This window comes from Limanda limanda, chromosome 2, assembly GCF_963576545.1.
Source record: "Limanda limanda chromosome 2, fLimLim1.1, whole genome shotgun sequence".
NCBI classification, from domain to species: Eukaryota; Metazoa; Chordata; class Actinopteri; order Pleuronectiformes; family Pleuronectidae; genus Limanda; species Limanda limanda.
The window spans coordinates 25,892,190-25,963,405 of NC_083637.1; the positions used below are offsets into that span (position 1 = coordinate 25,892,190).

Sequence of the window (71,216 nt, forward strand, 5' to 3'; positions counted from 1 at the left end):
ATATTTGCTAGTTGATTGTCTGATTAATCACTTCAGCTTTACTGGTGGTACAAGTAAACATCTCTTAACCTAAAGGTGGTGAACAATGGACACAGTAAAGTTAAAAAAAACTAAATGAAAAGGAGACTTGTGTAATGAAAGTAGTTGCCTGTTGTGCGTGTCATGTGTATTGAGCTAATTTGACATTCATATATTATAGCAAGGAGCAGAGAGGTGAGGTGAAAGCTGGAGCAAAGGAGAGAAGTAGAACAGAAAGTAGGCCTTACAGCAAGGTTGAGAGAAAGGAGGTAGAGGTAGGGAAGAAGAGCAAAGAGGAGAAAGGAAAGGACAAAGGGGAAAAACTGACAGGAACAGAAAAAAATTATCCATTTAAAAACAAGACAACTCACCTGTCCCCTCATCACAGACATCTGTCTCTCAAACATGGGTTTGTCAAAGCCTTTATCCGTCTGAAGACAAATTACAAAATATTGAGTTTGAGGTGTTTCCATTACTGTTAAAATGATCTAAACTTTTTAAATCTGTATTAATGGACAAAGAGTTTGAAGAAAAAGTGGCCTGTACCATGAACATCTCATAGAGGTCCTCACAGAGGTCCTGGACAAAGTTCATATCAGAGAGGCGGGACAGCACCAGGTCTCTGGTCTCCTGAGAGAAGGCAACTCTTGCCTGGGGGAGGAGCGCCCACTGGAACGGGTCTGATGGAGGGAGACAACGTCAGAGATTTCCATGAGCGCTGACTGCCCTACAAATAACCTGCTACTCATTAAAGTCCTAATGGGATCTACAAGGTAACAGGCCTTTATGTGAGACAGGTTTCTATATGACCAATCTTTATTTCTAATTTCCTGTGTTTGATGAGTGTAATTTGTCATATTTTAATTTGAAGCCCTGTTTGCCCTCTGCAGTGTGTGCTCCACGAACATACACCTGCATGCAGAGAGGCTGTGGTGGAACGAGGTGAAATTAAGAAATTTAGTTGCAGTAAAAAGCAAAAGGTCCAGAAATACATCACAACACCTGTTTCATGTAGAAAAGCGAGAACGGTTTTGTCCAAAGTCTGTTAGCATGACTGTTGGGAACTTCACCATCAGAAATATTTTTTGCTGTCATGTCAGATACTCCAAAAATTTTTTTTATAATGTAAAGGAGCTTCCAGCATTCAAATATATATATATATATATATATATATATATATATATATAAACAAATTTAGCTGTTTTCAGACGTGCAATCCAGAGACTGCCCAACTCTTTGGCCTTTCACATATGAAGAACACAGCAGGTCCGAGTCAGACGCTTTCACAACAGGGAAATATCTGTATGAGGCACGACATCACTATAAATTTCACTCTGATCTTTACTACATGTTAACAATTGTGTCGGTAAAGTCAATATGATATGCAGTAAGTGAGATCATTCATTGACTGTACAAAGGTTTTGTTTTTTCATTAGAAAAATATATCTATTCATACCCATATCATCATAATTGGAAGAAATTATTTCATTATATTGATCTCAGTCGACTTGATGTGCGTTTGCCATTTCTATCAAAATACTTTAGCATAAATTTACAAAATAATGAAGCCAGGATGAAAATCAATAAATGCTTTTTCCACCATGATTAGTAAGGATATTCTTTTCACGTAGACAGTGAGGGAGAGAAGAGATCAACATACAGGCTCGCCATTGGTCTGGGTGCTTGAAGGGGAAGGCCAGGCCGTTGTCAATCGCTGCGATCTTGATGCAAGAATCTGGACAGCTCTCCGTCTCTGGCAACTCTGCATCCTACAGGAGAGAGATGGGAGGAGGATGAAGATCAGAGAAGACATCACCGTTAAATGACGGAGAGAAAGGCCAAATCTCTATATTATATACAGTACTTGTCTCACATGAAGAGGAATCTTGTCATGACAAAAGGAGGGCATGGAGTTTAGATATTAAGGAAGACATTGAAGAAGCTGAGTGGGCAACAGCTGGTATAAAAGCTCAAACACAAACTATTAATACTCGCATGAAACTTCTACAACACAAGTGGTTAATGAGGACATACATAACCCCTGAGAAACTTAATAAATGGTCCCCTGGCACTCCAGATACTTGTGTGAAATGTTTGACTGAGAAAGGTACTTTGATCCATTGTGTATGGGAATGTCCTAAACTGGTAGCTTTATGGAAAATGGTTGTTCAAACTCTAGGTAAAATCACAGGTATTCAGATACCCTGCGTAGCAAAACTTTGTATTTTAGGGATATACCCAGATTACTTTTCTGTCAACTCTAAGTGTAAGACTCTGATCAACTTTGGCCTCCTGCAGGCCAGGAGGATGGTTGCTTTATCTTGGAGAGAGACTGAAGTATCGTCTACACAATCTTGGATTAGAGAGATGGCAATGTAGGTTACATTAGAAAAGCTAACCTATGTAAACAGGGGTAAAGCACAGGAATTTGAAGAGGTGTGGGCACCCTTAATGGACTTTCTCAGGCAACGGTAGATTATATCTATCTGTAGGGATATCGAGTGTGACATTTTTATTTTTTTTATTTATTATTGTTATTACTTTACGTAGGTATGTATGTTTTATTTTTTTGTATGTATGTGTATGTAGTGAAGTTCGCCTGCAACTTGTGTGGTATGTGTCAATGTGTTTTGTAGGTTCTTATTGGAAATTAATTTAAAAAAAAGTGATTGATGTTACAAAACCAGTTATTGATCCTGGTACAAAAGGGTGATCAATTGGGCAGGCAGATGACAACCTTTGATCATTTATCAACACGTGTCAAATCATGACTGATGACAGGTAGTCAGATAGTGGTCTGGTTGTTCTAATCACTGAGGCACTGGTTTGTTCCAGACCTGTAATTTTCCAGCTACTGTATGTATCAGGGAATGTATCATTCCCCTTTCAGACCCAAAACCACTGTGCTGTGTCCCATAATGAAGATGTACCAACATTCAAGCAGCTCAAGTGTGTGCGGCTTTAACGTCACCTTTTGTCCTTCTCCAGACTGCTCATACTTGATCAACCAGTTTTCTTCACCTCGATCTAATAAAGACAAAGAAGAAATTGAAAGAAAGAGAACACGCTGAGTCAGTTTTCACACTGTCATGTAAAGCTGGGGAGAGAAAGCATGTTCACAATTATTGGTCATATTGACAACTGCAAATACAACATAAAACACACTGACTTTATTTGTTAATACACATTTCAACCAGTAAACTAAACTGTGACAGTAAATGGCTTTAGTGCATAATAAGACTAGATTAATGTAAGTAAAAGATGGCGAATGACTTTCTCAACATAAGTACAATAGTCAACACTGTACAGGAACTAAGTTTGTGGGATGACCTGTCATACATCATGTTCAGTAAACTCTGTGTTCATGTGACACTCCCCTCACCTGTGTTCCTGATGACGTAGTCCAACACCACCAGCCGCTCAAACTGTGACTGCAGCTGCTTCCTGATGTTCTCCGGCAGCGGCTCTGCATCAAAGCGCCGCACCCAGTGGTCTGCTCCACGGTAACCCTCCACAAACAGCTGAAAGGAGCCCACCTGGAAACACACAAACACCGGAAGCATCAGATATGCATAAACCACCATTGTGCTGCAGTGTTCTGGAGGTTGTTTGTTTACATGTCGATACTGGGGTGTGGTGCAATTATATCCCCTGTGAAATGGTGACATACTGTAAACAAAGAAAAATGTCAGCACTGTGTGACAGTTTAAAACACGAAGGCAACTTCCTCATAGTTAACTTTAACTACGTCTACCTTACACAAAGAGCTGCATAATACAGAGGACTGCCTCAGCTGAGAAACTGGAGATTAGAAACTACAATTTGTACTAGAGGCGAGTACCGTATGTTATATGAGAGATAAGAATATCCATTCACTGATGGAAAATATACACATAATTTAGGGTGACAGCTATGCTTCCTCTGACTTGTTTATTTTATTACAACATTTTAATAGTTTTTTTATGGAACACAACAGACGGTGTGGCACATCAATTTTGATGTCCTCCACCAGGGCAGCGTCAGCAGCTTTTCTCAGCCCTCCGCTCACTGAAACTCCTACACTCCTACACGTCATAATGTTGAGACAGTATACAGTCAAAATACAGAGGAGTTTCCCGCCTGTGTTTTTCCTAAACACCTAAAAGAAGGTGACATTAAGGCTCATATATGCTGCCTGCACATCAGTTTCAAACATCCACTAGAGGGCAGTGCAGAGTCCATCGTTTTTGGAACAACAACAAACATGGCGACGCTGGACAAGGTTGTGATCATTTTACGCCATTTTAAAAATGACTTTCTCGGGTCCTATGTTCATCTCGCTTGTAAAAGAAGCTATACTGCCACACATGACTTCCAGTGGTACTGCTCAGTTTCATCGGTTTGTATCCATAAGGATAAAGTCAGACTAAATGAACTCAGAGTACAGACAGAAGGCTCAGTCTGGGTCTGAATATGTATCACATATAACGCAACTTATATAGAAACAGACAAACGTAAGCCAATGAACTTTAAGACCCGAAAGGAAACGCTCTCTCTTACCTTGGGTGGCAGTCCCACTCTGTGGAAGCGTTTCCCCACCTTAGGGACCATCTCCAAGGCGTACTTCTTCCCCCTGGACTTCGCCCTGTCGATGGCGCTGTAATGGAATGTCTCGCTAGCTAGGTATACCACCTGAAATATAAAGAAGATGCTTTGGATTATCTACTGCTGGATCATTTCACACCAGACCACACATTCATTTTCATTCAGCTGTTCATTGAATTTGACTATATTTGAATACTCTACCACCTGTTTTACGTTGAGTGAGTCTGAGCGTACAGTGAATAAAACTAAAAAAACACTTAGTTGCAATTACATATCGTGCGTGCTCTCTGAGCCCCACCTTGGTTTTTGGCACCACTCCTAGGCCGAGCTTGGTATCAACGAGTGAGGCGGCAGCTTCTGAGAGGTAACCCTGGTTAGGTAACAAGCAGCCTCGGCCAAAACAACACGGACAGCACAGCTAAGGACACCGGGGAAAAGACAAAGAACAGAAGAAGAAGATTATTTTAAAAACCTGGTTCATCGGTTCCTGAGTTAAAATTGTTTACAGTCAAATTAAATGTGGCAGTCAATTCACCTTGTGAAAATATTTGGTCCATTTGGGGTTCAGGTGACCGTAAGGTTCCTCTGACTTTGGTTTGAAAACACCAATAATTTTCTGTAGCAGAAAAATGAAGGAAAACAATATTCAAGGCCATTTGTCGAACATCAGATGGGAAAATACAGCAAACAAACATATGTTTACTCTATAGAAAAAGCAGATATTCTTTGATGAACATTGAAAGAACATGATGAAAGAGCCACAGATAGAAAATTGTAAACTATTAACAGAAAATGTAAAGTGACAGAGATGCTGCTAACAAGTTACAAATCAATATCCTTTCCCTGTAGTTTATATTACACTTGTGATGCTAATCATTCATGCTTCCTATCTGTTATCGATGTGAGCATCCATGGCTGTATTATTCAGCCCGTCTCTGCGGTTATTTCTTCTTCCTGTGTGTGTGCTTCTAAGCTTGTCATTTCCTCTACACTTCTTTCAGCTGTTAGATTCTACTCAAGATGCAGAGCCAGAGTAAACCAAGTGTCATAAAGCTAGCACACTTGAGCAACAGCAAGGTAACCTGAACTTGATTGATGAGCTGGATTTGAGGTGCAGTAAACCTCTCTTTCCCTCAGCCTCCTTGGTATTTATCATTACCGTTCCTCTATCACAAACTCACCCCTTTTGGGTCTTTGACAAAGTAGCTCCCACTGGATCCCTGTGAAATTCTCTCTGGGGAGACGCCATTATCGATCGCTTGTTCTGCCCTTTGGACAATATCTGCAAACTCTGGATCTTCTGGGAAATGGTTGAAGTCCCCGCTGGTACCTGAAATGGGAATACTATTAGTAAAGTCAATTAAGATCAATCAGGCTGTGCCACAGTTCAAATGGCTGGATGCTGCAACAAGGCTCAGTTACAAAAAGAAGACATATTGAGAGCCTCTAAGAACGATAAAAAAGAAAGACCAGAGAAATTCTTGAATCATCAGCTTCACTGCTAAATTATAATGGGAAGAGTCATAAAAAACGAATTGCTAATATTCCTCATCTACATACTGCACACTGAAACATAATTGGTAATGATTTTGAATCGTAATAGAAGAGCAGAAACATATCAGAGAAAAGAAACATGCGGATACACCCCAGAGCAGAGATCATCCCATCACCACTATCTCATCGGAGTGACAAAACAGAAAACATGGATGTCCTCTAATTTGTGTAAACTGAACAAGGCTCAAAATCAAATATCGTAGAATTTTTTTATACAAGTTCCATGGTCATGGGAGGCTGGTCCTGTTCCCAGCATATAGTGGGTTAGAGCTGGGGTGGAGCAGGTGGCTTGTCTGTCACACAAACCCATTTACAGGGAATTTTGAAACTCCAATTCACCAAAGCTACATGTCTCTGGACTGTGAGTGAAACCCACACAGAGAACATTCAAACTCAACACAAAGAGGAGAGGCCCCATCTGGTCAGTGGACTTAAACCAAAGATCCCTTTGCTGGGAGGAAACACCTTTAAATGAATGACGCTGCCACTAGTCAGAAAAAGGGCATTTTCTACTCCTATCAGATCTACTAACAATTCTCTGGACGTGACTGCTCTCTGATGAGTATGTGTCGCTAATTATTCCTGTGATGGAGGCACGGCCGCATGACTTGTCACATTCTACCTTCTCCTCCTCACTGAGTACAGAGCAGTCGGCTGACTGAGAAGCCCCATATGCTCTGTATCAGTCACACTGAAGTCACAGTGGGATGCAGGGGGAGATGAAAAGACAGACACTGGGAGGAGGAGAGGGTGGGGGTCGGGAGAGGAAGAGGAGATGAAAGAATGGACAAAAGGACTGGGGGACAGTTAATGTGCCACTTGTCACAGAGAGATAAGGAGAAAAAAAAGAGATAGCTTTGAGCCAAATTCATTTGAAGAGGAGGGAGAGAGACACAAAGTACAAAGAGGAAGGAGAAAAGAGAAGGATGGAGATGCAAATATCTATATATATACAAATATAGATATAGCAGGGATCTTTTCTTTCCACCAAAGTACTAGATACTTGTCAGGGTTCTGTTGTGCAGACCACCAGGCTCTTCACATAGGTGTTACCAAGATCATTTCCTACTGAACCTTTTACTTCACTGGGGGTCTCTCTGCTGTTTTTCCAGCTGCAGTCTGTGGATCCCACACTGGTCAGGTTGCAGCTTCAACATTGGTTTTGTTTCCAACCATCCAAAAACTAAAAGCCTTAAAACATTAGCCCTAACATCTTTCTCTAAAAGCCACAAGGTGTGTGCAAGCTGTACTCTCCATTTGTTACCAGCAGAGCCTGAATTATACAATACATTTTTAAACCATAAAGAGGTCACTAAAAGTACAGCAACTCAACTCTGCAAGTCCCACCAGTTGGATCATACTGAGAGCAGACTGAGGATTCATACATATCTTATTTGATTCAACTCTATTAAGGATTCACCTGGCGTCCATATGACTCCAACGAGTAGTCGTTAAAATTTGTTAAAATGTTTGGAAATGCTGTTTGTCCCATTAAAGTTTGAAAGTTCTGGGGCTGTGTTTTAATCTGGACGGGCAGAAACTGAAATGCTTGGGTCTTTTCTGATCCATAAGGCCTCTATCACATGACCCTCTTTTCAGGAAGAAAACCGGCATTAGCCTCTGCAACCAGTATAAAACACAACATGGAAAATCAACTACAAGGGTTGCTGAACCTGCTGTCTTTGCTAACAGCTATTATGCTGTTAAATTCTGCTTTTGACTATGATAAAACTTTATACAAGTATTGGACACAAGCCAAAAACATTCATGTGGACGGAGATCATTTCAGTTTGTAAATGCTGTTTTCGAACATAACATCGAAGTTTCAAACCTGAAGCCAGTTGGCACACATAGTTTACATCTATAGAAACTCTACATTTATGACCATGATTTGAAGCATGTGTTAGGCGTGTTGGCAGTTCCTCACTTTCTGACCCACTTTAATGGGCTTTTTGAAGGTTTAGACTTGGTTCTAGGGTTAGAGTTAGAATAAGGTTTGAGTGAGGGTTAGGCATTTAGTTTGGATGGTTAAGGTTAGGGGCTAGGGAATGCATTATGCCAATGAATGTCCTCACTTAGAAGATGTACAAACGTGTGTGTGTGTGTTTGTATTTAAAGGCAGGTGACAAAATATTTCAATATTTTATCTCCATCATTTAATTGTGTTTATTCAGCGGCCGTGCCTGATGAATGATGTATGGCTGCACGGGCTTGGACAATTGATGGCAGTCTATGATAATGTCATTGTGTAGTGTAACCGCAGGAGAAGAGAAATGACCCGCTCTGTTTCTGCCTTTTCACTATTCTCACTGAGCAGCAAGTCAGAGTCAAATCAAATGCAACACAGCAGATTGTTTGCCTGTTTATTTGTGCGGTGGCCTTATCCATATTTAATGTGTGTCGCTCAGGGCCCTTGGTCAGTTAATTGGCCCGAGTGCAGCTCCCTCACAGCTCAGGGGACCTGCTGACCTGCAGCACACAGAGGGTGTCACATGTCACAACACTGTGCTCTCAACAGCGGCTACTGCAAAGACGTGGAGACACATTTAAAACGCAACTTTAAATTAAAGTCATTACAAGCACATGTCCTTATTACACGGGAGCATTACAAAACACATTGAAAATCTTGTGTTCTATGTTAAAACAGTTATGTGATCAAATGTGCCACTGTGTTTGAATGTATGCATATCAATCAGGATTCAAATGTATATTGCGTGACCTTATATTAGATTAGATAATGCTTGCTGCTTCTAGCAAATATGGACTCTGGTGAAAGAAGGCTTCAAAAGAGGTAGAACATTTAAAAGGAAGGTGGGAGTTGCATGAATGCATGTTATTTTAGCACTGACCTGTAAAACCTCACATCACGTTCGCGTCATTTTCTCCAACATATTCTTGGTACAATCTAAATGCCACTATTTGCAATGGAAATTGGAATGGACTTCTTGTGTCCTACAAACTGACGCAGCACAGTAGCTCAGCATATTGTGTGCGAGTCTTACTTTGTAATGCAAACTGTGTTGTAATTCTAGATCCGAGCACAATTATTCAAAAGTGGCCCACAGGAAATGGGACACTAACACCTGTGATTTCAGTCTCAGTCTCATCAGTGTCTTCCTGGTGGCCTCGATATGTGTCCCTGATAGAACAACAGATCTTCACAGAGAGAGACACGTACTGATAGGAGTGAAAAGAGAAGGACACAAATGCTAAAAAAAGGATAATAAAAAAGGTGGGCGGTATGAGGGGGAGTGGTGTTAAATGAATAAGCAGTGAAGTGTTGCTTCCATGGTGACTAGATCACCTTTTCTTTGTTTTCCCTTTGATCAACCTTTTCTGTTATGTAGTCCAGAATAAATCCAGGGCTGGGAATGATGTGAGTGACAAGAGATAAGCAACACAAACACATTGGTAAAAAAACAGAGGATGTTGGCCTTGTTTTTGTAACAGAGTCCTCAGCTAAACAGGGGAAGACATCGGCATAGAAACCTTAAACCATGCTGCACAGATACTGGGGACAAAACAGGAAACTGAATAATGAAATGTATGCACAAATAAGTATAATCAATGGGCCGTTTACAACAAGGACACTTTAAAATTAGTTGCACTATCAAGTTTTCCTCGTGGCTGGACTTGTACTGTTAAGGTCACCGGGTTTAAGGGTCGGGTCATATCATCCACATGTGATATCACGCAGCGATCACATCAGATGACTGGAAAACACACAGACATGGAACAGAGCTCAACTCAATGCAAACACAAGACAAATACCTTTGATGGGTCATGTGACTTTGAAGGCAAATGTCTCCTGTTTGCATAGAGCTCTGTAGACCTAACCCATCTAACTTTAAGCCATACCTTAACATAAAACATGTTCCCCTTAAAATGTAATTGTTAACATTATGAGGACTTGCTTTTGTCCCCATAAGGAAGACAAGTCCCCATTATGTGATTTTGTGAGTAATTCTATAATTTGGGGTAATATTCACCGCAAGCAATGATCAAATCATATTGGGGCACATTTCTATTTCATTTAATACAGTCATCAGGATCCATTATAAATTAAAATGTACTTGACTTGGTTGCAACACTGTTTACACCCGAGACTCCAGCAGTGTTTTGTGGACTCACTTCCCCCACCCCTCCATCGACATAGTGGTGAGTAGATAATGAGTGAATTTGTATTTTCGGCTGAACCATTCCTTTATGTGTCAATGCACTTAAGTTGAAAATAAATTTAAAAAAATAATTACTCGAGGTTTCTCCTTTTCTTTTAATGTGTCATGTCAACTGTGTAACGTTGTCTGTCAACTACTGTTTTGTTTCATAAATCTTGTGTTGACTGGGACGTTCCATAAGAGAGAAGTCTTACATAAGGATGTTGAATAACTCTAAACTCAATGTAATGTGGATTTATGTTGAAAAATTATGAATCCTTGGTGAAAGCATCCCACAGAATATTTTAATATTATCAAATCATTATGGGGGTATATTATGGGAACAGCTAGATTATTTAGTAACAACGCACTGATTCCTTTACTTTTTGGTTGATATGAAATCGAACCCTTATTATAGAGTGACCTATGGGTAACATGACATCATTTTGAACACGTTGCACAAACTGTTGTTATCTCTACATCTCCCTTGATCCGGTGTCATTCTGCACTTAGCTATAACACAACATGTGGGCTCCTGATCTCACTGTATTCATCCACCACGACTTGAGATAATAAGATTTCCCCAGTTGATCCGCAGCTCTTACCTGGCGAGGCCAAGGTGTCTTTATCCGACGAGGAGCTGTGCCTGTTCCGCCGGCTGCGCTTCTCCCCCCGCGGCGACGACGAGCCTCCCGCTAAGCACGGCAGCAGCAGCGCCTCCTCCCCGGAGCCGTCCGTCTCCAGCTCGGTCAGGACGCTTTCACACGAGTCCGACATGCGAACGGCGACCCCGGGGTTCAGCGCGAGTCCCAGGCCCGCCCGGCTCCTGTCAAACAAAACCCCGGGAGAGTCCGAGGAGAGAAAGTTGGACTCCGGCAGTGACACCGCTGCCTCCCCGGCGTCCAGCCCGCAGCTCTCCGTCTCCGTCGGGTCGCATTCGGACATCATGGTCCCTCTGGTTGAACACAGTCACAGTGAATCCCACCTGGTTCCCCTCACAGCTCCATTTTGAAGCGGCCCCGGTCCAGGTGAACTGTTAGAAAACAGCTGCTCTCGCTCCCAGACACAGAAATGTCCACATAATCCTACTTCCTGCTTGGGCCACTGCGCATGCGCAACATTAAAGACACCGGTTGGCCAAAGATGCGTTCAAGGGCTCACTCGGAAGTCCGGACTTCTAGGTTTGAATACGTCAACAATTTCTCGCCTGGCAAAATCAGCTTCCAGATACACTGTCGCGAGGCGAGAGGGTTTTATGAGGATATATCTAAATTCTTGTTATGTAAATTCATGTCCCCCCTTTAGATTTCCAGTGTGTGAAGGTTGGAAATGTAGAGTCACCTGAATATACTGAACCTTTTTTCTTGACGTCACTCACTGTCTGTTACATAGCTCCATTTCACCTGACAATATTTGTACTGCTTAAATATGTGTGTGCTCTCAGTGAGTGCTTTGTGTATGTGATGAATACGTGTAGCTAAGCCTAAGGCGGTAAAACCAAATAGACCATTGGTTTTGCATTCCATATACACAAAGGCCAACGGGAATATAGGCGTTAGAATTGATTGGAGGTTAATTGTGAAAAACTGGTTGTGTATGTCTTTGCCAGTAAGTTAATTAAAGGTTCAGTGTGTAAAATTTAGGTGAAAGGGATCTATTGGCAGAAAATGAATAAAAAATAATCCTAGTGATTTTTTCACTATTGTGTGACCATTTAAATTGTACCAAGTTTTGTTTTCTTTACCATAGGATGGCCCCTGTATATTTAAAAACTGTATATTTACATCTGGAGCGGGTCTTCTGAGGCAACCATGTTGTTTACAGTAACCCAAACTGGACAAACTAAACACCTTTGAAGTTTTGGCTCACTTGTTGGCCTGCTTTAATACTAATTTCAAATTTCCCCCCACTTTGTCTGTCTATCAACTCCAGAGCCGCCCCTTACAAGTCTATTAAGTGGTTGCTTATGGGTTGCAAGTCTTCTGTTTGCTTGCTACAACTGGTACAATTATATTAATATGTATGTAACACAGCCTGTGTGTGGGTGGCAGGGCCTCCTTCATCAGTGAGCGAACAGGAGAGTGTAAATTTTCTATTAATGTTAGTTGATGTAATACTTACCAGATGAACATTGGCAGAATATTAAGTTTAAAATGAGGAGAGAGAAGAATAAATGTAATTTATGGTGCATGTTTGTACAAAAAACCCATAGAATTTTAGTTGTTTAAATTAAATTGACCTTATGTATGATTTCATTATATTAACTGAGACATAGCCTTAACTGAATAAGGGCTATATGTGCATAGCCTGGTCAGTCCATTGCAAAGCCGGTTTCCCAAACTTATCCTGCGTATAGGGCCCCCAGATGTACAGAGCCGGCCCTGGTTGTTTCTTATTTAAGTGACATTATATAATAACCAACAGTTCACAAAACCCAAAGCTTAATTTATAAAGTTCCATTAATCTAAAATCTGTCTTCAACAAACAGTTGGTAGCTAAGCCTGTGCACTACTGTGAGTTTGAATCTAATTTAGCTTCATTGGAAGTAGTAGAACTGCAGTGTAAGCTCATGAACAGGACACGGTTTGTCTTTGCTATAAGTGTTGTATGGCAAAGACCTTCCTAAAGTTTTACATTTAAAACAGAGATACTGTGTATCACAAAAATCATGTTTATTTTGATATTTAAGTCATTTTTATACCAACGATTTAAAAAAATCACGAACACACTGATGCATTCACTGTCCTCTCATGTTTATGTTTGTCCTGCGTTGATATTTAGCAGTTGTGTATCTTTGTGGCCACTAGGTGACGACAGTGATTCACAAATCAAAGATGTTGCGTCCAACCTCCAGCAGCATTTCTCCAAAGAAGACTATATTATTTTTTTTCTAGAAATGCCACTTACTGACCATATTTTTTTCATCAAGTGTCATCACTCTTCACATTTTGCCAGCGGAGGGACATTAATTCCTTGTCTTCCCACTGGCAGTCTCTGACATTAAGGTTGAGATCACAAAATGGGTATTTTTCTGGTTTTATAAGATAATGATACATTTTCCTTGGCTCCATTTTTTTCAGTTTGAACCTAAGGTAGATTATTGCAGGTTGAAGAACCTCTGCATTAACTTTGCCAGGCTTAATGCTGTAATTTGCCATGGCTCTACTTTACATTTGCCCTCTTTCTCATCCTTACTCTCCTGAAAATGAATGGTCTCTCGCTCTTTTCTTTCTAGTCTCTCAGTGGCCCTCAATCACCCAGTGGCCTGTGCAGCACCACGCTCCCCCCCTTAGCCCTCAGCCTCTCCACCACCTATATACCTCGGCCCCCTCGCCACCGCCACAGCACTCTAATAAGGGAGTCACTGAAACACATGCAAATGAGCAGTCAGCCAGCTGGTATCACAGCAGCCATGTGATCTATCAAGGTAGGGGGTTAGAGGGTGAAGGAGACAGGGGTGGGGGGAGGGATGGAGGGGGAGTGCACACAGGGAAGGAGGAAGGAGGAAGGATAGAGGAGGAGGGACCTTGGGCTTGAGAGGGAGACGGACAGGTTGAAAGACGCTCTGTAGAAACGCAGGCCTCCCTCTGCTCTTTGCTGGATATTAAAATAATCGAATCAGGCCTTTCTCCCATTGGCCCTCAGCATCTTTCTCCATATTGTTTCTGCCTCAGCCTCCTTCACCTGTTATTTATATATCCCTCCAATCATCACAGACAAACACCTGAACTGTCACTTATGTGACACATGACACTTAACAGGGAAGCACATCAGCATGTCTCTCACATTCTCTATGCATGTGTGTGTCTGTGTGTGTGCACATGTGTGTGTGTCCACCTATGTACTTCACCCACCACTGGATGTCAAGCCCCTGCAGCAGTCAAGGCACACTGTAGACATACCCACTGCATGTGTGTGTGTGTGAGTAGTTGTGCAGATATCTTTGTGAGGACCATTCAGAGCCCACAACCTACACTGTGAGGACATTTTGGCTGGTCCTCACTTCCTGACCCACTTCTAATGGCCTGTTTGAGGGTTAGACTTGGTTTAGGTAGGGGTTAGGTATTTAGTTGTGATAGTTAAGGTTAGGGTAAGGGGCTACGGAATGCATTATGCAAATTAATGTCCTCATTAAGATACAAACATATGTGTGTGTGTGCGTGTGTGTGTCTGACTGTCTGTTTGTGTGTGTGTGTGTGTGCATTGATGCATTTGTAGCACCCATTCCAGCAGATTCTGCTGGCATAAGACCTGGTTCAAGCTGCCAACAGCAACCACCCAGATCCATTCCTGCTTCCTTCCTTCTCCTGTCTCCCCCCCCCCTTGGCTGCTTGCTGAGGTAGAAGGGGGGAGCCCTATAACTCATTTCTTTGGGGGGGAGCTCATGTGTGTTTGGCTGATTGGAGATTTCGTTGGTGCGTGAGTGAACACATCCAAATATGAGCTTGTAATCTCCTTTTTACAAACTCCAACTCCAACTCAGATATCCTCCGGGTTTTGATGTTGCATCATTTAAAGATTTCTATACATGTAAGCTTATTTGATGATTTAATAAAAGTAAACATTGACATACGCATGGCATGAAGTGGTCATAACACATAGACAAATACTTAATTTTGTTGATGCATAATGGATAGTCAACTAGCTTGAACGTATCGATGTCTGTCTTTCATCTGGTTCCTGTGGGGGGGGATACACTGTGGCACGGCGACACCAGTCACCTGTTACCTGTCAAGAGAGATGCACAGGGAGAGACAGGATTCAGAAATAACATGTGTGTGTGTGTGTGGGTGTGTGTGTGTGTGTGTGTGTGTGTGTGTGTGAATCTGTATTGTATAATGTATTCATTAGGCAGTACCTCTCGGACCAAACATCCTCAGGTAGCAGTGTGAACAGTACGGCCTCTCGTCATACTGAAACACAATCAGCAGGACACATTTACTGCATCATACATTTAGTTGCTTGTCCTAGTCATGCATTCAGTCGCTTTTTGTTTTCATTATTTCCCTCAGGTTTTTCCTCATTCATTGTCCCCATATACCTCAGCATGTTGTCCGGCTGTGAGCTGTCTGTTGCACTTTTGACACTTCAGACACAGAGGGTGGTAGTCTCTCCCCAGGGACCTCTTCTTCTCACCTGGGCCAAAAATATGAAGGCTGCGTTAATGAGAGGCAGGGTGGGATGTTATGTTTTTATTATCTATCAACCAAACAGTCAGAGGAATTTTCCTTTGTACACATACACTCTGTACTTAAAAAAAAACACAAAGTCTTGAAAATTTGTGACGCTGAGTTAAATGAGGATATTTTACATCGAAGAAATACAACGTTTTTGATTCAGGTGTCTGGTTCGGTATCTAAAAACTGTTACTCTCCACCGCGCAAATAGGCCAGAGAGTGTGGCGTCGCAGGAAAAGAGGTAAGTAGGCCAGGTCACATCGGAGAATTTGAACTTAGCTGGCACTCAAGTAGGAAAGTAAACCTTGCGGTAAAAAGAACAGCTACTCACGTAGAATTGAATAGTTGGTTTGAGTGCTATTATGGAGCTAACAGCAAAGACTGAATGTGGGAGAGAGGACTAGACAAAAAATGACAGACTGAAGGTGAGGAGGAAACCCAGAGAGCAGCATACACGCACATTTGGCTGGCCCACATCCTGTTGTTATCATGGATGTGTGCATCTGGGTATGTGTGTGTGTGTGTGTGTGTGTGTGTGTGTGTGTGTGTGTGTGTGTGTGTGCGCAGCGGTTGGCAGAGAGGCAGAAAGAAAAAGAGAGACTTTTTTTTCTTTAATTCCCCCCACCCCCTTTTTAAGCACACATCAAAATGAATAGCATCAGCCGTTTACAAAGCAGATATTTCAAGATGTCAGCAGGAAAAGCAGGTGTAAATAAGCAGGTTTTCAGTGGCTTGGTTTTGTTTAGTTGTATTTGATTGTGTTTGTGCATATTACCATTTTTTTGTCAAATGGTACATATTATTGTAATGAAATGTAGGCATTTATGAAGTCTGTAGCGCATATGGGGTGGCTGTGGCTGAGGGGTGAAGGTCGGCAGTTCGATCCCCAGTCTGAACCATCTGCATGCCGAAGTGTCCTTGGGCAAGATGCTGAACCCTGAATGGCCCCCCATAGAATAACAAAGTGCTGCGGATAGATGCACTGTATGAATGTGTGTGTGAATGGGTGAATGTAAAACTGTACTGTAAAGCGCTTTGAGTGGTCATAAAAGACTAGAAAGCGCTATATAAATACAAAAACATTTACCATTTACCATATGGTCGGCGGGTTAAAGAGTCCACTGGAAGAAATGCCAATCCGGATCAGGGGGGTTGATCCAGGATGTTTTTTTCAGTGTCTTTATCGTTGCGATATACAGCATTTTTTCCATATTTCCAATGAGCAATTAATGAATCTTGATTAAAAAAAATCGAACATGTCTAGGGGACTGATACTTATGATTGTACAATTATTTTGAATTTAAATTTGGTTTCATAAGGCAGAGGTTCTAAGTACCCTTTGATTTAGTTTACACCGTTTTTTTACTTTTCATTTATACCATAAGCATTGTGTGTAAAATGTCCTCATTTAAAATTGTTTTGTTTGCGCTTTTTCTTATACAAGAGAAAAAAACTTAAATGCATACATTAAAAAAAGACATAAAGAGAACTTTACAACAAAAAATATTAAACAGACAGCAGAAGAAAAACTAAAGTAAAAAAATTAGAGGTCTCACTCACCAAAGTAGACAGGCTTTCCACAGATTGGACAGTAGCCTACCATGATAGCATATAATTATTGATCATACAGTGTGTATGTGTGTGCAATTAAGCTGGCGTAGTGAGAAAATATCCTGAGAGAGTGTATGTGTGAACTGAAAATTGACAGGAAAACCGTTGAACTGCAGAAACGTCAGAGTCTTGTGAAGTCAAAACCAGGATGTGGTGAGTGATGCGTCACAGGAAGAGAAAGTGATTTAAAAAGTAAATACTATCATCAGCGGGGGATAAAACAAGAGAAAGGCAGCATCTCTTATTAAGGCTTTTCTTAATATGATGTATAACAGAAATAAAGTCATGATTGAACGGTCAGTTTTATATTTGCGTTCATCAGATGCTCTGGAGACCCAGCCTTGACACAGTAGAGAGAGGGGGAGAAAAAGAAAGACAAAGGGGTGAGGACAGAAGGGACAAAAAACAGCTGTCAGCAGCTCAAGTTCCCAACTGTCTCCTCTTCTTTCCTACTCTTTTCACCCTGTTTTCTAGATTAAAAACAAGGAGTGCCTCTGAATTGAAACGAGAAACCCGACACTTGTGCCTTTCTTTCCTTCTGTCTGTCGATCCCCTCTCTCTCGCTCTCTCTCTCTCTGTCTCTCTTTTCCCTGTCACATATTCACACACATGCACGCCCCCACTCCCTGACTCACATGGACACACACCCATTTACGCACACACTAAAAAAGCCGTCCTTCTCCTCAATGACATCACATAGAGAGGCTCCACCCAGAGAGCACAGGGGGAGGCAGGGTGAGGCTGGGTTGGTTGGGGGACCGACGGGGAGGGGGGAGCAGGGGTGTGTGTGTATGAATGTGTGTGGGTGTGGGTGTGGGTGTGGAGGCAGTTACCCCCTTGGGATATGACATAGAAGCAGTCCTGGGGAGGGACTGGGGTGAGGAGAGATGAGCGAGACAAGGATGGAGACAGTAGCTAGCCTCAGCTCAGCCGGGACAAAGAAGATGAACTCTGATGAACTTCGCCGAACAGAACAAGGCCGCTGAAGTCACTGTGGAAGACAGGCAAACGTCTGTGTGGTTCGATCCCTATCACTGCTAGTGGGACTCGCTTATGCCTCATTAATGACTGAAACACATGACCGATTGCATAAACAAGCACGCAGGAAAGTATAATGGTGAAAGAAATAGCTGTAGTCAGATGATACAAACATTTAACTTAGGTAAACATTAGCAACTGACCTTTAAGCAGGGGTGAGAGCCTTTTCAAGGCTTATTTCAATTTTCAGAAAATCCAAGAGCCTAACTAAATTATTTGAGAAATATATCACCCTACCCTCTCTGTACAATGGAAGGAACTCTTTCTCTTTGCCAGGTGTCTGGTGTCAGATGATACTGATGATGAGGCTACTCACAGCTATTTTTCCAGGTTTGGGTCAGGACATTTTTTCAGTCTTTACAGCAGCCCTCCCAAACAGAGATACATACTTCACTGCATGTCCACGATCTCTGTCCACATAAGGTTTTTGCTCTGCATCAGATTTAGTCCCTGTCCATTACTCACCTAAAGATGTTTATGACGACCATACTCAAAGACTGGCTATGCGCAACAGGGTCAGCAGGGCTTGTGATTGAGTATCTACATGTATGTTGCATTGTAAACTGGTAGCTGAGGCTAGTGCCAGGTGTGTTCTTCCATAAGCGGGGTTATTTGATAGGAGTCTGAAGCATTAGCAAAGGTAGTGTCATGATCTAAAAGACCCCATTAGTGGTTGTGAGTGTCTACGTCGTCGTCTCCTAACATCTCTGTTTCTCCCATTCAGACTAAAAGACTGCAATGATACCAAACCTCTCTGTTGTCCCGGCTCTAAACCTCCGGAGTCATGTGGATGCCCAGATTGTTCGTAGCAGAGTTGATGCATTTTCATGCAAAACATTTTAGTATGGATATTGGCACTGTTTGTTGCTTTGCAGCTTAATTATTTCATGTTGTAGGTTGTAGGTTGTTGTAGTGTAGGTTGATTCCATAATAAACACAGGTTAGAAAATCTCACTGCTTGGACTTATTCGGCAAACTTACCATAATTTTCAGGTGGTATAGGCTTTCTTGTAGGATTGGGAATATGTGTAACCACTCAGTGAATTTACAATGGAAAGCAGAGGGATACACTTGCTTGGATGGATAGACGGAGCAGCGGGAGGGATGGATAGATACATAGATAGATAGATATGTACATAGAAACATAGATACAAAGATAAATAGATAAATGGATAAATAGATAAATAGATACATAGATATAAATAAAGTGTAAATAAATAAGGGGAAAAAAATGTATGTACTTTATATAGCTATATACATAGACACACATTGACATACATGCCTCTGTGTGTTTTGTTGTTAATTTACATTTTCACAGCTCTCACACATCACAAATACATCTGCATATAATTTCTGTTCTGATGAACTTCAGAGGCCCACGAAATATATGAAGTATTTCATCATTTGCATACTCGCCAGCATCCCTCTCTTGTGTTTCATGCTTTGCAGAGGGATGGAATACCAAGTAGCTATTTCATCTGACCAGCCGTCCCCACAGGATAACCTATCATGTCTCTCCATCAGCATTCATTGTGTGTGGACAGTACTGGGAGAGTTACATCCTGAATTGGAGGCCCTTATATGCATACCCAGCTGACAATGTTTTTTGATGCAAATGATGATGTTGGTATTTTAATAGAGCAGGGAGTGAATATGCTTGGGCACAAAAAAACTAAAATTTGTGTAACCATAGTGAGAGGGAATAGTTAGAAGAAGATGAGAATTTTCAACAGGTTGAATTTGAGGAAAAACAGAGCAGAATATAAAAAAAAGGTCAAATTAAAGAAGAAAAAGGGAGCAGAGCACAAAGATATGGAGGCAAAGTAATTGCGAAATAGAGAGAGAGAGAAAGGAGACAAGAAGAGAAGTAGAGAGGGGGCGTTAAAACCACTTTTCCCAGCGGATCTTTTGGTAAGGCTGCATTGAGGAAACTGCCAAAACTCTTTGACACACACACATTCCCGCACATAATATACATGGTTCACGTCCAGCAAGTCACATGAGATACAGCCACATACACTGGATGGAGAGATGTGGGAATAGTGGTGTGTGTGTGTGTGTGTGTGTGTGTGTGTGTGTGTGTGTGTGTGGATAGGATTTAAGTAACATTCAGTGAGTGGTGGAAACAGGACAGAGAGAGAAACACTGGCTCCTCTGGTGGGTTGCCTCTGCACCAGGCCAAACCCTCTGACGCCGGCTTTGAGAACTGTGTGCAGGGGCGGAGGAGAGGGGGGGGGGGCAACACAGGAAGAGGCGCAGGAAAGAAAACGGCTGGAAGGACTCCTTCTTCCCACACATAAATGCACCCTTGATCACATGTGGGTACACATGAACGCACACTCACACACAGAGAGCGAAGAGAAGTCTTTGGATGGGTTCCTTTCCCCCCCACACACACAAACAGACACACACCCACTCGTCGTCACGTTTCAGTTCTTGGCATCCTCCTCTCTTCGCCGAGCCCAGAATATGACATGGCATTTGGGGTTACATCTCAGCTGCATACACACAATCATCCTCGCAGTACAAGACATATGGCAACAGAAATCAAGCAGGGTTTCAAACATTCGACTGATGAAGACAACAAAAGAGCCCCATGGTGGTTTTGCTTGATAATACCTGTTTGAGATACCTTGCTTTCCTCAGCTATTTTCATTTGTATCAGTTTTCACAATAACTTTTCCTTGCCTCCTCTAAATCATCACATTGCCAAAGAGAGGCAAACAGCTAAAGCTTTCTCAAAAAAGCCAAGAAAAAATCCCTCTCACCCTATATTGTTATAAAGCCATTCTGGTGCTTATTTGGATCAGTGGGATGGATAATTTTGGTGAGATTCCACCGTGGTGTGGCGATCCATTACTGGGGTGTGTTTTTCCACAAATATCCCCCTCTGTGACGGCCATTCTGGAGTCAGACCATCTAAAGGCTATAATCCTCTTCTCAGCAGATGGAAAAGTCAGGAAAATAAGTCCTTGTTTTTCTCTATTAATCTGGCAAAGCCTATAAATCCCCTTATACCTCTATGTGGTGATATGATTATGGCATAGGGACCATTACTGCATGATTAGCAGCTAGGAGTGGCTGGGTCAGTTAGATTCCATTTGTTGTTTTGTTTGAATTGTGCATAAAACCAATAGAGGGGTGTATTCTGTGTGTGTGTGTATGTGTGTGTGTGTGTGCCCTCACAGCTTTTGAAATAACACACAAACGACAGATACCAACACAATGCAGTGCCATAAATACCAACTTCTAGAGTTTCTTAACAAAAGAGGGTGAAGACACAAAGGCCAAGCTGAGATTTGCAGTATATTTTTGGCCATGTTGTTAAGTAAGGACTGAAAAATATCAACAATTATTCAATAGATTTTCATGACATTTTGTACAGACATCCATGTTCCCTTCGGGATGAATTGTGTTGATTCTGTTCCGGTGTTTTCCTCTTGTGCCAGCAAAGCTTTTATTGCCGTCCGCCAGGGATATTATGTTTTTACCCTTGTACTGTTATAGGCAAGATTCCACAAAAACAACTGAATGGATTTCCATGAAACTTGTTGGAAGGATGTGGGTTGGGTCAGGGAAGAGCCCATTCAATTCTGGTGCATTGGCCGGATCAGGCCGTGGTTTAGGGAATGCACGGATCGATTTTAAGGGGTCGAATTTAAGGGAACTGTTGGCAGTGGTAAAATGTTTTATAAGTTCATGTTTGCCATGACCTTTAACAAACGTAGTGCAAGTCATTGATTTGGTGTAATATCTCAACATCTACCAAACAGATTTCCATACATTTTGGTTCGGACAATTATTACCACTGATGATCAATTACAATAATATCATTTTCTAGATTTCCTTCAATTTTTAGCTCCTTCATCTAGTCAAGTTTCTATTCGTAAAATGCGTGAAATTACATTCCCATCGACCTCAGCTGAACTCTCTGTTTAGTGCTAATCAGTATAGTTAACATTCTAAGACGCTTAACTATAAATGTGAATGTGATCAATAATATACATGGCAAACTTACATGCAGCACAGTACAACCAAAGTCAACTGCCATCGACCCATATCACCAAAAGCCCTCCTGACATCTTCTACATGTTTGGCACTGCTTCTTCATCCAATATTCTATTTGTTTTAAATTTTTGCGTCTTTTGCGTGTTCAAATTTTCATCAACACGCCCACTCGCTTGTGGCGAATCCTGCAAAGGATCTCCTGCTGTGTTCTCACATTGGCTCTTTTGAAAACTATCCCTAGTTTTTTCTAGAAACCTCTTACTCTGACATTTATCTTCTCACATACAGCCCCCTCCCATGTCCAGAGATTATCCGGGGTTCAGTGCATATCTGAAATAAACTTTAATCTGGTTTTGTGACACATTAAGTACATTTTCACACAGTGATAAATTATTTGAAAATGTTGTTTTTATTTAATTTGGGCCCCCTGGATGGACCGTCTCATTCTTTACTGCCAAACAATGTTCAAATCCACAAAACTGCATGTTAGATAGTGGAGTCGGCAAAATTTTCAAAGATACCAAATGAGTCTGACTGAATTTGCAGGGAAATCGGATAAAATGGTTCACAAGACATCTACAATATTACCTTTTGATTTAATAATGAAACTGTAAAAAACCTCTTCCTTGGCTTTGAAAAAAATTCCCTCAGTGTGAACATCGTACATAGCTTCAGTGAAGGCTTTCAACAAGCTTGTACATGCAGTTCGACTGTGTTGAATAAGATGATTTCGAAAACCTGAAGGCTACTTAAGAGGAAACAAAAAGGGAAAGTGCATATTAAGGGGATGATGATTATACACGGTTTCAAACTTGCAGTGTGGACCTCAGTCAGCCCTCACTCACTCACTCACACAGCAGGGTTCTGGGTGTATAGCACTCTGTTCTCAAGGCTGGTCCCACCTATTGTTTCGATCTGCTGGGGGAAAGAGTGAGGCAGGCAGAAGGAAAGAACCTAATGTGTTGCTTCTTGCCTGTGCATTCTTGGCATAGCTCTTTGCCCTTTTCATTTTTTTACTGTGATTTTTTTTTTCTCCTTCGCTTTAATAGTGAAGCCAAGGGTCCACAGCCAGCCAAGTCCCACCGCTCCAGTCTGGCTAAGCCACAGAAAGCTTGGCTTCCTCCTCTCTGTGCTTTCTCTCGCTCTCTCATTCTCCATGTATGAATACAGTGTGCGTCCCTCTCACTTTCTCTTTGTATGTTTCTTTGTGTCGCTTTATATGTCTGTCTCAGTTGGTTCTTTTTTTGTCCATTTGGTTTTTTGCATATGTCTGCATTGGTCAATCTGCCTCTTTGTCTCAATTCCTCCTCTATTTTTTTGTCTTGTTCTCTTCTAATACACACACACACACACACATGCACGCACACACACACACACACACACACAACCCTCTCTACTTCCCTGTCTGTCTGTCACAACCAGCGGATTTCTTCTTCTCTGCTGTCCATGCTCTCTGTTTAATCTTCTTTTCATCGTTTTACGGACATGTTTAAAGACAAGTCAAGAACATTTTTATCTACACGCATATGGTAGGCCACATGTGTGCTTTTTTTGCGTGTAGATCAACAAATTTTGACCTCTCTGATTATTCTGAAGGCCTTTATTGTCAAATCTATAGACATCAAAAACATATTGCATAACCATTAGGGTAACGCTGAAGGTATTACAGCAATGTCATGTCATCTGAAATCCAACGCTCTCTCTTTTTACAACACAATGTGAGTTTGAATGTATCCAAAAGAGACAGTGTTGGCAATTTGCTCCTATCTGTCTGTCAAGTGAAATTGAATTATAGATCAAGAAGCTCTCTTGTGCACTAAAAACAGAATTCTCCGACTCGAGCGAGGCCCGCTCCCTCTTCTACTACGCCCATTTCTATCTGATCAGCTCCATTCATTCCGCCACTTAGACAGGAATCTAATTAGACCAGAATATCAACATTAAAACACATCACTGCCTCCCCCTCCTCTCTCTCTCTCTCTCTCTTTGTTTCTCTGCTCTTCCCTACAGCTGGTGAGAGTAAGGTTTGTGGCTGCCCCTCCCCCAGCGTTTGAACAAGCCAATAAGAGAGCATGTCAGCAAAATACCCCCCCCTCCACACACACACCCCATCCCTCCTTTTCCCTTACCACCCCATCCATTCCCAACCCCCTCCCCCAGAGCCCTCTCTACACCCCATCCCCCTTTCCTATACCACCCCTAACCCACTTACTCATCCTGCCTCCACCCTCCCACACACCCACGAGACTTCCCCACCCTCTCCACTTTCTCACCCGTGCTCTCTCCCTATACTAACTGCTCCCCAGTCGTCTTCCCCTTTCCTCTCACTCAACTTCCCACTCACCCTTTTTTCCTGAACACCCTTTCTTCCAACTCCCTTCCCTGCACTCCCACACGCCATTTTCCTCATCCCCATCTCTGCCTCTCGCCATCCTTCCCCCACCTTTCTCTCTATCCTCTCCTCTCTCTTCTGTGGCCTTATCGTATGAATATCGGTAGCACACTGGGTGAAAAATTGATCCTCTCCGCCTGTCTATGGACGTTGCCACAGTGCATTATAGCCTGTGTGTGTGTGTGGAGGCTTGCAGAGAGAGAGGAGGAGGAATGAGGGAAGGAGGGTGGGAGGGATATTTGCATATCATCAAAGTAGGGAAAGGGAGTGTAATGAGGGGAGAATGTGTCTGTGTGTGTGTGTGTATTAGGAGTGGTGTTGATGGGTTGTGGTTTAGTGTATGTGAAATGAGAGAACAAGACCAAGGGACTAGGGCAAGGGAGGTGAGATGGACTGGTTTAGTAGTGTGAGTGTTTTCGCATGTGTGTGTGTGTGAGAGAGAGAGAGAGAGGGCAGGGGAGACAGGCATTGATCACACATGTTCCCCCTCACATGTCATCCATCACACCGGCTTGTTTAGAATATCAACGCTGCACCTCATTAACACTATTATATTCGAAATAAAAACCCATATAAGGCCATATCCTTGGCCTTTGAGTCAAAGCCCTTACATATTTCCACAAAAACGAGTATCTCTTTGGCTTCACTGATGGCTGGGTAAAATACATAAGAGCCACATATCCCACTGTTAAGAACACAACGAGCTCATCTGGTTTGTGGTCATACACATGCACAAACCTGTTCTGCCAGTAAGAAATGTGTCGGATATCACTCGCTTCTTTTATTTTTAGGGTCAAAATACCATTCTAGTAATCTATTTAATTCCACATCTAAATAAACCATTTATTTTTATTTCTAACACTATTTCCCATCTATCGTTAGATGCTGGTGAGCATAACTTTTGCAAACGCAGCGAATACTTATTTTAAAAAGGGAACTTTCGGCTCCAGAGGAAACAGCTGCATTGGGCAGGCTTGGTATTTGTAAATAAATAATTTAAAGCCCCTTTTAGCCTGCCTCCCTGCTCCCCACAGCTTCTGATTTAACAGGCGCAACCAGTCGATCCCAGACTCCAATCCGTTTCACATCGCTAATAAACTCCTTATTTTTCAGGTCAAGTGAATGAAAAACAGTGGCATTCGAAGCTCGGCGACATTTTACAGTATTATTTTGCTCCCAGTGGGCGACTAGGGACGAGTGTGTGCGAGAAGTAACTACAAACGCGGTTCGTTTTCTGGCGTTGACTGGTCGCGCCTGGTGAAATCCGACTTGAGCGTTGACGGTCTGTCACATTTCACGCTGACACGGAGCGAGTACAGGGCTCACGCACACACACAGACACACAATACCACCGACAGATCCGCGTCAAGAGCCCGGCCGAGGAGAGCACACTGGAGGTAAGGAGTTGTGGATAAAAGTACTTGGAGCAAGGGGGGAATCGAACGTGGTCTCCGCGGCGGGGTCACGGCTCGACATCGTGTTAATTCTCGCTTTGGTTCTCTCCCTTTGTAAGATCTGACCACTTTTATCTTCCTGCGTGTGTGCGCTCTGGTGTTTGGCTCTCTCCACACCAGCAAACCCCACCGGCTCAGCTCGGGTTCAATGAAAAAACTCGTTAAGTGTTTGCTAAAAGCGTTTTTCTGTTTTGTTTTTTGTTACTATTGACCGAGCAGTTTAAAGGGATACGAGACGTGGGTGGCGAGCTACGGGTTTTTTCTCTATGCTGGTCGGCTGAGGAGGAGGGGTTGGTGTAGCTTAGCAGGCATGCTAGCGAGCGACGCTACGCCGACTGGATAAACAAGTTAAAATTACCTTTAAAGTGGGGAAAGTTGCCTTAAACTAATTTTGGGGTTAAACACGTGTATGGATAAGATCATGTGTTTGATAGCAGTGCTGTTACAGGGGTAGAATAAGCACATAAACGCGTTGGCTATTCACACTAACGTTAGCATACCCCCCTGAACGTTAGCCTGTGAGCTAGCGAGCTGTGGCCGTACTCTCCGCTGATGTTGTGGACTAAACATCGCTCATGAGCCGCGGGGTTTAACCTAACTGCCGAATGGAAAGTGGTTCGATCAAATCGTAGATAGTGACCGTGCCCGCAGCCATGTTGAGTTATAAACACTGGATAGTGAAGGTTTCTCAAACTGACGTCGCTCCTTTTAGTTGCTGAACCAGTTTGGCCGATCGTGCTGTTTACCAGCGTTACCGAGACCAACTTGAGGGAAGTTGCGGATTCAAAGTTACGTCTCTCACGTTCGGCAGAGCAAACCGTGGTAGTTCACCTTAAAGCGGCTGTGTGTACACACTGTATGTATGTGCCTGTTTTGATTTGCAGTGTTAACACCGAGAACCTCTCTCTCCCCTACGTTGTGTGTCTTTTTAAAAAAACAGCGCATTAAAGCTTCTTCTGTGAGAGGAAACGAGAGGAAAACGCAGGGAAAAAAGAAACAGAGGAAATCCCCCGAAAGGAAATGCCAATCGCAGCCGCTGGACAGCCGACGACCCGGGAGCCCAGAGTTTGCCCCCGGCTGCCCTCCACCCCGGAGCCCGTCCCTAAAGGGGCTGATTTATTCGACGAGGCGGGGGCGGCGGAGTCGGCGGAGCGAACAGAGTACGGGGGCTCGGAGGGGGGCAGAGGACTCGGGGGCTATAGTTACACCCAGGGCGGCGCTAGGGGCTTTGCACAGCCGGGATCCACCAGCTCTCCGCCGCAGTCCCCAGCCGCGTCCTCCTCCTTCCTCCTCCACCCGCTCCACCCGCACCAAATGGCAATGGAGCCCCCAAGGACTCGTTCGCGTTCTCGCTCTGGATATTACCAGCAGTACGGTGGTGGTGGTGGTAATGGCACTGGATTTACCGGCAGTGGAGTCATGGGATCTAACCATCACCAGCTTCACCATCAGCAGCAGCATCTATATCCACAGCAGCAGCAGCAGCAGCAGCAGCAGCAGCACGGTGCCGGCTGCGCACCACTTGGAGCTCACAGCCACCACCCGGAGCACCAGCAGCGATCCCCAGGAAGTAACACCTCTCCCGGCATCCAGAGGCTTTCTTCCGTTCCCGGAGCCCACCGCATCCCGGCAGCAGGTAAACGTCCCCACTTGGCATTGTCACTGACTGTGTATGTGGTAGGGTACCCTCAATCGGAGAGGTAAATAAATAGGTTAAACTAATTCATTAGACTTTTCCCTTCATATCAGCAGCAAAAAGAAGTGTTTAATTCCATGGAGGCACATTTCTGAGGAGGAGGAGGAGGGGGCAGTCCTGGGGTTGTCAAGTCACAAGTGTGTATGTGTGAACACATTTGTTGTATTCTAATTAGAAGGGGTGTTTTATGTGCCTGCCATGGAGCTGCAGAGTGGATGTGGAGCACAGTTGGCACATGCAGTAGGTAAATGAACAGCAGCAGTCTGTGGTGGAGACCGGGGTAGCCTCAAGCTTATTGAACTGCCGTGCTTAGTTAAGTTACCCAGGCTGTGCTTCTTAAGGCACTGTGGCATGTCTACTTTTAGTCAACTACACAAATATTGATGTAGCTAGGTAACAAGCCTAACAGAATGTGCAGGCTAATCATTGTCTATATTAGGCAGATGCTACACAGATACTAGGGATACCAGGGTTTGTCGGCTGAAAATTGTGAACAAGAGAAAGAAACATGTATATATATTTATGTGGTGACACTAATGTTCATTTTAAGTGCAGTCTTGTTTAGCTCAGTGGGTTGATGGTAGTATTTTTTAACCATGCATTCAAATCATTACTTGGTATGGTGCTTTAGAGAAGATAGTCAGCTAAAAGGAAAAATGGGATGGGTCGCTTTACACCCAAAAGGTTTATTATGGCCTCCGTGATAACAGACAGACTCTTTTGGTACATGTATGTATGGGCATACAGTTTCAGATGGGAGGGTTCGCTATTCTTTGGTAGTTGTGCTTCACTGTAAAGCAAAACTTAGTGCGAGCGTGTGCACGCACTGGTGCTGGGTGCAGGATACATGGGAGGGCACTCTCACACAGAGAATGCAGTGCAGCCAACCACATAACATAGATACAGCAAAGCTAGAGTTTCATTTCCAGTCAGGCTGCGGGAAAGCTTTTCTTTCAGCACCCCAAACAGGCTTCTCGGGTTAAAAAAAGGCTGGGGTGTTAGCTTTCTCCTGTGTTGCTCGTTGAAACAAATTGAAATGCTCATGGAAAAAAAATATTTACATTTTGTTACATATCAATCCTCATGTACACATTATTTAAGTATAGATTTTAATTAGTGATGGAGCCTTCGAGTCAATGGTTTGTTGTGCCCAGAGCAGATTGACTATACATACTGATTCCACATGTTGGGAGTAAGTTATCATGCAGTCAGGAGATGAATAAACCAGTCATCGCTTTTTATTGGGCGACTCATGTTTGACGGACCAGCTAAGGCTCGAACACACAGAATCACTGACGGTCCGGTGACTAAGCTAACATTTTTTTTGCGTACTGTATTTAACTACTAATTTGTATTTAAAAAAACATGGCAACATAGATACAAATTTCAACCATGCAGTGCGGAAAAGTCTATATCAGTTATTTAAATAATGTTCAGGGGTGTCTGCCTATGTCAGTGACTAACTGTGTGCTGGGACTAGAATTACCTGTCTGGAAGAGCGGATGTAAGAGCAACCAAAACAGCTGAAAACACATAAACAAACACAGGCCCCTTCTGGACTCCTGGTCTAACTATATGTGTCTAGGTTTGTGTATGTCTGCCGAGCTACGCACAAGTCAAGCTCTCTGTATTTTTGCCGTGGACACAGAAAGATCTGAGACAAAGGATTACAAAACTATAAAACAGATCACTTTGCCAAGGTACACTGCATCCCCACTGAATTTGAACTACAGCAATTATCAGAGTTTAGTGGTTTGCTGTGACCTACGACCCATACTCTCTCACAGGAGCTAGACTATGACATGTAGGATGGCACAAATCAATGGATAGGATGACTGTATAGTATTTCCATCCAAATGGATTTCGATCTAGAGGGGGGAGGGTGGCCACAGACTCTGTAGACACTCACTCTTTACCTGTACTAATTTTAATCAGACCTGAGAGATCCACAGCATCCCAAAGACAGGTTATTAGTCACATATTTTATTCGTCGGTTATTTATTGGTTTGGGTTGTTCTATTCTATTCAGATCTAGCAGTTTGGAAAGATATAAAACATCATTAGGATATAAAAGTCTGACCATTGGGGAAAAATTGCAAGAACATAACAATGTTTAGACGTGAAGCTGCAAAACAGGTCTTATTTTAAAATACAACATTATTCAATTGCTTTATTTTTTTATACTATTTTCATTGTTGACAGACAAAGGAAACCTTCACTAATTTGTAGTTGAATAATCTTTGATACAAGTAAAGCAGCTGGCTAGCCGGGCCTTCCCCAACACTACACACTTTTTATTAGACCCTCTTTCCACTCCCAGAAAGGCTCCTACTTGTTGGTAGAGAGTGAAAGAGAGGATAGATGCTAAGTCCATTCTTCCTATGTTAGTCACCTGCTTTGGCCATGAAAGCAAATGATATCTTGTACTCTTCACTCCCTCCCTCTGTCTGCTCCCCTTGTAGTCTATTCTAAGGCCTTTGGCCTCTTTCCCCCTCTTTTGTGCCTTGCTCTTTTATGCCTGTTCCATACTGTTTGTAGCACTGACACCTCTTTACACCATTCTGTCTCATGCACTATTCACATGACTTTGTCCACCATGTTGGAAATTAATATGGGTTAGGAGGCTAAAAAAGTCTCAGGAGAGCTCATGTCCCAAAAGTTGAGGCTGAAGGTGCAATAAAAGAAGCACAGAAAATGTAGAAGCACTTACGCAAAAGAGCCCACTGAAATGTATAAACTGGTGCCAAATTGGTCTGAGCGAATAAAAACATCCTCTGTGGCAGCTGATATCTTATCCTAATTCTGACCCACCCCTGTCGCAGCTTGTCCTCATAGCCACATTCATTTTTCCCTCCCCCTTGGATCAGTCAACCATTTCTGTGCCCCTCCGGTTCTTTTTCTCTGGCCTCCCTCACATTTGTCTAATGGAGGGATCGTTTTAATGGATTGCCCAAAGCAGCAGAGGGACAGACGCTCTTGCCACTCTAACTTTACCCGTCCACTCTTGTTTTCACCGTCCTTCTCTCTGCAACATGTACTCTGTTTCCTTTCTTAAAAAAAAAACGTTTCTTTGTCTTGTAGCCCAGGCAACCCCCTCCAGTTTTAAGAGAAACTCTTTCACTTGGATTGACCAAGTAGCAGCCGTCACTCCAAGTAAATAACAAAGCAGTCACTTTGGTCAGCCAGTCTAGCTCTTAGGGGGGTAGAAGAGAGTGACCTCCAACTAGCTCTGAATTCAAGGCCTGGGATCTGATCTGGTTTAAAAACGGGTACTTCCCAGACGGAGTGTGGGCAAGAATGCCAAAGGATACAAAAAAAAGTATAGCTAGAATAGAAAGTAAGCTCAGTTAAAATGTGCATAAACTAAAGTGGAGGAGAGGATGAATAGAAGAGTTGTATTGGACAGTTACAGGATTTGATGTAGGGAGGATTTCCAGTGCACAAGTTTTTTAGCAAAGCAGAGTGCAGACAGTGGATGAGGAGGGAAATGGAGAAACGAATATACTGAAGCACCAGAGTGATTGCAAAAGGGAGGACATGAACAACTTTTACAGAGTAGGGTAGACAGTAGAGGACACTGCGTCATGTGTATTGTAAGCAAAGCACAAAGAGGAAGCATGCTTCGCAGATAGCAGTTAAGAATGCGACCTGTGATGAGGCGTGGATACTGTGACTGGAAAGAGAAAGATGAAAATGATTGGGTGGGAGCAGGTGGAGGCCCGGGGAGGTGACCAAAGAGCTTAACTGAAGGCGAAACCAGACGTACTGAGTGGGGTAAAGGTATGCGTGGATAAAGGCATGAATGAATTTTCAATGATTTAAGGAAAGCAGGGAGAGGATGTTTGCTCTGGTTGTTCAAATGTTGGTCTCTGATTCCTGTTGATATAACTGGGTATGTACGTCTAATGTGCCGTGAATGTGCCATGAGTGCAAATCCAAGGTTCCGATATCCAGAGTCTGTAGATCAGCTGAGGTGTGTCTATAGGCAGCTGGGTATCTTTGTTTTGTAGCCCCAACTCTCACTGATAACTGTTTTTGGTTGTGAAATGTGAGAACACAGCCTTCCTTTTTAAACTTCTCACTGTAGTCCACTTCTCTTGTGTCCACACATATGCTGAGTCTGTACCAAACTGTCATTTCACCATCATGCGGCCAAATGTGCTTTGTCTTGAGATTAGGGGCGTAACAAAAAACAGTTGTTCTTTGGCAAAACTACAGTTTTTTTTCTGGTATCTAAATGTGTTTGGACAAACATTCTCAGAAATCTTATAGCACCTTTTGTAGAAAAGACATAGTAACTGAGTATGTGCGTTTGGATGTCTTTACTCTGATACTTCCTTCGCCTTACCCAGCTCTTTATAATAAGCATCATACAACAACATTTGCTGACACCTAATCAGCAGAAACTGTAGTACACAAAGAAATAATTATCTTCAAATTTTCATTTAATCCTAATTGAATTCTGTAGTTCAGAATTTTCAATACATGTGCTGAACTAGATCCAAGGCCCATCGTATGTATTGTGCCTTTTTTGCCCCAAAGACATTGTTACAAGTTTATTTCCTAGAGACTGTTTCTAGTTGGCTCCTCATAATAAAGTGTAAATAAGTAAATGGCTCAGTTTGTGGTTCCAGTGTGTAGATTCATGATGGAAGAACAGAAGTAAGACTCATTTGTCTTTGTCTGCCTGTCTTTTACTTTCTCTCCACGGACTCTCTCAGCTGGTGTCTGTCTTTTAGTGGGGAGATGGAGAAGAGGCCAGAAGGAGGAGTGGTAGAGAAAGGGTGGTTAGCTGTGTATGTGTTGGTTGGTGTCCTTCTTCTGACTTTGTAAGTGAACATCCCCTGTTGACTTGCTGCCTGGGTGGGCTGTGAGCAGGAACAAGACTGTCAGAAACATGCATACGTATAGAATGATGTCACTATAGAAACTTTCTAAGAAGTTGCCCGAACTAAAACAGGGCCTAGGCCTGCATGTGTGTTTAAATTCTAGTTAAAAAGTTTCTTTTAGCCATTAAAACTCTTTCTAATGGATTATTTTTCATGTATCACTATATGTCTGCATTTCAAGAGTTCTGAAAGAGCCTGATATTATATTAAGGCTGCTTTTAGACCTGCAGTGAACTCTAGATTATCTCCTAAAGGTTTCCTGTCTGGCTTAATGTGAGAACGCGAATGGGCAGACATTCTCAGGAGTTTCTCCTGCCAAACTCCTGGCTATCACGCCAGATAACACCACGTGAGAACACAGCAATAAATTATCTGGAAGATATATTGCGAGTTATTGGGCGCTGATTATATTTCCAACACGACTGGTGCAAAACAAAAAAACAAATCTCATGATGAAAAAGAAGTGCCTTACATGTGGAAGATGCCGACATGAATGACGAGAGAGTTGGGAACTTTTTGTGAAAGACTGAAGTAAAGAAATCAAATGTGATTCGTATCAGACTAAATTGTCATGCCATTAACTCAAGGACCAATATTTGCCCTTAAAAGGCTGTCATTAACCACTTAAAATAATAGGCCTTGCTGAAGAAGGTTCTGCATTAACATTGCATTTACATTCTTAATACTAAATATTATATACTTTCAAGTGTTAAAGAGATTTCCTCTGTTGTCTTTTTCCCGGTCAAAGCACTACTGCTGCCTTTACACATGCACGCACACACAGAAACTTCACATTATTTCGGGTGCAGGCATCTGCGTATGGTCACAGATCGGGGTGTGTAAAAGCAGTTTTCAGACTGGAGAAAAAGTGCCGGATGGAGGAGCAACCTCAAGGACTGCACCAGTGACGGAACAGAAATGAAGATAATGAGAAAGATAATGAGGAAGGAGAGAACAATACATAGATGGAAGAAGACAATAGGGTGGGAGAGAGTTTGAATCATTCCCGTTTCTATAGGCACACACACTTGCTATCGGGCCTGTGTGAAGCAGTGTTAGGCAGGTAATGGCTGGGCAGGCGTTACATGCCCGCCTATTTTAAGCCTGTGTGCCAGCTTGTTACTTGACTCTGCTTTGCGCTCGGGTGTGAAGTGCGCCGTGACATGTGTTCAGGAGGCGGGTTGATGCAAGAGGTGTGTGTGTGTTCATGTTACACATATGCTTGACTGAAATTGCCTTTACTTTCTGTATACATTATGTAAATTGGTACATAGTCTGCAGCAGTCAGGAAAGGTTTCTGTCCAATTTGTTGCTGTTGAGCTGAGGATTTGTGAAGTAAGATTGTCACTCGTCTATCATCTTATCTGCCAGACCAGCCTTTCTATTCACCCACTTTCTTCTGTGTGCTTCTGTTTTGACTGGAGAGAGGAAGAGGTGGTTTAATAGAGAACGGCTGCGAGTGAGAGCAATGGAGCTCACGGACAGAGATGGTGAGATAGGCAAAGCAAGGAAATGTGGATGCTGTGAGATAGAGCAGCAGGGATGTATGGGAAGAGAGACAGGTTGGCAGATAGGAAAATAGATTGGTGGCAGGGAGGGATGGTGATGAAGTGATGGAGAGTGTGAGGAGGAGGAGGAGGAGGAGGAGGAGGAAGATGTGTGAGGAGGGTGTCTGAGCGCGGCACGGTGGGGGAGGGAGGAGGGTGAGAAAGGGAGGGAGAAGTGGAGGAAATGGATAGAAATAGCTGATGCACTCTGAGGCTTACAGAAAATCAATAGCAGTCAAGAGGGGAAGCCACAACCCCCACCCTTCTCTCTCTCTTTCTCTCTCTCCTTCTCCCTACCTTATGTTTTTTCCTCCACTCTTTTCCCATGTCACTCTCCCCCTCAATGCTCTCACCCTTTCATGTAAGTTCCAACCTTGTCCTCTGCTTCTGTACCCCCACTTTGCCCTCATCTTGTCCCCTGCTTTCCTCTCCTTCACACCCCCTCTTCATCCTCCCTTCTCATCTCTTTTGCACCATTATTGTCTCTCACTCTCCTTCAAAAGGTGTCCTCTACTACTGGTTCCATGCTGTAGATGAAATGTCAGGGATGCGTTCATATTCATGTGTTCACTTTCTTTTCCTAACGGCTAAGGGTAGTTGGGTGTGAAAGTAGGGCTGGTTTTATGCAGTCCGTAAGCTCTGGCCATTCTTTATACTTTAGTCAACCTATTGCTGATTGATAAATTGTTTGTTTTTCTAAATATTTGTCACTTTCCACATTGTTACAGTTAAACACGCAAAAGGCTGATTTGGGTTTTTCTGGGTTTGCTTGCACACATTTATTTAGTCAGACTGCTCTCTTTCATTATCTAGACCACTTGTAACTATTATTCCTGTTGTCATCTTGCTCTTGCACCTGTAGTTCGTAAAATCAATATGCAACTTGGTGTGGTTAATACAGCACCACCATCACGTTTCTTGACCTTATAGCAGGATAATTTATTAGTGGCATTGTGTATTTTCCCAGGAAGTGAGTTTGCTTCAATTCAATTTGTATAGCACCCAATCATGATATACATTATCTCAAGGCACTTTACATAGAAGGTAGAGACCTTAAAAATGATAGAGAAACCCAACAGTTCCCACAGTTTCCTTTTCCTAACAACAATGATCATTTTTACCTCTGCTAAGGAGGCTATGTTGTCATCCTTTACCGTAGGAAAGATTAAACAAACACTTATGAACAGATTATCACAATATGTGGTGGAAGCAATATGGGTCAGAAAAAAACCCATGCAAGTTTAGTGCAGATCAGGATAAGGGGTATAAGGACTTTCTTGTGATTTTCCCTTTTCCCCCCAACATTTCCATTGATTTGTCAGTGAATATTTAATGGATTAACAATGTGTACAATAATGTTTAAGGGACTGATATTTATGAGTGTGAGTATGCAGTCTACGGAGTGCCTTTCTCGTTATTGTTGTGATTCTCAAAAGTACCATTTGACTTATAATTATCTATGGTCACTTTATTCAAATCACAACCTGACTATCTGTTTTGGTTACAGTACTTTGCTTAAAGCTTCCAAGCTTTCCTCTTGGTGCAAGATTAATGTCTCTAATAAGTAATATAAATGAACAGTTACATAAAATGTAATACATCCATGTTGCAGGTTTTCCTTTCAATACAGTTCATTTCCAGTTTATGATAATTAGTGTTTCATTAAACTCATCAGTCCAAACCTCTCCTTCTCCCTCCCTCTCCTTATCATCTTTTCTTTGATTCTTCTCATTGTTTTTCACCACCGTATGCAACACTAACGTCACCTCTGCTTACTTTGTGTTTTTGTGTGGTAGAAATGTTCATAAATGTCCTGTATCGTCCTAGAAGTGCAGTTTGACTCTGACTCTTGTCTCCAAGTTTCTCCAAGAGTGTGTTCTGTCTTTTGAGACATGCTGTCCGTCTCTCTATTTTTGTTTTGTTCTGTTAATAATTAAAATAAGACAACACATAATAATAATACATAGACATCATAACAGTGACCTCTCAGCTGGGGCAAGTTGATTGAGGAGAACCCTTTGCTGTGCAGAACAATAACTTTCCTTGTGGCCTTGTGTGTTGAAACTAGATTGTGTTGACTGTGCTATGCGCAGTCCATCTGTGGAAATGATGTCATCCAAACATTTTAAACCTGTCCTGTGCTGTGACTCGGTCTGAGTGAGTCGTCTTGAATGACTCGTCCTGAATGACTCGTCCTGGGTGACTCGTCTCTGACTCAGTTTACCGGACTCTGACAATGTTCAAGGGAGACCAAAATCGGGGGGGCTGGATTTTTGCTTATTGTGATCTGTAAATGATTGTTATACAGAAAGGCCCATCCAGCCGGCAAGTCCCATGAATGCTTCACCAGTAGTCTGTCCCAATTCATCTCCAATAAAATAGCCTGTTAGCTGTTCTCTACTATACTAATAAAAACTTCACTTGCCGTAACCTTTTAAGTGCTCTTGGGATTGGCGTAATAGAGGAACAGCTTTTTTTAAGGATGAGGAATTCAGTAGCGAAAACCTCTGTCAGCCTCTTTTTTTTCCTCCCCGATTCTCCTCTTTGTTGTCAATCATAGCTTTTTTTTTTGCCAAACCGAGGCTTTCGAGAGGGAAAAATCCCACAAGCAAACACCGAGAGGTAAAATACTCTTCTAAAAGCCTGTTTTGCCTCTAGACCCCTCTATTTTAGCTTTCCTCATCTCTATCATAAAGGTAGCCTCATCAGGGAGTGCCCTTGGGAGCTGATACCCTTGGAGTGTATACCACTGCCACCATCTGTGGTGAGGACGTCCCCAGCTAAAGACATGCCCATGACAAGAGGGGAGGAAAAACAAAAGCCTGGAATAAATAGAAAAGACAATAAAAAGATGAAAGGATTGTGGGAAAAACAAAAGAGTAAAAGTCTTAGCCGTGATGCAAGCTGCGGTATCATCAGAAAGCTTCTCTAATCCAGGATTACTGTGTTTATTTTGTGTGTGTGTGTGCGTACCTAAATCCACTGCTTCTGATCTGAGACTAGAGAATACCATATGCGTGTCAGTCTTTTTGCGCTGCACACATGGTCAGCACCCCTTCTCACAAACATGTTGTCATCGTTTTTTGTTGTTGTTATTGTTTTGTATAAAAAATCCAAGCTGCATTCGAACACTAACAACAAAAGGATTAAATGGATTGAGATGAACTCGGGACTCCCCACAGTGCCTCAGTGAATAATGGTGCTATCAATTTCAACAATAGGGTTTACCAACATGTTGTTTACAATATACTGTAAAATATACATCACACACTATATTAACTCATACAGTAACATCCAAACCACACTGTGCAGGACAATCTGTTCATAGAAGAAACACATTGGCCGGTGTTCCTATAAAAAATGTACATTATCTAGTTTTAGGCAGTGGTGATAAATGGTTGATCTTTTTACTTTAAGTACTGCTTGTGTTATATTTCTGAATTTACAACCTTTTCTGTGTAGTTCAAAAGTATATATTTTTTTTAGATGCATTTGACATTCCTTGAAAGCTAGCGAAACATAGAACATGTAGGATCCTTGAGCATTTATTAAAATATAAAAAGAATAGGAGGTGCCTATAGTAAACATGTTTTCTTTTCTCTGTTTGACCTGTTGTCCTCTTTTCCTCTCTCTTTCTCTGTAGGGGCCTCTGGTGGATCCTACCACTGCTACCCAGACCACGCATATGGAGAGGAGAGTGATAAGGTGAGCCTCGCACTATGTCAATGATCACGCCAGCATAAGTTGTTTTTTTATGTGGCACACTATCGTGGACCCTAATTGAGATCAACCTGCGCTATGACTGAGTATTAGATGGTATCTTCTCTCAGCTGATGTATACACTCGGAACCCAACAAGATTCTGTGTGTACATAAGGCGTATGCAGTGTGCAAGGTGTAATTCTTACACTCCCAGTGAACTCATGGTTGTTTTAAGAGAAGAGAAGGCCAGTAAGTATGACAAGAACAGTTTGTTTTAAAAGTCATGACCCTAACGGAAGGGTGCAGCATGCCACACACAGACTATAATGTCACTGTCTTCTATTACGTTAAGAAATACAGACCGGATCTAGTTATTAACCCGTTCGATTAGCTTCGGACAGAATTGTTCCTAAATAAATCCTATTGAATTAGTAAGTGATCAGGTAATCCATTTGCAGTGTTCGTTTGGGGTCTTTATACATGTTTGGAATGAAAAAGTTAGTTTTAACCGGCTCTGTCAGTAATTTACTGCTCCTTTCCGTCTCTCTATCATTTGTGCTGCCAACCGAATAGAGCCAATCCGAGTGAGACTGGCCATCTCCTCTGTCTCTCCATAGATTGCCTAAGTTTACAAATGCTGTTGTTTTAACCCAGGCTGAGTCTACAGATGTTTGTGTGTATGCGTGAGTGCATGTGTCAGTGTGTCTGTGTTGGCGGGAGAGGAAGAGAGCGAGAGGACTCAGGAAAAAGCTGAATTGATGATTCAAGCTGCACAAATTTCTCCTAAATGTTATTTTTTAAAATATATTATTGCATTGTTCCTTTGGAAATTGGTGAAAAAGTCATTTCACAATTTTAAAGAAAGTGAAAAAAAAATGTAGGATTTACTGGTGCTACTGGCTCCTCTATTTTAACATAATTAAAACAAAATAATTAAATGTTTTTTTCATCTGTTTCATTGTATTAAAGCTTTAGCTCTGACAAGTTGATATTCACTGTGTAGTGCTCTCAGGCAGTTAATCGTGTTTGTGTCGATGTTTAGAACGGAAGTGCCTCATTGAGAAACTCAAATGCAGCACAGTTTGTAAATGGTGACTCAAATTTATATTTCACAAAAACTGAAGCATGTTTTGAAATTTCAGACGGCAGCACGAGCCTCTGTTAGTGGTGGCAAATTTAAAACGTCTCCCGAACACCAGAACCCAAATATTTTTCGAGTGTACTTCAGAAAATGACATTCATCATCACAAGGGAAGGCCTGATGAGGTGAAAACAGTGAAGGAGAAGAGGGGAGGCAGGATGCTGAGGAAGGTGTTGCTGCAAGCGTGGAGGGCAACAGGGGAAGCAAGGAAGGAGGCAAGGCCAAAAACAGGGAGGGGGTATTGCTAATGATTTCACCTCCAGCTGTGGGACTTGGTCGGAGGGAGAGAAGGGGGAGGGAGGGGAAGAAGCAAAGAAGGGAGGGAGGGAAAGGAAGGGAGGAACAGTGGCAGAGGAAACAAAATGGGCTTTGAAATCTTGTTGATGGAAAAAAAATAAGTGGGGGTGAGAGTAGTGTTTGAGTGTTAGTGGAAGCATGTCTGCTAATATTAACAAATCTAAATAACCACATTTTGTCCGTGTGCACACTCAGTTTTCTAGAGCATGAATGCTGCGAAAAGAGAAACCTGGCCTCAGTTGTATTGTACTCTGTGGGCCTCTTTTTATTTTGGTTCCCAGCAATGACAGCGAAGCCACAACAGCTGCTGGGCACAAAGTGTGTGTGTGTGTGTGTCTGTGTGCAAGTAGATGCATGTATATCCAAAATGTGGACACTGTGAAATAAAACATGGTAGGGTGTGTCTGCACTCATGCTTCAGGATGTCTGTTCAGCCTGGTGTGTACTGTGCACTCAGTATATGTGGACATAGTGAAAGGGGATGGGAGGGTGTGTCTGTGTGTGTCTCTCTTTTGTGTATGTGTGTGTGCGGCCGGTCTCTCCACTATGAGCACTGCAGAATGTGCTGTAATATCAGCCACAGAGCATTTGCAGTGTTACTGGGCCATGCTGGGAATCACTGTGTGTATCTGTTTGTGTGCACGTCGAGCCTCTGAGAGTCAGCACGTTCTCTTTTTTTTCCTCTATAAATTTATTCTCATCTAGATATTTGTGTATGTTCATAATAATCACTCCATTCAAACCCAAGGCCACACTATGGCATATTGCTGGAGGACACACCAATACTACCTCCTTTGTCTGACACCACCTCCTTCGCACTAACACGGACAGACAGGCCCATCAAACTTTCATACTAATGGGCATAGTCTGCATGTGTTAAGACAGACTGTATGTGTTTGAGTGTGTGTGCATGTGTGTCCTCTCTACGAAGGTCTTGTCGTGTCCCCTCAGATTTCAGGCTGGGGTCTCGCAACGGACAGACGGAGAGGAAAAAAGGGGGAGGGAGCAAGAGGAAGAGGAAGAGGGGACTGTGGAGGGATTCAGTTTATCTGATGGAAGGAAAGGGGGGGATGGAAGGAGGTTGTGGAAGAGGGTGGGGAGTGTGTGTTTGTTGAGTGGGGAGGGGGCACTATGTCAGGTCTGGAATGGAGGAGGCTGGCTCAGATATGAAAATGGGCACAGTAGATGTCCCTAGGGTTTTGGGGTTGGGGCTAGGCTGGTAGAGGTTGTGGGGTGTCGGGTGAGAAAGAGGAGGGGCTGTTGTTGAGATGAACAGAGAGGTTAGGGCAAGGGGAGGGGGGATCTGGTGCCCTCCATCCTGTGTAGAAATGGGCATAGATAGTCACTATGTTTAAATGTGTGTTGACCTTTTTGTGAATTTGATATTGTTTTGTTTTGAATCTTGCTAAAAGATTCGTATTCCTGTTTGCTACTCTCTACCATTTTACAGTTCTTCTTCCTAATTTTGCAAAAGCTACATCTCCTTTAAATTTTTCCATTTTCTTTACATCTTCTGGTCAAGCAGTTGATAGTGGTAAATGACACATGTCAATGTCCCAAATGCTGTGTAAACTCCAATAGGACGCTTTTATGCGATTGAGAAGAATACAAAATTTGACTAAGATCCGACTACTGCAGAATTTGATAATTGCTTTTTCTGAGTATGACCTCATTTGAAATGAGATATTTCGAAAATGCTGTTTACACGGCAGTGAATTATTCAGATTATCGATTAAATCGAGTTAATATTGGGTTATTGGTGTCCATGCACACTTCACAGTTTGTCCTCAATGTTACTTTTGAAAAAATGGGTCCCTGAAATTCTCCATTTTTTTTTTTTTTTTTTTTAACAAAGTTCTTGTCAACTGTTGTGACTTGATGACCACCACCATATTACTTTTTTGTTTCTTCTACCAAAAACAAAAATGTTAATTTGTCTTTCTGAAAAGCAAAATTTCAGGTCTTCTGAAAAGCAAAATGAGCTCAATGTGTTTGAAACATCAGAGTTGAATCACACCAAAGCACTTCTGTCTTTCATATTAGTTACATAGAGCTTTCTTTGCTTCTCAGCATGAACTCTACGCCAATCATGTTCCTTTAAAAATTATATAAAGTCTCTTCCTACATGTAGTCTACTCCAAACATCAAGGCTTTCTATTTCTTTTTAATAGCTAAGTTTATTCAAATTGTATTCCTGAATATTTTTCGTCATGACAGATTTTAAGTACCTGTGCTTTACAGAAGAACCAAGTTCACTTTCTAAAAGTAATTAAAACTGAGTCGGTGGCAACCAGAGGAATAGACTCAGGCCATCGTCAGATGTCATCTGCGGGTAAAATCCAGAGAATTGACTTCTGAGTTTACCCACAGTTTGGCTTTCACACATGCACAACACAGCGGGAGGTTTTCTGCACAGACGTGTTCACAACAGCATCAAGTCCTCATTAATCAGGCGAGAGGTGGAGCAGCCACCACTGCTGTGTTCACACAAATCTCCTGGATTTCTACAGACTTTTTACTAGGGGGCCAGGTGGAGAAGGTCTGCAGAGAATGCAGAGCGTCTCACTCTGGCATTTGCGTTCACACATGCACCTCCTCTGGACAAAATGCAGAGGAACTGTGGACTTCAGTGCATGTCTGAAAGCAGCATTAGTGAACAAAGAGCTTTAGTTGTATGAATAAAGAATAAACAAGAAGCCATCACAATAAAATGTGAAGAACAAAACAGTATTTTGAGCACTGGGCCAGGCAGGGAAGGATGATTTCACATGGCTTGAATGGTTTCGTAGAAGCTTTGTTGATATCAATCATCTTTTACCCAAATGATCAGTCATTGTAATTTCCACAGCGTATAAAAATACACATGGAGGCAGAGACACTCAAATTTGTGGTGTGTACCCCTCCCTACGACCCAAATTTGTTCTGTCATTTAGGATCTGGTGTGCCCTACAGTCTCAACCAAGCTTTACATTTCTTTCCTGTCATCCACACCCACTCTATCTCCACTTCTCCTATTCTTCCAGTAACCTTCCCTCTCTCCAGCCCTCTACTCTATCTCGTAGTTCTCCCCAGTCAAGACCAAATGAAGTCATTGTTATTGTTTATCTTTCCCATAAGCTGCCTAAGCATGGGTAACATCCAGTGCTGTGAGCGATTAGAGACATCCGGGCACAGTATGTTCATCACTATACTCAATGGTACGGTTTTAAAGAGCCTCAGAATGTATTGTTTCTTATACACTGAAGAACTCAAAACAGTGGCAGCTGCTCATGTGAGTTTCAATGTGAAGTTGCGATTGTATGCAGGCGTTTCCATAACTTCCATAACAGTGTGTGTGTGTGAACTTCTGCAGCCTGCTTCCCAGCTGTTTCCTGTTAGCTATCACACTGGTCTCAAGGTTTCTGAGCTGTTGATGTGTGTGTGTGTGTTAAGTCACAGCTGCTGAGTCATTTTTATCACACTTAAACAACGGTCTACCCCACAAAGAGGTGGAAGCAGGGATAAAGCCAGTAGGGGAGGGGGAAAAGTGTTGAGATGGTAAAAATGAGGAACCGTGTGTGTGTGTGTGTTCTCTCAAGGAACCTGTGTGTTCATCATAGCATAGCTAAGGTCTGCGTAAGAGTGACTAAACTCTGACACATGAGTGTGTATTCTTGCCTCATCGAGTGCCGAGTGTGAGAGTCACTGCCTGACTGTAAGTGAAGTGACTCACAGATGAGTTGATTGGACTGAAACAGGAGACGATCATAACTCAAGTCCAAACCTATCCAGTCGAGTACGTATGACTCGCACATGGGCTTGTGAGAGCTTGTTTTGCATTTCCTCACTCTGACAGGAAGTGACTTTGAAACCTCAGGGCCTCAGAATGCTGGTGGTGTACAAGGTCTCCTTCTCACACACGCATGCCAACAAATGCATATGAGCATAAACACTCACTGTGGATCATACAGGAAATGCCATGAGTCACAGAGGAACTTTCTGTCTATGTATTAATATGGATTGTAGGCTAAGTATGTTAAGCATGGTGAAATAGATTTATTTGATACGAGCTCTATGGGTCACTGACCACAGTATCCATCCACTCTTCCACCCTTTCCACCTCTGCAGAGTGAGGAAAGCCCCAGTCCGAAGCGCCAGAGGCTGTCCAGCCAGTCTGTTTTGGAACAACTCACCTCATCCGCTCCCCCACCTTCCACGCCGTCTCCCCCCATCCGCCCCTGGGAGTCAGGGCCCGCAAGCCGGAGACAACCTCACCCCCACCTCCAGTACCACCAGGAGCGATGCCTCACTCCTGCTCGGCACAGACGCAGGTAGGGCGGTTTCTTGATTCCTACAAATGAGTTCCACTGTGATTTCAAGTCAACTTAAAGTCCTAAATACAAAAAAAACATCACTTTTCCCCATCTTTAGCCCACCAGCGAGGCGTCAGCGTGGCCGTCTATCCAGACCACCACGTCATTTGCCCCCCCATCTGCACCCCTCCACCCAAGGCCCCGCACCTCGCCTGTCGCCATCCGAGCACCAGGATGAAAATTTCCACCACAACCCCCATCCCTCCACACACCAGACATACCCAACACACCCGCCCAGCGCCTATGGTCAGCCCCTGACAGCTGGTGTTGGCGGGCCGGGGTCGGACGAGCCCCGGGCTTTCCACCCCCCTACCCTGTCGCCACGTCTACTGCATCCAGCTGCTCACCACCACCACCACCTCCATCATCAGCATCAGCATCATGCAGCACACCAGCAGCAAGGAGCCATGGTCCTAGACCTGCATGAACAGGTTAGTTCAGAGAGTTTTTGTATGAGTTTGCCAGCAGATATTGAATGTGTGTGTGTGTGAGAGAGAGAGAGACAGTATTTAAACTGTGGTGTGATTTCTCCTCAGCTGCAGCAGGCCAGTGTACCAGTGTCGTACACGGTGACCCCAGTCCCTCCTCATGGTCTCTCTGCACCTTTGTGTAGTGGTCAGCACCTTCCCCCTTCCTGTTCTTCACAACAGCAAGTCCCTGCTTGCAGCGTGGTCTTCAGCACTGGACAACACTTCCACCCGGTGAGCAGAACACTCTGTGCAGTTTGTGTAAGTGTGTGTGTGTGTGGGTCTGTTTGTTTATAAAACTTACACTTTTTGCCGTACAGTCTTTTCTGCTGCTCAACCAAATAAAAGTGCTTGACGGAAAGTGGGCACAAAGACATAATGCCCATGATGAACATGCTCCTGTTTAAAGAAGCCTGTTAGTCTTCCAGGTCTTGGCTGCCACCTTGTGGGAAGACTTGGAACAATTCAGCCACCACTGAGGAAATGTGCATCTAATTCATTTATCTTTTTCTCATCTTTCTTGTCTTGTTTATCCTTTTCTAGATGCTACAGGCATGTTCAATGCAACATTTGCCGGTGCCCTATGCCTTTCCGTCACTGCTGACCAGTGACCCTCAGTTCCTGCTCCCTCCTCCACCTCACCTCTCTCACCACGCGCCTCACCTCCCCACACCCGCACAGTTCCTGCCTTTCCAGACGCAACAGCCTCGATCGGTACGTGTAAGATGTTTTTTTATAGTTCACCTGTCATTTATTTATTTATTCAAAACTTCAATTGTTACAGCGATAACATCTTTTCAGCTCAGGCCTGTAATGCATATATCTCGATCTAAAATATAGCTTGTTTGTTCACAGCCGTTACAGACGATCGAAAACGAGGTTGAGCTTCTGGGAGAGCAGCTTTCAGTGGGTGGAGGATTCAGCTACGCCCACCACCACCACCATCACCACCAGCCTCCCTCCACCTTGCCGCCCTCCACCCCACTCCAGTTCCTCTCACACCATGACCCCCTGTCACAGGAGCTCTTCACAGTGGTGAGTACATTCATTCACTTTTGTGTTTGACCAATTTATTAAACGCAGCTGTATTTCAAACAAATTGACTTTCTTGTCTCTGTCGTCACTTTTCACAGCCCTATCCTCACTTCATGCCTCGCCGATTTACAAACCGGCGCTACCGCTCCCAGCAGGCAGTCCCCCCGTCACCCTACCACCCCAGCTTCCTGCCTTACTTCCTGTAAGTGTGTTTTCCTTCCTCATTTATGTTGGAACTACAGGTGAATAAAGGTTTGTTTGTTGTCACAGAGAGGTAACAATCAATCTTCCTACCTTGTGTTCCTTCAACCACAGGTCCATGCTTCCTGTGCCCCCAAATGTGGCCCCCACTATCAGTCTAGAGCTGGATGTGGAGGACGGAGAGGTGGAGAACTATGAGGTGGGGGAAACTGCCGCCTCATTGTTTAACTAAGAATAATTTTATCTCAGAAATCAGCACAAATCAATTAGTTTGTTAACACTTACATACACGCCCCATTAGATAAGTTCACTCCTATTCAGTTTCAACACAATTTAAGTAGTTTAGTTAAAAGACGTTTCTCATTTAACACTTAACCGGCACGATAATGATGATAGTTTTCCTGAGATGGTCTCTGCTGTAAACATGTCTTCTAAACTTTGCTCCTCTGTGTGAAACCCTCAGGCCCTGTTGAACCTCGCAGAGCGTCTCGGAGAGGCCAAGCCCCGTGGTCTAACTAAAGCCGATATAGAACAGCTTCCATCATACAGGTTCAACCCCAACAACCATCAGTCTGAGCAAACACTGTGAGTTCCTTTCTGTTTTTCAAATGCATGTGTGGTGAGGACTTTTTATCATGTGGGTGGTCATAGATTTAGTAGATGTGATTTTCAAATTTTATATGTAACCAATCTTTTTTTGTCCTACAGGTGTGTGGTGTGTATGAGTGACTTCGAGTCTCGTCAGCTCCTCAGGGTTCTGCCCTGTAATCACGAGTTCCATGCCAAATGTGTAGACAAGTGGCTGAAGGTGAGTGAAGAAATTCAGCTATTGGGGGAACTGTCAATGTATCAGCTCATTACCACTGGGCCCTGAAGGCTCAGTCACACCAGAAAGTGACAGAGTGAAATTCATTTTCAGGTCTTTTGAAAAACGTGTTTCTAGGATGTTTGGTGGGGTTATGAAGACCCAGAGTAAAGATTAATCTCGTTGATGATTACTCGAGTTACAAGCGAATTGCTAACATGCTTGTCAGGTGGGAAGTTCCTAGTACTGGTCAGTCACAATAGTTCTCTGAGGTTGTTTCAACTTTCTCAGTGCTCAGCATCTTCATCTTTCATGTTAATGACTAAAAGTAGAAAGAAAGAGTAGTAAGACAGTTTGCAACCTCTTTCACCAAGATCACTGGGTATATGTGGAGTTTTTAAATGTGGGTACTAGGGTTGGTAATGAATAATCGAAAGTGTAACGGGTGCTAAATCTCCGTCGGATATCTTAACGGACTATAAGTTCAGGTCAGTGATGTGTACACCTAAAGAAAATATGTATAAACTCCTGTAAATTCCCATCCCTAGTGGGTACACTAAATGCTAAAAAGGCAATTAATGCCATTCCTGTTGCCTGTAGAGGAGTTTGCCTCCTCTGTTTTTTTCGCCCTGTGCCTTATGTTGGATGTCCTCAACACACCAAAAAGTGAGACGCTCTCTCACCTTGCTGTCTTGCTAAACAAGCAAGTTGACCTGGGGGTCACATTTCCGTAGCTGCCAATCCGAGCTGATTAAAACCTGTGTCTACTGCGGAGTCATTTGACCCCAGCGAATGCAGATTATATCCATTCCCATTGCAGACAAAAGACAGATGTTAGTGGGTGCTAGTGTATTTTTTGACCGATAGTAATTTGGTTTACTGATAGTTAATGGTAAATGGTCTGTATTTATGTAGTGCTTTTCTTGTCCTGATGAACACACACAGTGCTTTACATTACAGTCTTTCGTTCTCCCATTTACACACACACACATTCATACAGTGCATCTATGTGCAGCACTTTCTGTACGAGAAGCAATTTGGGGTTCAGTATCTTGCCCAAGGACACTTCTGCATTTGCACTAGGGACTAGTGATGGTTATAAATGTAATAGTTGCTCATACTGTATAAAACATCCTCTTTTGTGGGGCAGGTTTATTCTGTCATTTTATATAACAGATTTGAAAAAAGTTGATTGAGCGACACCACTAATAACTTATGATTCCTACTGTGTGACTGGGCCTCTAATCTTCTGACTTCTAAATATATTTAGCAAACATACATTTTTAAAGATTTTGTTGTTATGTTAGTTTATGTCATTATATATTTACCTTTTTAGACATTTTTAAAATATATTAAAATCTCCATATTTGTCATTCCTTCCAGGCCAACCGGACCTGCCCTATCTGTCGAGCCGATGCCTCAGAGGTCCAGCGGGACTCTGAGTGACCTCGTCTGCACCAACACCTACAGTCTCCTGCTCCCTTCAACTCCCATTTGGATGCACCAACGTCTCTCCTTTAATAATACAGTATACAATTCACACACTCTGCCACAGAACTGGGACCAATGCTCCTTAATGCTTCACTCTTTGTCATCGAAGACACCAAACTGTCATTCTCACATGGGATCAGCATTTATGGGTGTGGAAACTTTCTACTGACTCGTGCTAACTTGATTGCTGGACTTCCTATAGGCCTTCTGTTCTGGACTACTACTCTGCCTTCTACTCACAGCTCCTCCTTTCTATGAATGGCCTTTACAACACACATGACATGTGCAGGTGGAGATATAAATGTGTATTTTTTCAACCATTCCTCTACAGAGAGGGACAGACAGACAGACAGACAGACTGCTTTGAAAAATGTCTGTATAGTTGTACTAACAAACACTGAGGGAGAATTGGCAGCCCAAAGAATTTTTTTAATTTCATTGTTATTATTGTGGCTATAATTAAGCATTCACATCTTGCTTTGCGGAGTCATTTTTACTAGATTTTTTCCCCCTTTCTACTAGACCTTATTTTCATTTGCGTGTATTCATGCATTCCTTTTGTTATGAGAGCTGTGTGTATGGGGTAAAACAAAAGATACTGTACACTGCGTCAAAGGGTCAGCGTCTTTGGGGCAGTGAGAATATACTGTATGAGAATAGTGTGTGTGTGTGTGTGTTACTCTTCTGTGGTATTTATACAGTTCCAGTTGGTACAGTCCATGGACTGAAACCTAAATCCAGTTTTTTTTCTCCACTCTACTTCGGATTGATTTAACTTCAGACGTTTTAAAGTTGAGGTTTTGCTCAAATGTCATTAAGTTTAAGTACACAAACTTCTCCAGAGAAGTCGACAATGCTGTGACATGACTCTTGATGTTTCAGTCACACGTTAACTAACTGTACCACCACGTCTCCATCGCATCATACCTGCCCATCTACACTGTTCCTGTGTGAAATGAGTATTTTGGAGGAGGCTTTTTAGATACATTTTTTTGTGATGCAGTATTTCCTTCCGATATGAGACAAATCAGGACTATTCATCTGCCTCCACATATCCACTAAGCTCTCCTCCAAGTGAATAGTTAGATATTACAGAGCTGACTAGGTGGATTCATTCATGGAATCGGGCAGTTGAAGATATGGCGCCTGTACTTGTCTCGGTACCAAACCAGCATTCTTTGTGTGTTGGCAGATACAGATGCAGTGTTTTTTCCATCACTTACAGTTTTAAAGAGACTTTAAATCTACTTTGTTTCACCGGACAGCAAATCTGACACTTCAGCACTTTAATACGTAGATCTAAGACCAACACTCTATTTCTTTTCATTCTCAGCAAACCACTTTTCACAGTTTGTGTATTTGTGCAAAATTTCAAAGCATTAAAACATAAATCATCATGTCAGCTTCTACAGTATGTTAACGTTAATCCTTCTGTGTTCTCACTGCACATTTGTACATGTCCAGAAGTTTTCCTTTCAAAATCCGTGTAAGGCCTGTGTCAGCATGTCATAATGTAACTCCAGGATGTTCACCTCGCGCACAGAGCAGACTTATGTAATTTATCACTATTTATCACAAGTGGTATTTTGTGCCATGATGACAAGCTAACATGGGCCTTTTCAGAGCTTGTGTTGACAGAAGGTCGTTTTGGAAAGTTAAACCCGGCGCAGACAGTCTTACATCTGAGATGCCTTTTTTTCCCATAAAACTGAATTTTCCAGGTACAAGCCGAATCTATCCAGTGTCCTAACATCAGACCAATACATGTAGAAACCAGTTTTAGATTTAAAGAGTATCTGTGAGAACCTTCAACTTCTACAACTCCTCCTCAGTGTTGTCAGTGTATAAAGTCATGTAATATCTATGGGAGTGGAGGGAAACTAAATTTTCTGTCATTGTTCTGTTTTTCCTTTGGGGTCAAAGGTCATATTTATGACCGTATACATCCATTTTGTGTCTTAGGATTGTTTTGTGTTGGACAGTTTTCTGTTGCTTGGTACACTAGCAATTACCTCAGTCCCACTATTTATGTCTTTGCAGAAAATGGTGCAACCAGTATGATTAGTGCTTATCAATTCATTTTGCTAATGTTTTTCATGCAAGTTGTTGGGTTGTTTGAACATTTTGTTTTTCCTTTTAAACTCTATGAAACTATCATTAAAATGGTGTCATAGTAGTTTCATCTTGTATTATATCTGTAACCAAAATCATTTGAAGGCTTGTTATGATGATGAAATTTTTAACAAACATTTGTACATTTTGTATGAGAGTTATTACTAGTAATACTTTATTAAGTAGTGCAATGATTTTTTTAATCCCTTACCCCATCTTTTGGATTTCAAAAGTTGGATCAATAATAAATGTATAACATCCTCTTCTAGAAATGTTGTCTTCCAGTTCTTCATAGTTCCTCTATTCCTCTGTGTTGGCTTAAAATGTAATTCTTTACTTTCTTCGCCATTATAGTGCACAGCACAAATAAGTGGTGTGTTGTTGTGGATAGTCCATTTGGTGGCAGTGTAGGTCTGTTAAACAGGAAGCCCTGGGTCTTCTTCTTTGAGATGCACCAGCTCACAATCCCAGTGCCAGCAACAGTTATTTATTAAGCATCAAAATACCTCTTTAAAATCCTTTATCTAACGACACCATTTGCCTTAAGTCAACGATGCAGCACATTGTACATAATTTAGACAAACAAAAGACCCTACTACTTATAATGCTCCTCTACAATACAATACTAACCCACTAGTGTGCAGGAACACTGGCAGGCTGTTCTCAAAGGTTCCACTTAAGTAAAAGTACGAATAAATAGACCAACCTTTTCTTAAATGAAAGTATGTGGTAGTACCACATAGACCTCTCTGTTTGAGTAAAAGCAAGTAAGTACTCACTTTTAAATATACTTTATGGACTAAAAGAAAAAGTAATTGCCCAGTGTAGCCCATTCCCTTCTGCAAAGGTCAACTACATCTTCAGTTTCTTCAACAGTGAAGCTGCTGCTGCAGAAGGTTTGTCTCACGTTACCCGCCATCTCTGATTGGACCAGTGAACCGATTCCCTTCTCGTTATTTATTGCCTTTAAAAATAAAATGGTGAACATGTAACAACACATTGTAAATATGTAGTAGAAAGTACAGATATTTGCTGATACATGAAGTGAAGTAAAAGTGAAAAGTACTTGGAAAAAAAACTCTAGTTAACCTATGTAAAGTACAGATAGATGACAAAGGTACTAGTAACTAAGTAAAAGTACTTCGATACGTCTCCTGACTACTCAAACTATCAATTTGTTGAAAAAGCAAAGGCTTATGATGGTTAAGAGTGATGGATGGATATGATTTTTTAAATAAACTATGTAGACAAAAATGACCTGATAACACAGTATAAATATTTATGTTTGTATATGATACAACAACATAATAAGCATATTTACTATAGTTTTACAGAGGAGAAAGACTGTAAAGTTTTGTATATAATATAAGGAGGACGCAGAGAAACTTGACGTCAATTTCGTTATGACTAATGAATTTAGTTTCAGTAACAAACCAATCTGGCAACAACTCTGACCTCAGAGTGTGAAGTTAATCCTTTTGCCCACACAGGGGCACTTTGTTTTTCCCCAAAGCTTCATTTGCATATCATGTGCATATTCAGGTGACAATCTGTTCCCCATATGAGGAAGAAGTCAGGTTTAGGAACATAATTAAATCTGGCTCAGTGACTGACACATCATGCCGGATGCACAAGAATTTGAATTTGAAAAAGCTCACGGATGGAGGCCTCCAGCATCCCAACTGTGGCTCTGAGTACATCTGTCCTTGTGATGCTTGCTGCACGACATGATTGCAGCTTACAACCTGGATAATTGAACTAACCTTTGTTTCCCTGTGCCATGTGGCCGTCCCCCGTGTGCCTTTCCGCCTGCTAAACTCCATGCCTGCCCAATCACTGCCCAGCCCTCCATCCCAAAAAACCTTCTCACCTCCTCTGCCCTCTGCCTTTCCTCCATGCCCTGCCTCCCCCGAACACTCCTCCACCCTCAGTCCCCTCTCAGTCCATCTGCCATCTTCCCCTTCGCCCTCCACTTTCACCTGATGCAGCCCTTGCCAGATTTAGTTGTCTAAATATCCGTGTTCTGAATTTGGGTTCAGTTCTGCAACAGAAGAAATAACTAATTCTACATTTTCTTAAATTTAGTAAGATCCTTAGCTTACCTTACATTTTCTTTTTTAAATTTTAAATTCTAAATTATAATGTCCATATAGAACCAAAGCAGAGATAAATACTAGATGCATCTCCTACATCGTGTACATCACAGCCCTGTTTCTAATATAATAACCTTTATCACACTAATCTACCAACAAAGCAGTAGTATCATCTGCTATAAGATTATAATCAGCGTGACTCGGGGCCACAATAAATTAACTAAAACCCAGATTTTGAATCTTGATCGATGTGATTTTCAGTGACAAATGTGACGGCTCCTGTTATACCCTATGTATTTACCTGTGCTGTCTTTAAGGTGGAGCTGGATGCAGTCACTGATTGACCCGTCTGCCACAGAGCAGCAGCATCTGGGCCCAGTGCAGCATAGGAAAGACAACCACCATTTTACCTCAAGCAGCTTTTGTTTTTATTTAGTCTTTGCTTTCTTTTTCACGCCACAACACATTGCGCCACATTATCCACATGCAACCACATGAACACTACTGATGTCAGTACAAAACTAAACACACCTAATCTGTTATTGTTGTTCTAATACTTTTCATCATCAATGTTTTTTGAATGTGATATTTTTCAGTCTTCCTGTGTTTTCATCATGGCCTATTAACTGGGCTGCGACAACAAGAATCACTGAATGTTTTTATTCAGATAAGTTTCCTTCCTACAAACACTAAACCTTACATCTTTAATTAAACATTTTCCACATTGTTTTTCCAGCTTTGTAAAAAGATAATTTCCTTCACCTAGCAACAACAGAAATGTTGTGCCCTGTTGAACTTATATTGATGTGGGTCTGCGTCCTCTTCCCAACACCTTCATTGTTGTGTTACTTTCAATCCTGCTGCCGCAATGACTTGTTTGACGGCATAGATTCCTTTTCTTTGTTGAAGATGGTTGTTTTCGATTGGTTCGCTTGTTTGAATTTCCACCATCTCTTGTCTACCAATCAAATCAATGGTGCAGTCGAATAGTCTATTTAGCTTAGTCCTGGTCCTTGCTGTGTGAAATGATCTGGAAGTATTTCAGCGGCCGCCATAATAAGATGTGTTTCAATTCTGAAAATAATAAGGCAAGGAGCTTCAGTGCTTCCTAACTTATCTCCTCTAGCATAGGAAACACTGGACCCTTATTTATAAAAGACATGGATAAAATGCCATCCACAATTCATTGCTGCAGCAACTTCTTGATCGTTGTGGCGCCGAGGCAGATCCAAATAAATCTAAGAATCCTCACATCGTCTGAGCTCCTTATCTGTTACTTCGGTCCAGTCAAGAGTCACAGTGAACAGCGGGCATATTGAAGTTATAGTTAAAAGTTTCATCATCAGAACTAAATATAAATGTAAAGATCATGGTCAGAACTAAAAGTGATTTTAATGACTGCACAATCGAATGCACAAAAATAACCTTATTTAACCAATACTGTTTATAAATGGGTCAAAAGAACCATGCCAGGAAACTCTATATGTTTATCTAAATATAATTAACTCTGGTCACTTGTTTTAATTCACTTATTATTTGAATAGCGCAACTTGCTTTACTTGTATATTCCTCATTTTCTTATTCTAATTTATCAACATTTCAGACATTTAAGTTTAGTTTTTATTTTCGTTAAAGTTTATTCTGTTCTGTACTTTCTGTGAGTTACTGATGGTGAAATGTTCCCTCTGAAAACAAATCTCACCACCGTTTCCATTGGTGTCAAGGAAGAATGGTTCAGAAAGGATTATTTTGACTTTAAGACAATGGGTATTATTTGAGTCTGCCATGCCTGAGACCAGCCAATCACACCTGAGTGGTCATGTTGTCCTACAGACAGCCTCAATCAGTGCTCAAAACTCTTCTGAAATTAGACAAGGGTTTTAACAAAAATTTGCTGCTCATAAGCTTGAGTTCAAGCGACGAAAGAATCGAAACTGGGGAAACATCGACACAGGGGTAACCACAATTGCACATAGAATAAAACACCACCCACCCACCCAACCATGTTGTTTACATGTATTCATATAATTGATTGTTTTTAGTAGAACTTCTTTTGCCCATTTTTAAAAGTGTGAAAAATCCCTTCTTTCCTTCACAGGCCGACTGCTTCCTCCTGTGGCTCGACCTAAAGAAGCCCCACAGGAAGCCAGCTCACCTGGCTCGCTCCTTCGTGAACTCAGAGACCTGGCTGGCCCCTTGCCGGGGGCCTCATCTTTTCAGGTTTGGACTCGGTACATGACCATCAGGAGATTACCTTGTTTGATGGTCCCACAGTGAGCTGATTTGATTTCGTAATTTTGATAGTTGTGTTTATAAGAAATTGAGTCTTTTACTTTAGCAGTAGATTTGACAACATTCAAGTGATTTGGGGCTCTCTTGATTTGATAGCTCATTCAATGGAGGATAGATATATGTTGTTGTTGTTTTCTTCTCGTGTCTGAAACCATCAAAATGAATCCTAATTAAATGAATGGATTGGAAACCTTAAGTTGATGCTCATCTGTCTGAGTGACACACCACTGAGTTTATTATTCCTCGAACTTTAAAGGACAACAGTGCTCATTTTAAACTTTAGAATGAAACGTTTGTTAGAAAAGTAATTAACAAGTGTTCGAATGCCTAATAAGTGACAATACTTTGAGGAAGCTAACCAAATAGTAACATTACTTATTACAATTTTAACAGGTCAACCATTAATATGTAGCCTTATACATTTTAAAGTGAACATCCCTGATTCTGAATATCAATTCACTTAAACATATGAAGCTCCCCACGTCAAGTCAGATGAAAAGAGCCATACCCTGAGCCAAATTTATCTGTGCAGACAGATGAGTGAATCATACTCCATAGGACGCTGATACAGACACACACACATACATAACAATAAGTGTCTCAATATGATAAATTTTTTTATGTATTTGTCATAAAACCACAACAGGGCCCACTGTTTTATTTTCAGTAACTGGGTCAAATACTGCCCTCTAGCGGTGAACATAATATAATATCTCCAGTGGCCACATCACATCCATCCAGTGAAGAATTCTTAGGGTCAAGCTAATATTATATTTCTTGCCGACAGCAGATAACTAAAAAAAAAATCACATCAGTGGGGAGGTTTGGATGAAATTCCACCTATAGAAGAAAGTTCATGTTCTGTGCAGATTCTGTAGCAGCCATTACAGTGGCTGTCACAAACTGACCTGCAGTCCCAAGTAAAACTAAGACACCTACTGGTGTTTTGAATAAGGTGATTTCAAAAGCGCAGATCCAACCGTGCATTCAGGATGGATCTGTAAAGTGCTGCTTTTTACATGGAGAACTAATCCACCTGAACCGAGCAAAACACGTCCACAGCCCTAGGAAACATCGTAAACCATAATGAGAAAATCTCAAACGTTGAAAATCTCATGATGTTGCTAATTCGTATACGATTGCCTGCCCACCATAGACACGCCTTCCACTGACCCTCCGGAGGTCGGGTCAGTCTATCAGCTTTCAACACGTCCCAACTACTGAAACATACCCACGTTTCATTAAAAGCCACATTTGAGAGCACATGCAGTCAAAAACACCCTGAGTTAACGTGATGATGTAAGAGCACAGGAGGTTGACGCACTGCAGGGCCAAACCTCGGAGGCTTTCGTGGCTGTGGCACGTTACACCTGTCACCCTCTACATATGCGTGTTTGCCCGTTCATCTACAACAGTGCTTTTTTTTGTGTGTGGACAAATATTATCATAAAAAAAAAAACTTCCAGGCCACAGAATCTCCCCGACACACCAGAAGTGTTTGTTGTAGCCTGCAGTCTTTCAGAGGTAAAGGAAAGGTCAATCATTTGGCCCGTCCCCTCTAGCTGAGTTGTCCAACCTCCATCCTCAGCTATTTTTGTTGTATAACTGAGGGGTTATGACAAGGAATATTGTGATTATATGGCCAGTGTGTCAGGCAACAGGATGCCTGCAGAATAACTGTAAAGCCACCTTTTTCTAGTGGTAAGCTTTTGGGAATGTTTGACTTGCATTTATTACCCTTTTCATTTCTCTAGTTTGTTAAATGTCTAATTTACATTTATTTCTGCAGTTTATATTTGTTTTAGTCATTTTTACTACTTTATCTCTAACCTTGCAAATGCCATTTTAGTTGGCTTCCTTCTTAAGAAAGTACTATATAAATATTCTTTAATTTAATTATTAGAAGAAGGACATTTTGATGCTTGTTAGTTGTGTAAGTCTCTACTATATACTGTATTCCCTGCAGTACAACAATTGTTTAACCTGGTAGTATGCCTCTTGTCTTTCTGGATTGAATTGGGAACTATCAGGGATATGAATAAACCTGTGTTATGCAGGGTCTTTATCTATTATTCTATCCACATCTTGGTATTTAATTATTTATATGGTGAGTTTGAACTGGTGGTTGATTTATTTACTCCAAGTGGGAAAAACACAAATGAGAGAATACAAAGATTTTAAAATGTGAGATGGTCTTCTGGTCCAGTAAGTCTTTTTTATTTTCCTGATAAAACAGCAAACCTCCACGGGAGCTGATCATCAGCAAACTCACTCAGGTGGGTCCACGAGTGTGTGCATGTGTGTGTGTGTGTGCGTTTGTGTGTGAGAGTGAGTGAGTGAGTGAGTGAGTGAGGGAGTGAGAGAGTGAGTGAGAGAGAGAGAGTGAAAGAGAGAGAGAGAAAGGGAAGAGAGGATGTTTTCTACAAGCTCAGCAATCTCTCCAACACGCACACTCAGCAGACCTTATCTGGATAAATAAAGATTAGCCTAAAACCCTCACATGCGTGGAGCTCTAACCCTGTAGTTTATATGTTGATATATTGGTCGCACCATACGCGCGCGACTCTCTCCCGACTACAAATACATAAATATGACAGGTATGATTCAGGCACTTTAATGTAGCAGCCTGCAGCGTATGAGACAGAGGCAGTGATGGAGCGGTGGAGTTAGAGTAGTGGGGTGTCGTGAATCGCCTTAAGCTGCGGCGCCCCCGTGCCAGTTAACTTGACTAAAGCAGACACACACTTCCATTATGGCAGATTGAAATCTCCACTGGGCCGTGTAAGGGAGTAATGTGTTGGTTATATGGCCTGGACTGTGAGGGATTTATGCACATGCTAAACCCATCAATAATGGCACAGGAGTAAATCTCTCACCAGTTTTTTTTTGTTTTGACATCACGGTTTCTGTTAGGAGATTATCTTATGTGTGTGTGTGTGTGTTAAGGGGGGGGAGTACACAAATTGACTTCTGGTTTGGATTTGTCAAGTAATATTAAATGTTGGTATAAAGTTATGGGCTCACAGTGGGGTAGGGGGACACACAGGTCACCATATCATAAATCTATATCCAATATCTGTCATGTGAGTGTTCAGCATGTGCTTTTATCCATTCTTTACCGTTTGCTTTATTGTGTCTGAAAAGAAAGAACAGAAATACAGTATATTCATAATAAAGGACCCGTCCATCCCCCATCCATTCTTTTGACTGTTAGCCCTTGAATCTTCAATGGATTATTCATGAGCGACAAGCAGAAATGTCTAAAAGAAGTGCAGTCTGTTCATGTCTTCTCCTCTTCACTGCTTTCACACCCAAGTCTTCCTCTCTCTCCACTGTGACTTCGGCCGCAGAGTATAGCCCGCTACACGACTCTCCTCTTAATGCCTCCAAACTATAGCCACTTGCAACCAGTATACAACGGCATCAGTGTGATTTCAAATCATGCACACAAATATAAAAGCCCAGCCTTGCACATACTGGGTAATGCACCGAGAATGAATTGTCCCTATTGGGGCTCGGAGGAGGATAATGTTGGAGAGCAAGATGAACCGACACTCTGTGGGAGTATAGGTTTGTCAAAGTGTTAATCTCACAGGGATGAAAACGTAAAGCTTCAGTTCTTTTTCAGACATTACAGTTAGGGCTTTTTTTTTTTTTTTTTTATCTTAAATTTAACCAGACAGTCCTGGGTCTGACATGCAACTCATACGTGGAAACTGTCAGTGCACAAACACTGACATGTTCAAGTTTAAATACTTTCATATTCACAGATTCTGGGTCTTTCAAAGTGAAGGGAGGAGCTGTGGAAGTAATTATATTAGGCAAAGTTTGGAGGGGATCTTGAAAGATAAAGATTCATACTATTTCCAGGTGCAATTCACAGAGGTCAAAGGTCATGCTCAGTGATTTATTTTCTTATTTAAATAAATCCCCACTTACTTCTTCCAATGCAACAGCTATAAAACACATTATGACAACGTCTTATGATTGTGGAGATCAAGGAGGAATACGATCCAGTACAACCCCCCCTCCTCCTCCTCCTCTGAGCTGTTTTGGGGGAAGTTAAGACAACCTTGAAAAGATAAAGAAAATAGCTGTGGATGCTCTTAAAATCCCTATTAAAATATGCTTGGAAGATTATATGTGTGTATATCTGAATTTTTTCTGTTTAATTTGTGTTGTATTGTTGTTACAATGAGACCTGGTTAAATAAAGCATGTATACGTGTATCAGGAAATAAAACATAACAAATAGGCCAACAACATAAGATAATACACGTCCCATTAATATACACACTATTATATTATATACCAATAAATATTCTGCTACAGAGACAGACTTCTTCTGGAAAGTTGCAAGTCAAATCAGAGTAGATGGTTAATGTGCACAGTGCTGTGCATGTGGACGTTTGTGTGTGTCCACAGTGCAACAATACAGGAGAGATTGTGTATTGTTGCTAGTTGTCTGGTAAAGACTTTCAGAGCACCAGTGGCAGATAGAGGTCATCTACAGCGGATCAGCTGAACATCACTCAGAGCCGTGACGTGAATCGTTTCCACTCAAGGAGCTCAAGCAGCAAAAACACACCTCCTCCTCCACATCCTCCTCCTCCTGCTGTTTCTCTCTCTGGCTTCTCTTCCGTTCAGCGCGAGTTTCATGGAAGAATCAGTTCCTGGTTTCCTTGTGGACTTTCCTTGTAGTTGAGGAACCGGTGCGTCCTATGCGTCCTGCGTCCTGGCACCTTGCGCTGCGCCTCATCTCTTTACGCACAAGAACTCGTCTCGCACTTCGCCGGAAAAGAGTGAACTTACCGCAGGTGAGCGCTGGAAGTGTGTTCATGAGCGACAGAGGAACTAGTTAAATGAGCTTCTTGTTTTTGATCGACAGCAGTCAACTTCAATCTTTCGGACTTTTGGCTTTGGATCGACAGCGCGGTTTGTGCCTGTGACGCACCATGGGCAGCCCGGCTCAGGCGCCAGCATGTTCTCTTCTGTTAATAAAACATGTATAGTAACCTCTTTACTATACTAGGAAAAGGTCACTTCGTGTATTTCTGTTCTTTTTGCGCTGCGTAAGATTCAAGCCACAGACGAGCAGCCGGATCAGGTGCGAGGCATCCGGTGGACCGAGGAGGAGGAAGAGGAGGAGGAGGAGGAGACTGTAGGAAAGAAGGGTTACAGCAGAACGACGGGATTTAAACACAGGACTCTTGCTCTCTGGATGACAGACTGAAACAAAGGAGCAAGTTGGTCCAGGGAAGAGAGGAGATGACGGCGAGCACTTTTCTCCTGCTCTTCACCCTGTCTCTCACAAGTGAGTGGTGTTATGGTCACGTTACTTTTATTCATGTAAAGAAGAGTGTTTTGTGTACTGTTTGGAGTTCAACGTTTTTTTCCTCACGCAAATCTTTACAAGTTTAATGTGCAATTATGACAAATGATGAGGTAAATGGACCTGCAACCCCCCCCCTCTCCCTCTCTCTCTCTCTCTCTCTCTCTCTCTCTCTCTCTCTCTCTCTCTCTCTCTCTCTCTCTCTCTCTCTCTCTCTCTCTCTCTCTCTCTCTCTCTCTCTCTCTCTCTCTCTCTCTCTCTCTCTCTCTCTCTCTCTCTCTCTCTCTCTCTCTCTCTCTCTCTCTCTCTCTCTCTCTCTCTCTCTCTCTCTCTCTCTCTCTCTCTCTCTCTCTCTCTCTCTCTCTCTCTCTCTCTCTCTCTCAGACACACTCCTCCCACTACCACTCACTGACATACCATACATCCCATAACCCTTTACCCTTACCTGTGAGTGACAATATGTGAATGCCTAACTTCAGCTCCAATCATCACATAATTGTAACTCGAACCTTGAAAACAAGTATTAACCTTAAAAAGCAGATTGGACAGTATCATTTTGATTTTATTCAATACATCTTTTAAAAGCTACAACTGACTTCAAAATGAGTTCATGATATGACAAGTCTTACCTTCACTATAGTTCAAAGTCCTAATGCTATCCCTGTACATGTACATGGAACAGTGTACACACATACACACACACACACACACACACACACACACACACACACACACACACACACTAGCAGTAGTGTAATGCCAGTAACAACAGCAAAAAAAGCTGATGTGGAGAAGTGAAGTTACTTTGGTGTCAGAGAACTGCAAAGGACATAGCATAACCTAGAGATGAATGCATGCAGTGTCCTGTACTGAAGAAGCCTGTTGGAAGCAAGTCCAGTTGTACACATGTACAACTCCTGTCCTGTATATAATCGAACACAGTTCACATGAAAGGCGGCTCTGGAGGACTCGAGATGGACTTTTAATCAAACACTGAGCTATATATTCAAGATCCTCCTTTGCCAGAAGCAGATGTGCTCAAGTTACTGATCATGTGTTGAAATTATTGTGTTATTATTATTGTGTTATGTGCATTGTGAGGTGAGGTCCAGTGTCTGTACTTGTAATATTTTTCTGTATTCTTTGACAAGCAGAATGATCCACTAAAGAAAACAGCATAATCCTCAACTTTACGCTTAATTATTTAATTCGATCTCCCAGTATCTTAAAGCTTCCTCCACAGACCATAAACATAACAAAGGGAACAAAAACTCTATTTGAGGTGATGTATTCCATTAAAACAACATGTCAGTTACCAATTTCCTGTAAGAAATAGCCACATTTAGATTAGATGCTGTGCAAAATCAGCCTTAAATAACCCATTGTTTGCACACTGTGTATTTGTACTGTCGAACCCCCAAAGTGTCTCGAGAGAATATTGAGGACATGACCTTTGCATTGTTAATGGTAGCTTACAACATTTGATATACGTTTCTGCAAACCATCACAGTGTTTAGATCATGTTGCTGAAAGGCACAGTGGCTGTTTTACCGCTGTCTCTTGACATTTTGTTTTGTGAAATCATTATTCAAATTGATCAAAGTGTTTGATCAACAATGTAAGTTCTTATACGTAGTAAAAGAGAATTAAACTCAGAGAGTGGATCTAGTGCATCTCTTTCTGGGTTTCTAAATCAAAAGCACCCACAACTCTCCTTCCTACAACTTTTACCTCAGGGAAAGGTTTTTAAAAACGCTCTTCTGTGTTTGTGCTCTTAAGTAAAAGCAGATGGGCTCTTTGAATAATTTATAGAGGGTTATTTTATGCTTCCCGCAAAGAAAGAACCATCATCTGTGTTTAAAGCTGAACACTTTTCCTAAAAGAAGAGCCTCCTTTTTCTAACATGACCTTGTGTTTCATGGATTGTTGAGTTTTCCGTCCTGCACTCACTGAATCAAGTTGATAGGCTTTAGCTCTGGCTTGTTGGGCTTAAAACAAAAACAAAGAAAGAGGAAATTTAAAAGGCGAAAAACTAAATCAGTGCCGTCGTTCTTCATATTCACTCTACGTAAACAGCTGGACTGACAAAGATCAGGTATGACAGGCGACATGTAAAGCATTATTCTGCAGCATCCATCAAGGAAAATATCTCCACAAGTCCAAGTCTGAATTATTTAAATGATGTAATACACCAAGAAGGCGCACAGCACTTCTGTGTGTCTTCTACCATGTTGTTGTGAGTGTTTGTGTTTGCCTGACGGCCTGGAGACTTTAATGGGCCTTGCACTATGCTATGATGTTTGGCACCACTTCTCAGTGACAGCCTCATCACTTGGACTGAAGCTGTTGTAAAACTTAGAGATTGAATACACAAAATGGTACAGACCGCACATCAATATTTATTTAAAACACACAGGCTCTCACAGAAATAATAATAACTTTAATCTACACTGCATTGTAACACATTGGAAATCTTCTTGGGCGTAGTTTGGGCCAAGAGGTCGAGTGGGTGGTCCACGAATTAGGATGTTGGTGGTTCGATGTCTGGCTCCTGCGTTCTGCATGCCAAAGTGTCAATGGGGAAGTAACTGAACACCAAATGGCTCCTGACGGCTGTGACTGATGCATGGTAGAGAAAGTGCTCAAACCTTTACTGCAAAGCGCCTTGAGTGGTCATCAAGACCAGAAAAGATCTATATACTGACAGAGTGGAACCATAGACTGTATGAGTGGAACACTAACAAGTCCAGTTGTGCACTTGTACAACTCCTGTCCTGGAAATAATCATACACAGCTCACAGTCGCTCCTCCTAGCTGACAAATAGCCAGACACAAAAAATCCATCCCCACCCCCTAAAACCCCTTATATGATCATTTAGCACTGGATTTGTTATAGGTCAAACAAATAAGACATGAAATGTTTGTCACTGGGCCTTAGATGCAGATAGCAGTATTTTGGCCAATATTTTTTAGGTTTGCGGTGTAAACAGTGGAAATCTGGTCCAAGACTCTGCCTTCCGTTCACCATACATCATTTATACTCCCTCGATTTTTGGATTATCACACAGGTCGAATGTTTCCACCAGATCACAAACAGTGGGTCTTCTTGTAGGTGATTTAGCTCCAGACGGCATTTTAGTAAATCGCTATATTAACAGCTATTAACATATGAATGCAGACAGCTCTATTCCTTCAGATTCTTGTTGTGCTAAGCTATACTATGCTAACCGAATAAAAATAAAATCAATATTATTATACATTTAATAATTTTTTATTGTAATTACCAAAAGTGCATATATCTGTGCGAAATCGTTATTTTAAAGCTAACACTTTCCCCACATATTTCATGACTTGTCATGTAACAGTAGTATTGCAAATGTCACCATTGTGGGACCAATAAAGGACTTCTTATCCCATTTCCTATCTTATTGCGCTCTCCATTTAATAAAAGGTAATCAGACATTTAACTATGTTGTACTTACAGTGTAATTAATTTATAATTTGACACTTTATTCCCTAATCATTTATCTTTCACCCTTTTTCATACCGATTCATCCCATAAGTCTTTCCTTTATTGACTTTATATAGAGTGGGATCCAAAAGTCTGAGACCACCTTCCCATTGTGAAAACATTACATGTCATTATTACATGGCAAGGTGTGGGATGTGATCTAAAGCATTGGCAGCCATGTTCACGCAACAGGCTGTTCTGCCTCATCGGGGCCACCTGAGATGAAAGTTAGATGTGAGTAAGGTTCTAACTGGTTAACCACAGTGTATCATGCGTCCCCTTTCATTTAGTTCTAATAGATTCCCCTCCCTCGCTCCCTGTTCCTCACAGTTGAAAAATCCAACGTTCAGTGTGCCATGAAAACTTGAAGCAGCAGGGTGCCGCCGAAAAAAAGAACATCCCTTCTCGCTAATCATAGTAAAACAGACAATTCATGTGGCACAGCGGGGGTGAGGCAGTCCAGATATTTAACGCTGTCTGCGCTGTTGTCAGTTTGTTTGACAACGTAGAGACATAATGGCTGCGGGAGCCAAGAGAGTGGGTTTGACTTATTCATACCATCGCTTTTACATAACCAATAATTTAGGGCTGAGGAAACACAAAGCTTGAGGGATCCTCTCACAGGGATGGATGCATGACTGGATTCTTGTTTGTTCTTTTGCTCTAAAACCCTGCAGTAAAGCGTGAGACTGCAACACACACACACACACACAGGCACACAGGCACACACTTGCTGCGAACGCATGATTCAGCCTTGATGGCTGTTGGTAAATTGGCTTCATTTACAGCCAAGTTGTTTATTGTTCATCATTCGTGATGACACTGGACTGAAAACATATTGCGTTAAAGAGGATATCAAGCTCTGAACTGCAACACACGCACAGGATGTGGTGTTACAGCGAGAGGGAAACACATTACCCCTTCTACCAGAATTTGTGCTCTGCTAGACAAACACATGGCAATTATTTACTTGGGGCATTTCTGTTTGGCTGACTGACTTGTGTTCTTTTCCAACAGAGGTGTAAAGGTGCATGTGGCTGTTTGAACGATGTGAAAGCAACCTGGGTCCTGATTGTACACTTTCAGGATATAATGCGTCCTCCCTTCTTGTGTTTTTATTAAAGGTAGCAGGGCAGAGAATGCAGAGGAGCGGCTGGTGAACTACCTGTTGGGACCGGAGCGCTACAACAAACTGATCAGACCAGCGGTCAACAAGACCCAGCAGGTCACCATCTCCTTACAGGTGTCTCTGTCGCAGCTTATCAACGTAGTAAGTATTTAAACACACAGACAAACACATGTGTACATGTAGTGAGTTCAGGACACACACCAAGAAAACACCACGACACCACAGCTCTCTTTGGATTGTCTACAGCAGGGACACGATGCGCAAATTGCAACTCTGCATAAGCTCGAACCCAAAACAAGTTCACCCAGAAATCTTTTTTGTTTTGTCACCTGGACCCAACAGCTGAGCTTCTGTCGATACATGTGAAAGTGTTTTTGTCTTATTGTGGTGAGCAGTGGTGGACCCAAAGGCAGGAGACAAATTTAGGTGAAAAATGGCTCTTGCAGAAATATAGCACAAAAATCCAAATAATGACTAAACAGAGAAATATGAAGAAGGGAAACATGGAACAAGGGGAACGAGGGGAACGAGGGGAACAAGGGTAGCGGACTTACCAGGACAAACAGAAGCACAGAGACTTGAATACACAAGGGAGGCAGGGATGATTAAACACTGGTGAAAAACATGAGGAACAGATGCAGACGATCACAAGGGCGGGAGACAGGACCAAGACAGAAAGTTAAGCTAGAGACACACATGATCCCTAACCCTAACCCATCATTTCAAAATAAAACAAGAACTCAAAAACAACAACCAAATAGAACACAAATGGAAACACAAGTAAACCAGGGCAAGAGCTCATTACCTAAACAGTTTTTCCTCAAAAGTGTATTGCCACAGAGGCAGGCTATGACAGGACAAAGGCACTAAGAAATCAGGATTCTGCTGGGGCTCAGGCTCCCCTGGCCCTGCCCCTGGATCTGCCCCTGCATTATTTACGTGCAGGTTATACACTTGTGTGGTTGGCTACCTCATTTTAATCCAAGCATTGCTCTAGGCAGCAGGCCTCTCTCCCGGCAGACATTCTGACAGTTTGATTATAGGAAAAGCACTTCCAATAACATTTCCACAACTTTTAGCTAATCACCTCTGTCTCCTCAGCTCTATCAGGAATCTCCATCTGAAACTAAGGGACGTGATTGCTTTACTTAAACTGCTTTATTGCATTAACTTGATTGGACCTTAAAAACAGCCACGTAAATATCTTATAGTACTCAATACATTTTTGATGTGTTATATTAAAAGCTCCCTAATAATGTGTCATACTGCCAAACCCATGCAGGTTAGAGGAGATGGCTTTAAGTTGGGTGAATCTGTTTTCCTTTCCCTTTGAGTTAGATCTGATAGACATGTGACCTGTCCAGGGTGGACACAAAATGCATGCTGGGAAAGGCCGCAGCTTCCCCTCAATCACAGGATAAGTAATTTAGAAAATGGATGGAGAGATAACATTTTTTGTTTTTTTTAAAAAAGGTAATCCAAACCCATGGATTATCTGTGTTTTTGGAATATTGACTGAAGCCTGTTATTCATTGTGTGTGCTGCAAACTCTCAGAACCATTTGACATGAAGTCATGACAGCGAAGGTTTTTCAAGGTGATGGCAGATGTAAACAAGATATAGACCAGAAGTGCAGAGCCTGAAGTGAATGGCAGGAATTAAAAAATGCAGGGCGGTGTAAATCCTTCCTAGTTGAAATAGGAGACACTGTAAACATGTTAATAATACATTAGAGACAATATTTCCTTTCTTTCCTGTGCCCCCCCACCCCAGAACTCCAAGCCCCTGAGCCAAACTCGCAGCTACCGTATCAATATTCACTGAACACTAGAAAGATGACACTATTATTAAGAACTATAATCACATTATTGTTACACATTGCTAAGTTATGCATCAGTGCCTAAAGGGTTGACCTTACTCCACCGAGAGTTGCACACTTGTTGTGGTCACACGTACATGCCCATAGTTCCGTTCGTACTAAAATGATGCACATCGGTGGTTCCAAGCTTGCACACTTGATCCCACATTCCATTTCAGTAGGTGGAGATGATGTAACCCAGAGCATGCGCAGTCGACACGTACAGCAAGGTCACAAATGTTGGGCTGCACGCAGGCGTTCGGATAGCCGGGTCTGTGCGTTCTCCAGCGGACACGGCTGGATGACAACATTTTCGTCATGATGACCATGGGGCACTGGCGAATGTGGGAACCATGAATTTGCCTTAATGCTAGTGCACAAGGTCCTTAACTGACATCCTCTTCACGCCTCTGCAGGCACACCTTTACTCAGATGCCTCGTGAAGCATTTCATTGGACATATTTAACACCTGAAATAACTTAAAATAATGCATCTTAAAATGTGTTTTTATCCTAAACTTTTGATCAGGCATGTCTCAGGCAGGACACAACATATCCTGTGCAAAGCTTCACTTTAACAGTTAATTAGATCTGTGACATTTATGAAGGTTAAAAATGTATGGTATTTTTCCCAAAACTGTTTGTGATATTGTGTACACCCCTTAAAGGTTTGCTGTGATATTTGAGTTTGACCTTTAATGTGTCTCGCTAAAACCACCGCCAGTAGACAACATTGTGATAATACACAAATATAAATTTTTTAAGCAGGGTATGATGGAAATGATGCGTAGTGTGTGACAAGATGACCGATGTTTTCTTGCAGAATGAGAGAGAGCAGATAATGACGACCAACTTGTGGCTGTGTCAGGTAAAGTACAATCCTGCTCACTGCTGAGTGCACACACAGTGTTCAGTATGCGGGGGTGTATGTCAGTGACGGAGTTTATGAACATCTCTTCACAGGAATGGAACGACTACAGGCTGAGATGGGAACCAGAAAAATATGAAGGCATCAAGAAACTACGAATTCCATCCAAACTCATCTGGCTTCCTGATATAGTGCTCTACAACAAGTTAGTAGATGCATGGCATCCCACAAAGAGAAGAGCAGATTGTCAGTATTTAATTTATATTGTTTTGTCTGTGTAATTAAAAAATGTATAACTGCATGTACAGTATGTGTGTATAGTTTATAATTGCACAGCATTAAGAGTTTTTTTCCAACATTACCAGGCTTTAAAAGAAGTTAATTTAGGGCTAAAATAAGCATGTTTATCTATGGGTGGAAATCTTCTGCATTCTCTCTCTGCTTTTGCTGAGGTGAAGGAGATTAGTGCAGTATCTGGTTTCTTTATCAGCTCAGCCAATAATTAGGGAGTGATTGGGTTCGTCTGATTATAATCACTGCCAGTGTAAATGGAATTGTCAGAGCTAGTGGTTAGCAGAGAGCTTTCCTACGGAGAGTTAGGGGCTAAGACCGATGTCACTCTCATATCTGTCTGTTAAATAAACCGGTCAGACGCAACAGTGACAGCACGGACCTGAACTGAAAAATATTGTTTCTCTTGATACAGTGGCACCTGTCACAGGGTGAGATAGATGAGGCAGCAGATGAACCGTCAGTTCTTAAAGTCAATGTTTTTTAAGCAGGAAAAATGGACACAGACATTACTGGGTCTGAGAATTTCAAGGTTTTGGGGGGTGTTACTGGTGTTGAGTGCTAAGGACACCCAGCGTCAAGTGCATTGGTACCCAGGATGATACGAGTGGGGAAGTGGGGCCCATGTGGTCCAATCCCACTGAAGAGCTACTACAGCACAAATTTCAGAAAACATTAGTGATAGAGACGTGTCAGAACCTGACAATGTAGCAGTGAAATAAAATGGCCTGGTTTGATGTGCGTCTTTGACCTGGAGTAAGAGATTGCAGCAGGATGCTCTATGAGAAGACAAACCTGTCGAGGAAAAGCAAACCCTCCCCTGATCAATCTTCTGCTGCAAAGCATTGCGTCCAAGGATTCATGTGCATCTAACTTTGATTTGTACCACCTACCTAAACATTGTTGCAGACCAAGTATACACCTTCATAACAACAGGTGATGCTAGTGGCCTGTCACAGCAGGATAATGCATTATCAGTGCAAAAAAATGAAATTGTTCCAAATTCCCCTGATCTCATTCTGTCTGAAAATCTGTAGGATTAGCTCAAAAAGCAAGTCTGATCCGTGGAAGCCTAAACCTCTGTATTTACAGAACTGTAAAGGTCTGTTGCTAAAGTCCTGACACCTTTAGGGCTAGAACTGTTTTTGATGGCACCATGTGGACCTTCACATTATTAGGAAAGTGGTTTTAACATTGTGGCTGATTAGTGTAGAAGGAAACAGCTAGCCTCTGTCTAAAGGAGACAGCAATCTGTCTGTTGCAGCTATAAAGCTCACTAATCAACTTGTTGCAGTTCTGCCAACATCTCCAAAATGTGGGTGTGCATTCATTCCAAAAGGTACAACAGTGGTTTAGATCTTCTCTCCTAACTCTCAGCAGGAAAGTGAATAGAATATTAGATTCGAATATTGGCCTTGCCTCATATGCCTTCATCTAGTCTGACTCAATGCTTTCTTTAATGTGTCACAGTGCCGATGGTGTCTATGAGGTCTCCTTCTATTGCAACGTGGTGGTCTCCAACACAGGGGACATTTTTTGGCTCCCGCCGGCAATCTACAAATCGGCCTGTGCCATCGAGGTGCAGAACTTCCCCTTCGACCAGCAGAACTGCACTCTCAAGTTCCGCTCCTGGACCTACGACCACACGGAGCTGGACCTAATCCTCACCAGTGACTATGCCAGTCGCGACGACTTCACGCCCAGTGGAGAGTGGGACATCGTGTCGCTGCCGGCACGCAAAAACGAGGACCCGAACGATATCACCTACCTGGACATCACCTACGACTTTGTCATCCAGAGGAAGCCGCTGTTTTATACCATCAATCTCATCATCCCGTGTGTGCTGATCACGTCGCTGGCTATCCTGGTTTTCTACCTGCCGTCCGACTGTGGCGAGAAGATGACGCTGTGTATCTCGGTGCTGCTGGCCCTCACTGTGTTCCTGCTGCTGATATCCAAGATAGTGCCACCAACCTCTCTAGCAGTGCCACTCATCGGTCAGTCATATTTAAGTTTGTCTTTTTGCATCTGAGTGTATTTAATATATGAAACAAACAAAATAAACGTGTCTTTTTGCCAGATTTATCTTTCCCTGTAATTTGATGATAATATCACTACTGAAGAATGTTGGGAATTCTGAATAGGATTTATATACTTCTTAAAAGGCATCCATGCTATTTTGTTTTTATGTCCTTGTTTAATTCCTTAATTAAATCCTGAATTAATTCCTTAATTCCTTGTCAGATGCAAGAATACATTGAAAATACTAGACATGGAATTAAATCCAAGTCCTTGTACTGCATGTACAGACTGCGAGTGTTACCGCAAAAATAAACAACATGATAAATGGATCTGTTTCTCAAGTAGGTCAAGGCCGAGGTCGTTGTTGACTGTTCCTGTGCAGGTCTTTATTTGTGGCAACAAATCTCTCTCTTTTTGCAACTCAACATTTCCTTAATTTTCACTTGTTATCTTCACAAAGCACATTTTTTACAGGAAAACATCTCTGTCATTTCAAAGTCACCACTCTGCTGCTCTACATGTGTCTTTTCGACTTTAATAATGTTTCCGTTCCCATCTATATCCAGGAAGATCTGCTTCTGCCACCTTGATCTCAAAATAAAATATTTAAAATGCATGTTTTAATTGGTGCTTTAAAATGAAATTGAAGTGATCTGAATTGAACTACCATCAATTGTATTTATGTATCTGTTCATTTTCTTCTTTTTCTATCTGTCCCCCTTCTCCTAGGTAAATACTTGATGTTCACCATGGTTCTGGTCACTTTCTCCACCGTAAGCACCGTCTGCAACCTCAACGTACACCACCGCTCCCCCTCCACCCACCACATGCCCGCCTGGGTCAAACGCCTCTTCCTAATCCAACTGCCCACCTTCCTCTTCATGAGGCGCCCAGGCTCTTCCACTATCCGCAACAAACTCCGTCAGAAGTACATCGACCGAAGCACCGTCAGGAAAAGCCGTTCCCAGAGCTGCACAGAGGCGAAGCAGTACTCCAACATCCGGCTCGGCGGGATCCCAACAGACAGTGACTCTATCTACGTGAACGAGGAAATGGCCCACAGGTTTTGCTGGGGAGTGGGCGACGCCCCAGATGGGGGCGGTGGTTTGTCGGACTTGCAGAGGTCTTTGGATGGTCAATGTGATGCAGATCTGGAGGAAGCAGTGGATGGAGTGAGATACATCTCTGAACATATGAAGACAGAGGACTATGATGAAGGGGTGAGAGGATACAAAAACGAGCCGGAATAGACAGTATCAAATAATTTAAAATAGGAAATAAAGAATATAGGAGGAAGAGAAGACGCACAAAAAGTAGATTACCGAGATGGAGGATGACAAAGATGCAACAGGGAGGGATGATAAGGGCACGATGAGACCTCTAACATGCCACGTCTGAAATCATTTAGTTTTTGCTTTTGTCTCCCTGTGACAGTTTCCCAACCTGTCAGTCATCTCCCTTTTTCTGAAAACATCGGATATCCTCAGAAAACCCTGCTGACACACACGTACCCACATATTAACAAACAGTATTTGAACGCAGCACTAACCCTCACCCCAGAACTGTTCACCCCTGGGCTTCTAAACTTCCAGAAGACTCCACATCTAATAAATATTACAAACAAGTTTTGCGGCTGAAATTGCTTATGGCAATTTTCATCAAGCTTCCTCCTCTCGGTATCAGCCGGCTGCACTGCAGTTAAAAATATAACCTGATACGCACTTTGGTGTCCCAGAAGCTTTGTTGCCAAGGCAGCAGTTAATAACACACTACGGCTTACACGCAAAACTTTCGGAACTCTTTCAAAATGCTCGCTCTTTTAGTGATCCGATGAATTCCCTCCACACGCATACTTTACAGACATAACTTAATCTTCTTTTATAATAATTCCACTTGTGGCTTTGCTTCCAGATCATTGAGGACTGGAAGTACGTTGGCATGGTGATAGACCGTCTGTTCCTCTGGATCTTCATCTTGGTGTGTGTGGTGGGAACACTGGGGCTCTTCATGCAGCCGCTGTTCCAGAGCTACAACACGCCCACTGCTGACGACACTGAGTGAGTTCACACACCAAAGCGTAACTGTTACATGCATC

At 42.2% G+C, this 71,216-nt stretch overlaps 4 protein-coding genes across 4 annotated transcripts in view; 2 read left to right on the forward strand and 2 right to left on the reverse strand.

Annotated features, from left to right (window-relative positions):
* The window catches only part of pi4k2b (phosphatidylinositol 4-kinase type 2 beta), a 13,084-nt gene extending 1,680 nt beyond the window's left edge, over positions 1-11,404 (reverse strand). Inside the window, exons 1-10 of the mRNA XM_061086050.1 lie at positions 10,919-11,404; positions 5,784-5,932; positions 5,138-5,218; positions 4,901-5,020; positions 4,558-4,689; positions 3,401-3,554; positions 2,990-3,045; positions 1,679-1,787; positions 565-698; positions 390-449 (exon numbers count right to left, since the gene is read on the reverse strand). Of these exons, the coding sequence (XP_060942033.1) occupies positions 390-449; positions 565-698; positions 1,679-1,787; positions 2,990-3,045; positions 3,401-3,554; positions 4,558-4,689; positions 4,901-5,020; positions 5,138-5,218; positions 5,784-5,932; positions 10,919-11,261 (1,338 nt within the window). The 5' untranslated portion in view covers positions 11,262-11,404. The remainder of the gene's footprint in view (positions 1-389; positions 450-564; positions 699-1,678; positions 1,788-2,989; positions 3,046-3,400; positions 3,555-4,557; positions 4,690-4,900; positions 5,021-5,137; positions 5,219-5,783; positions 5,933-10,918) is intronic.
* A 3,505-nt stretch (positions 11,405-14,909) lies between these two features.
* On the reverse strand, positions 14,910-17,150 carry zgc:195282 (uncharacterized protein LOC100192223 homolog). The gene is made up of 4 exons (XM_061066497.1): positions 17,051-17,150; positions 15,355-15,449; positions 15,172-15,226; positions 14,910-15,041 (listed from the first exon to the last, which is right to left on the reverse strand). Exons 1-4 carry the CDS (start codon positions 17,091-17,093, stop codon positions 15,031-15,033), a joined length of 204 nt encoding a protein of 67 aa, XP_060922480.1. The 5' UTR covers positions 17,094-17,150; the 3' UTR covers positions 14,910-15,030.
* Positions 17,151-25,864: 8,714 nt separating this feature from the next.
* Positions 25,865-49,922, forward strand: rnf38 (ring finger protein 38). The gene is made up of 13 exons (XM_061087253.1): positions 25,865-25,936; positions 26,934-27,629; positions 37,769-37,830; positions 43,372-43,574; positions 43,675-44,047; positions 44,153-44,317; positions 44,627-44,797; positions 44,939-45,118; positions 45,217-45,320; positions 45,434-45,518; positions 45,783-45,904; positions 46,028-46,127; positions 47,508-49,922. Exons 2-13 carry the CDS (start codon positions 27,014-27,016, stop codon positions 47,568-47,570), a joined length of 2,244 nt encoding a protein of 747 aa, XP_060943236.1. The 5' UTR covers positions 25,865-25,936; positions 26,934-27,013; the 3' UTR covers positions 47,571-49,922.
* Positions 49,923-59,379: 9,457 nt separating this feature from the next.
* LOC133019089 (neuronal acetylcholine receptor subunit beta-2-like) lies at positions 59,380-71,182 on the forward strand. Its single transcript, XM_061085451.1, has 7 exons — positions 59,380-59,425; positions 64,079-64,224; positions 66,764-66,808; positions 66,904-67,013; positions 68,570-69,096; positions 69,851-70,341; positions 71,033-71,182. The coding sequence occupies exons 1-7, from the start codon at positions 59,380-59,382 to the stop codon at positions 71,180-71,182; spliced, it is 1,515 nt and encodes a 504-aa protein (XP_060941434.1).
* Positions 71,183-71,216: the final 34 nt, after the last annotated feature.

What these genes read in the sequence shown, in the direction of transcription:
- LOC133019089 (XM_061085451.1), top strand. Translation starts at nt 59,380, where the DNA reads ATGACGGCGAGCACTTTTCTCCTGCTCTTCACCCTGTCTCTCACAA. An exon ending in GATATAGTGCTCTACAACAA is followed by an intron (nt 67,014 to 68,569) that starts GTTAGTAGATGC and finishes AATGTGTCACAG; the next exon opens with TGCCGATGGTGTCTATGAGG. An exon ending in TCTAGCAGTGCCACTCATCG is followed by an intron (nt 69,097 to 69,850) that starts GTCAGTCATATT and finishes CCCTTCTCCTAG; the next exon opens with GTAAATACTTGATGTTCACC.
- zgc:195282 (XM_061066497.1), bottom strand. Translation starts at nt 17,093, where the DNA reads ATGGTAGGCTACTGTCCAATCTGTGGAAAGCCTGTCTACTTTG. An exon ending in TGGAAAGCCTGTCTACTTTG is followed by an intron (nt 15,450 to 17,050) that starts GTGAGTGAGACC and finishes TTTTTGGCCCAG; the next exon opens with GTGAGAAGAAGAGGTCCCTG. An exon ending in CAGCCGGACAACATGCTGAG is followed by an intron (nt 15,227 to 15,354) that starts GTATATGGGGAC and finishes ATTGTGTTTCAG; the next exon opens with TATGACGAGAGGCCGTACTG.
- rnf38 (XM_061087253.1), top strand. Translation starts at nt 27,014, where the DNA reads ATGCCAATCGCAGCCGCTGGACAGCCGACGACCCGGGAGCCCAGAGTT. An exon ending in CCTGCTCGGCACAGACGCAG is followed by an intron (nt 43,575 to 43,674) that starts GTAGGGCGGTTT and finishes CCCCATCTTTAG; the next exon opens with CCCACCAGCGAGGCGTCAGC. An exon ending in CTGGACAACACTTCCACCCG is followed by an intron (nt 44,318 to 44,626) that starts GTGAGCAGAACA and finishes ATCCTTTTCTAG; the next exon opens with ATGCTACAGGCATGTTCAAT.